Consider the following 66,818-nt stretch of genomic DNA (forward strand, 5'->3'; position numbering starts at 1 on the left):
GCATCCCGGCCGGAGCCTCCCTGGATGGGAACCCTCAGGGGAGGGGATAAAGTGGTGATAAAGTGGTGCTCCGTGCCCTCTGCTCACCCAGCACCATTAGAGGGCTGCCTGCCTAACCTGGCAACCTGAGAGAGCAGGACCTGGCTGCTGGGGCTGGGGGCTCTGGAAAACATGAGCCGGTGCACGGCTGGCTGATATCCTGCCCGGCCCCCGGTGCAGCAGCAGGACCCAGAAAGGAAGGAGTGAAGTTCTTTTCTCAGCGATCTCAGCTGGTGCTGCTCGAGGGGAGCTGCTCTCACCTGCTATTTTTGTGTGTGCTTAATGCTGGCAGGAGACACTGCTCTGTGTCCCTGCTGGGTGGAGGCTGCCTGTGTCCTGAGCAGGGAGAAAAGGGGTGTTTGCCAGGTGCAGCTCTGTCTCTCCAACCCCTCCTGCCCCGTCTTTGGAAGCTGAGGGGGAAGAGTCCAGCACACAGGACGGATCAGACCCAGGCTTTCTGCTGACAAGGATTTCTGCTGGAGATTTCCAAGCATTAAGGCCGAACTTTTCCAGAGCAGCCACCACAGAATTATAGAATCAGAGAATCAGCTGGGTTGGAAAAGAACTCTGAGATCATCAAGTCCAACCTTGATCCAACCCCGCTGTGGTTCCCAGCCCAGGGCACTGATGCCACATCCAGTCTCAGCTTAAAAACCTCCAGGGATGGAGAATCCACCCCTTCCCTGGGCAGCCCATTCCAATGGCTGAGCACCCTCTCTGCAAAGAAATTCTCCCTGATATCCAACCTAAACCTCCCCTGGCACAGCTTCAGACCCAGCCCTCTTGTCTTGCTGATGGTTCCTGGGAGAAGAGCCCCACCTCCACCTGGCTCCCCCCTCCTGTCAGGGAGTTGTAGAGAGTGAGGAGGTCTCCCCTGAGCCTCCTCTTCTCCAGGCTGAGCCCCCCCAGCTCCCTCAGCCTCTCCTCACAGGCCCATCAGGTTTTCTGCTGACAAGGATTTCTGCCAGACATTTCCAAGCATTAAGGCTGAACTTTTCCAGAGCAGCCACCACCTTTCTGCCTGGTCAGAAACACTGAGGCTGAGCAAGCTGAGCTCACCAGGGTTTCCAGATGGCCAGGACACCCCAAAAATCACACTCAGAAGGCTGGCTGCTGCCTCCTTATTCCCTCTGCCTCAGTTCAGGAGCACCATGCACACTCAGAGCTTGGTTCCAGGGAAGGTCAGCGCCAAACACCTCCAACAAACACATCCTGTGTTCCTCAGCAGTCCAGGTTCCAATGGATTCATCATGGACAAGGCTCCTGGCACCTCTCCTGCAGCCTGTGCCTGGAGAAACTTCCCTCTGGATTGCTCCTTTCACCCATGGGCTTTCTTCCAAACAAAGGGCTTCCCAAACATCCTGACCTCTTGCAAGCACAGCCCTGTCCCCAGGCTGGATGCTGATGGAGATCAGGGCTGGCTGATCCTGTGGTGCCTGGCCCTCTCTGGCTCTGGGGTCACACTCCTGCACCTCGGAGTTCCTGGCTGTTCCTGGAAATCGGGGCTGTGCCAGCAGGGCCGAGTTACCCCGAGATCACCTTGCTGACAGGAGGGGAAAGTAAATAAGATTCTGCTCAGCAGTGCAGAGACCAACTGCTCCAGTGCTGCCTGGCAGATGGGGCCCAAGAGGGAGACCATCTGTTTCTGAGTGAGGCCCTAAATTTCTCCCTGTGAGATCCTGGGCTGGAGATATCCAGCGGAGTTCAGGGGGTGCAGAGGAGCAGCCGTGACCTGCATCGCTCCTTCAGGCCTTGGTGGGCACCTCCCAGAGCTGAGCCAGGGCTCAGACCTCCATTCCACGGGCTGGTGGGTTCCTGCAGCATTCCTATTCCCAGCACTAATTTTTTCCTCTCTCCACATTTCCACCCTCTCTCCCTCCTGGCAGTCCTTCCCACACGTGTGCAGTGTTTCCCATGGCAGAGCTGGGCAGGGGCTGTGTGGTTCCTCTGCCACCAGCTCTGTTCTCTGCCCACCTTGCTCTCCTCATCCCAAAAAGCCCACACCTGGCTATGCCAAGGCCACCTGCCCCATCCCTGGCTGCTGGCACTTCACCTGCTCCTCCAGCACATCCCAGTGATGCCAGAGAGGGTTAAAACCAGCCACGCTGGGGAGGTTGCAGAAATGCTGTTAGACCTCAGGGCAGGGGCTGGCACCTCAGAGGGAAGGGGGTGACATCCAGGGAAAGCTGGAGAAGGAAAGAGCAATCTGCTGATAGTCAGCGTGTCTGGGAAGCCGGGAACATATTGCATTAAACCCATAATAACACCTTGAGCAGCGGGGTGGTGGTTTCCATCTGGCCTCGTGCTGAGCTCGGGCTCTCTCCTTCCTTCCCCCCTGCAGCCAGGGAATCTGAGGCTTTGGGATGGCACAGGGGGAATCTTGAGGCTTTGGGATGGCACAGGGGGAATCTTGAGGCTTTGGGATGGCACAGGGGGAATCTGAGGCTTTGGGATGGCACAGGGGGAATCTGAGGCTTTGGGATGGCACAGGGGGAATCTGAGGCTTTGGGATGGCACAGGGGGAATCTGAGGCTTTGGGATGGCACAGGGGGAATCTGAGGCTTTGGGATGGCACAGGTCAGCCAGCCTGGGAAGAGGAGCCTTCCAGGGAGAGCAGGGAGCTGCCACACCACAGCTCAGCCTCTTGGCTCTCCTTTTGCCCCAGCTCCTCGGCCTGGGAGGTGGGAAGGCACTGGAGCTCTTTGCTTAATTAGTAGTAACAGCTGAAGCACTTGAGAAACAAAAGCTCTTCTCTCTCTCTCTCTCTCTCTCTCTACCCCACTTTTCCTTGGGAGCCAGGGGTGGGGAGCAAATTGCTTGGAAGGCAGAAAGCGCCCTGGATCTTGTCACCATGGCTGCACAGACACAGCCTCCTGTTATCTCCAGAGGAACAAAACCCTCCTCCCACCCTCTCCTGTCTCGGCTGGAGCTGATAAAAGAAAAAAAATAAACAAACCAAATAATAATAATAATTATAAAAAAATACCCCAACCCAAACCGGCAAATAAATAGCCAAGGAATGAACCAGCCTCTGTAAAACACCTTAGTTTCTGCAGTGGGGTTTGGGTTGTTGGGGAGCTGAAGGAGTCCAATGAGAATGTCAGGTTAGAGAGTCCATCTCAGGAATACTGGGATTTACACAATCAGGACTTGGGAGCATCCCAGATGATGCCATTTGCTGGAGAGTGACAATTTCTAACTGTACATATCTAACTGTGTAGCTGTGATTTATGTATGTATATGGATGGGTGCACTATCAGCATGATTAAACAGAATTTTTTGGTCTTTTTGTTTGGAACCCACAACCATCACACCTGTAAGTTGTGGACAAGGGCTGGAGTTTTGCCTCTGGAGTTTGGCACCAGAGGAAGCAGCAAATGGATCACAGAACAACTCAGGTCATAAAACCATGGAATACCCTGCAAGGATCATCAGTGCAACTCCTGGCCCTGCCCAGGACACCCCAACAATCCCTCAGAGCCTTGTCCAAACCCTCCTGCAGCTCTGGCAGCCTTGGTGCTGTGCCCAAACCTTGGGGAGCATGGTCAGTGCCCAACCACCCTCTGGGGGAAGAACCTTTCCCTGAGATCCATCCCAACCCTCCCCTGACAGAACACAGGTTTTTGTGCTGCCACATTTCCACTGCTTTTGTTATCTGCCCACCTCCAGCGTGCACGGGGGCTTTGGGGAGCAAAACAAAACAACCAAAGCAGGCCCTTCCTTTGTGTTGGGTTTCCTTGTGTTCTCACAAAAAATATGCCAAACAGTAGAGCAGCAAAGCAGGGACAACTAGCAACCATATATTTGTGTTCTGAGCGAAATGAGGGCTATTATGGTCGCTCCAGACGGGCTTCCTACAGGAACTGGGTGGATAATTTCACAGGCATCAAAGCTCTGACCATCTGGTGAACGGGAACATACCTTTTAGCAACATGTCTCGTTTTGGCTCGGTGCCTCCAGGGCCACCTCCCTCCAACAGGCACTATTTCAGTGCTTAATTACACTTACTGTTAAAAAAGGAGGGCTTATTTTTAGTGTCTGTCTTTCCAATATCACCAAATATTCCACTGCCTGTGCTCGTGGGAAGGGGGGTGTTTAAACCAACCTGGGAGTTGTGTAGGACATCGAGGGTCAGGTGATGGCCCAGAGGGGCTCAAAATCGTCTTGGGTTTTAAAAACAATAATTCATGTGTGAACAAACAAATGAAGGAGAGTGGGAATAACTGATAGCTCAGAGTTTAACCTAGTTTTCTCTTTTTGGCACTGGCTGGCACACTCAGTGCTTTGGCTCTCCTGCTTTTCTCCTATCAGTAGTGGGAATGATACTGCTTGGAACTGTAGCATGAAAATTATGACTTTGTAACTAACACAAGAAACATTTTGCTTAAATATTGTTTTCATTTACAGCTTTTTTCCCCCCTTGCAACTGCCAAAGAATATCGAGTTGAGCTTTCAAAAAGGCTGAATTAAGTGGCTGATTATGTCTTTCCACATTTCCACACCCGTATTTTCTCCCATCAGCAGTTTTTTTTGGCCCAGCTGGAGCAAAGTGTTACCTTTAAAAAGCCCAATCCGGGGCACAAAAGACCATTTTTTATGTGAGAAGTTTCTGCCTGAGACACCTGAAGGGGTGAAGCCTTGTTTTTAAACTTACCTGCCCTTCCTTTGCATATGGATTTGCCTGGATAAACTCGTTTGAAGCAGGACAACAGCTTGCTGGGAAGGTCAGGCTCTTGTTGGTAGCTCTGAGCAGGCTGTTATTGCTCATGAAAACACTGCTCTTGTGCCCTCCTGCAGCCAAATAAACATGAACATCTGCATTTCCATTTTAATCATGGTATGGATATTAATGGAACTGGGGTGAGAGCTGGGACAAGGCTCCAGCACTCACATCCTCCTGGAAAACTCTCCCCAGGGCCTCTCTGTGAGGGCAGACACTGATGGCTTTGAGAATCTGGGTTCAGAGATCATGTTGAAGGAGTTGTTGGTTTTTTCCCCAAACTCACTGATCCATAAAGAACCCGGTGTAGGGTTTCACAGCACACCAGGTGCTCAGGCCAGGAGTGGAGTTTTGGTGAACATGTGAAGGGAAAGTGATTGGAAACCTTGGGAAAAGCTGGGGATTGCAACCCAGGTCATGGAATCATGGGATATCCCAAAAGGGAAGGGGCCCAAAAGGATCACCAGCTCAACTCCTGGCCCTGAACAGGACAACCCCAACAATCCCACCATGTGCTGGAGAGTGTTGTCCAAACTTCTGTCCCTCTGCAATTCCCTTTTTTTTCCAAGAGGAAAAGCAGCATCTCTGGGCCTTCCCCCCACATGACCAACAGAACTTGTGCTAGAGCTCAGGGAGGATGTTATACAGCAAGATCTTTAGAATCATGGAATGATGGAATCATTGACATTGGAAAAGAACCCAGAGATCACCAAGCCCAGCCATCGACCCAGCACCGTCACCATGTTCACCACCAAATCATGTCCCCACGTGCCACATCCATGTATTTTTTGAACACTTCCAGGGTTGGTGACTCCACCACTGCCCTAAACAGCCTATTCCAGAGCTTAACAGTGAAGAAATTTTTCCTAATGTTCAACTTGACCCTCCCCTGGCATAACCTGAGGCTGTTTCCTCTCGTCCTGTCCCTTATTCCCTGGGAGCAGAGCCTGACCCCCTTCTGACTCCCCCCTCCTGTCAGGGAGTTGTAGAGAGGGAGAAGGTCCCCCCCGAGCCTCCTTTTCTCCCCCCAGCTCCCTCAGCCTCTCCTTGTGCTCCAGCCCCTTCCCCAGCTCCGTTGCTTCCTCTGGACACACTCCCACCCCTCAGTGCTTCTTGTCCTGAGGGGCCCAAAACTTGTCCCCCCTTTGCCTCACAACCAGTAATGGATAAAAGCCAGTTCCAAGGGCACACGGCTGTGGTGTGGCAGAACCAGCTGACGATTTTCTCTCTGCACAGGCAGCGTTTGACCTTCTCTGTCCCCTGCTGACCACGCTGCCCCTTTTATGCCTCAGCATCACGTGCTGGCTGAGTGTCTGCCCCCTCTGCTACCGCCACACACCCCCCTCACCCCCCAGCACCCACCGACTCCCCGCATCTGTGCCACTTGCTTGGCCTCTTTTTCCTTTATGCTGCTCCCCTCCACCGTCGTGTGACTGCTATTGTGTGGTCCCCGCCACACAAAAGGCAGCCTGACCTAATTTAAATCAGTGCTATTGAAGCCCGGTCTTGTTTTATCTCCCGGCACACAAGGGCTGCGCTCCCCGTTTCAGAGGGAGAAGAAATGAATGGCTAATTGGGGAGGGGGGGGGGTATTGTGCAAGGCAGCCTTGTCTCCTGGCCCTGATTGTCAGCTCTCCTGCTCCACATAGTGCTCCCAGCTCCCCTCTTGGATCGGGGAGTGGAGGGAGGAAAAGGGGAGAATGGGACTGTGCAGCGTGGCAGGGAAACAAAGCCGAGCACGGCCGAGGCTGGGGGAGGGCTCCTCGCTCGGAAAGGGCAGATGCTGGTGATAATAGAAGGGAATATCCATCCCTCGCCTCCAAACGAGTCCCCCGGTGCTTTTTCTTTTTTCCTGGGTGTTTATGTGACAGTCCTTTCTGGTGCTCTGGGGACTGTCCGTGGGGAGGGGGCTCCCACACTCGCAGGGGTTGGAAGAGCTGGGAGCAGAGGGAGTGGGATGAGTCGGGGGCTTGGAGGGGAGACTGAAACGCCGCCAGGCTCTTTGTCCTGCGGGCAAAGTTGGAGCAGTCCCCGACAATGGGTCTTTGTCAGAAAGGCAGGAACATCCTCGGGAGCCATTCCAGCTGGTGGGAAGAGGGAGCTTTGTGTGGGCCCCCAAAGGAGGACCCAGAGCCCACGACCCACCCACACGGTGTGTGCCAAGGTTACCAGAGCCCGGCGCTGCCCGAAGGAGGGATCACCTCGGGATCTGCGTGGGTTTGGGAGGGAACACTGGCAGCACGATGTCTGTCCCTGAATTCCCGCCTCTGCCTCCCACAGGCTCCTTCCAAGAGCCTCCTCCCTGGCGCTGTCTGCTCTGCAGCTCCTTTCCTGGGCTGAAAGAGGTCTGTGGAAGAAAATAAAACCCAAATTTTGATCTTTCCACGAATGGTCTTGGGGCACTTACAGCTCCACTGCCTTCTGCTCGAGGGAGGGGACTTTGTCCCCAGCTATAGATTAGGTTTGTCCCCAGCACTGATGCTCAGTGCAAAGGTTGGAGCCAGTCCTCTCCTGCAGCTCTGGCAGCTGCAGGCAAAAAGAATTTCACTCCAGGGTGTTTAACAACAACACGAAGCAAACAAGCCCCAAGACATCAGGTTTGTTGTGGGCTTGGATGTAACACTAATAATCCTTATCATAAGTCAGATCAGAATAAAGCACTGGCAAGACCTGAAGGTAAATGACACGGGACAACCCTCTGTTTGGCCCCAAATAGAGATCGGCTACAAAACTGTAAAATTAAATTGTAAAATTAAGTGTAGATTTTATTAAGAGCAAGTGTTATTAAAAGTGAGGTTCTTCTTGCTTTTGTCTGATTTTATGATTCATTTCTCCCTTCTAAGCTTTTCTCTGCAGCCAGCAGAGCATAAAACACACTTCAACCAAGAAAACAACGCAGGAAAAAATAATTCTCGTGTTACCACCTGATTCCAAGGGCTGAGGTCTGACCAAAAAGAGAAGGATTGCCGTGGATGTGTAAATTGTTAACATTGCAGTAAGGTAAAAGAAGAGGAACAAACATATTCCTGGAACCATCTGGGATTGTCAGCTCTTGACTGAGGGTGGGGAGGGACTGGGATGGATTTCCCAGAGAAGCTGTGGCTGCCTCTGGATCCCTGGAAGTGTCCAAGGCCAGGTTGGAGCATCCTGGGCTAGGGGAAGGTGCCCCTGCCCATGGCAGAGGGTGGAACTGGATGAGCTTTGAGGTCCTTCCAACCCAAACCATCCTGGGATTTTCTGATTCCATGATGAGAACAGTCTGACCCGTCAGAGAAGCTTCGTTTACAGGGAGGAGAAACTTCCCCCCACAGCAAGGAGCCCACCAAGGCCTGTCCTTGAGGGCCGTTCCTCATCCAGCCACTGTCCCCTGGGCCGGAGGGATCCTCTCCCTCCCGAGCATCTCTCCAGGGAGCTCCACTCCCTGTCTCCACTATTCTACCGACATCTGGCGGCAGCTGCTTTAGGGAAAAAAAGACAGCTCTTCAGCGGAGCCCTGCGCCCCCTCAGCGGGAACCTCCCCGCGCGGCCGTGCCCGCCGTGAGGGGAGCCCTGAAGCGCTGCCCGGGGACGCGCAGCTCTGCCGCCTCCTGAGGCGAGCGGGGCTGTGGGAGCGCTAATTAGTCATTAACGCGAATCGCTGGAGTCCCGCGCGGCGTCTCTTGGTGTTTGGGGAGGGTTTTATTTGAGGTTGCCGTGAGAGACACGCGCGTCCCCTCAGCCACTGTGGCGGGAAAGAGCAAACATGGGAACCGCCCGTGAGGTGCTCTTACAGCGGGTTTCCGTAGTGTAGCGGTTATCACGTTCGCCTCACACGCGAAAGGTCCCCGGTTCGATCCCGGGCGGAAACACCTGTTTTTCTTTCATGGGGCGCGTTTTTTCGGTTGGTTTGTTCTGCGGGTTTCTTTTTATGGTTTGGGTTATTTCCCCGTTTTCTGCTGGTTTTTTTTTTTTTTCTTCTCCTTCTGATTTATTTACTTCCCCGCCGACGGTTCGGGGCCCCCGCCATGAGCTGTAACAGCACCGTGTGCCCCATCACCGACCAGCGGGGCTCTTCAGGCGGGCGAAAAGCTCGCCCCGCTTGCCAGGGGGCGTCTCGTATCGCTTCGGAATAGGTGAGAAACGGGGGGAAAGAAAAAAAAAAAAGGGATTAAAACATTGAGCTGCGTTGGCCGGGAATCGAACCCGGGTCAACTGCTTGGAAGGCAGCTATGCTAACCACTATACCACCAACGCTTCTTATTCATAATGTCGCCGGCTTCCCTCAGCAAGCTCAGCCAGCGGGACCCAACCATTCCCCAGGAAGTGGGGGGAGAGAAGCGCAGCGAGATGAGAACAGTTCCACAATTGCAATAAATGCTGACATAGGGGCCCATCTCCGAGGCTGGGCGGGGACGAATCTTCCCTCCGTGCTTTTTTGCCCCCCCCCCCCCTCTGTCAGCCTTAATTCTCACTGTGGAGAATTTTCGTCACTGTAATGGGCTGCCCGGAGAGGCGGTGGACTCACCGTCCCCGGAGTTGCTTAAGGACAAGACTTATCGCCCTGCTCTAGTGGTGTCGGACCATAGGCTAGGCTCGACGGCCTCAGAGGTCTTTCCCAACCTCGCGTGTCATTCCGTAAATAGCTCCGCCGTCCCCTCCCTTCCCTTCCCTCACGCACGCAATTGGTTCCTCCCATCTCGTCCCATCCCGCCCATCCCGGGCGCGCTCCCGCCTCCCTCCCTCCCTCCCGCGCGCGCTCCCGCCATTTCCGCCGCCGGGTGAAGGGTCGCGCCGTGGCCGCCGCCGCCGCCCCCGCGCCCCCGTTTTTCCGGGGCTGCCCCGCGCCGGGGACATGGAGCGGCACTGACGGACCCGCCGCCGCCCCCTCCTTCCTTCCTCCCTCCCCCGCCCGCCCTCCCTCCCGCAACTGCAGCCGCCCCCCCGCGCCCCCCTCAGCCCGCCCGCCACGGGGAGGTCGCCGCGCCCCGCGGTGAGTGAGCGAGGAGGGGGCTGAGGGGGCCGCGGGGGTGAGGGTGGGGCGGGCGGTCCCCGCTCGGTGGGGTTATCGCTGTGAGGGCGGGGGGCGCTGAGGCGGGCAGGGAGGGTTTGCCCCCTCCGTGGGCCGCGTCCCCCCCCCGCCCTGGGCTGGGGGTGCCTGAGGGGGCGAGGGGGGTGTTTGGCTGTATCTTCCCCTCGAGGGTTGGGGGCGGCCTCCCCTTGCCCCCGGGCGGGGAGGTTTGGCTCACTCAGGTGCCCCCCGCGCCCCCCCAGGCCTGGCACTTGGGGGGTCGCTGGCAGTTCGGCCCCCCCTCAGTATCCCACGCGGGGATGGAGTGATGGAATGGGACCTCCTGCCCTTGGGTCTGTGTGTGTGTGAGTGTGGGTGAGTGTGGGTGAGTCCCTGCCCGGGCAGGTGAGGAGCTGCCAGCTCCTCGTTTTCCTCGGGAAAAGAGCTGGGGAGGGGACGGGGATGCTCCATCCCCTGGGCTCCCCCCTCTCCTGCTCTCCCGTGTCCCGGCCTTCCCTCTGCACCAAGGGCAGAGCTCCCTCCGAGCTCCCCTCCGAGGGAAGAAGAGCTGCAGAGGGACGCAGCCTCTGCCAGAGCTCCGTCCCTCCCTGGAGAAACCCTCCGGCGCTTTATCCCCACCCTCGGCTGCTTTAATTTCTGGAGGAGGAGGTCTCTAAGCTCCCGGTCGCGTCTCTAAGGGCTCCTGTAGGTGACTGTGATCCTTTGGCTCTCCCCGGATGCACCACGGGCCCCTCGGGGTCTCGCTGGCAAAGGAGGGTTGTGATTCACAGATTTCTGATCCCTCCGTGTCTGTTTGGTTCAGTTTGTTCCTCCCTCCGGGTTCGGGGTGTTATTGTTCCCTCGCTGCCTGAAAGGTGTGAGCTGGGCCGGGCAGGATGAGGGTTAAGATGTTGCCCCGAATCATTAAAATCAGGGAATAGCTGAGACTGGAAGGACCTTGGGAAGTCTCTGGTCCAACCCCCTGCTCAAGGCAGGGTCAGCTGTGAGATCAGACCAGGTTACTCAGCATTCCTGAGCATCCCTCCCGCTGCCCTTCATGCCTGCATCAAAAATTGCCCTTAAATTACTGGATGCTGCTGCTGCTTCCTCCCTCTCTGTTCTCCTCTGCGGTTTAGGAGTTTCTTTGTGATGCTTTGTCTCTCCTGATCCCCTGTGAGTGCGGTTTTGGTGGAGAAATGGCTCTTTTGGGAGAGCAGGAGCCTCAACAAAGGGCAGTGGCAGGTCTTGAGTGTGTCTGTGATTCAGAGCTAAAGATCTTTGTACTTCACCACAGCGAAGCACCTTTTTAAGCTCCTGGAAAACAGATTTGTGTGGTGGGCTGGGGCTCCCTGTGGCAGCAGGCTGAGGCAGAGGGAGGCTGCAGTCAGGCTTGGAAGATAAATGTGTTTTTTATGTCCCAGGTGGGACTGTGACCCTCTGGCTGGCTCCTTCTGGTGTGTCCTTTGTTTGACTTTTGCCTCTCAGTGGATGGACCAGACATCTGTTTTCTCCGTTTACTTGCAAGAATGTCAGGATTTTGGGAAGGGAATGACAGAAAGGCTCAGCACTGAGGATTCTTGGATTTTCAGAAGGATTTTCTAGGAAATAAAGAGGCACAGGCCCAGAGTTCAGGTGAAGAAGTCTCAGGTTTATCAGTGCTGTTCATATCCAGTGTGTGCTGGCAGAACAGGTTTGGGCCAAGGATTGAAACCCAAGGATTTATTTGTGCTCAGCTGGAAATGTGACCTATGGAGGATGCTTTTCTACAGCAGTTGTATGAAATTTCCCTTTTCCCTCTTCCTTCCCAGTTTCCTGTCCTGCCCAGCTCTCTGAGTAGTTAATGCAGAAGATAAAGAGGGTTCGTCTGGAAAACGAGACTGCAGGAAGTTGGAGAAGGTACGTGTCCAAGTCCCTCCCAGGGCCTTTATGGTGCTGTGGGACAGAGCAGTGATCACCCCTGGAGGGAATGAGGCTTCTGAAAAACCCCAGCCCTGCCCAGGGAGCTCTGTGTCAGGATCTGTGACTCAGGAAGTGACTCAGGACAATAAATTGTTTCGCTGACTCCCAATCCCAAGCTTGACAGTTTTTCCTTGTGCTGATTTCCCACCTGTGCTTGCCTGTTCCCTCCAGTCTAACACCTCCCCCTGAAGGAGGGCTTGGATGTCTCATCCCTCTCACTGGCAGGGCACAAAGGGCATTATTTTAAAGGACCTCCAAGGGGCAACTCCGTGTTTTTGGGAGTGGGGAGAGCAGTGTTCCTGCAACAACCCCAAATCATCTAAACCCTTGCCTCAGCACGAGGGACAGGGGGTTTCCAGCAAGATGCAAATCTCAGATGTGCTGTTGCTGCCTGGTGTCTTGATCCAGCTCACCTTTGAATAATGTAATCCCCAAACTCACCCTGAGATAAATCACTCCTTTTCCTTGTTTACTTACGTGTACAGTGTTGCCAAACACCTGCTACGTTTTTTCCCGGAGTTTCTTTTTACTCTGTATTATGTCAGGACCTAAATTTTAGTTGGTTTTTTTTTTTCCCTTCCAGTGGAAGGTGCCCCTGCCCATGTCAGGGACTTGGAACTAAATGATCTTTAAGGTCCCTTCCAGTCCCAAACCATTCCATGATCCTGTGATTTTATGGGACTCCACCAGGCTCCAGCTGTGCCAGTGGCAATTCCCAACACTTCCACCTCACTTTGTCTGGTGGCTGCTTTGCTTATCCCACTACTCCACCCTGTCCTGTTGTCCAAATCTCCAGGATGAGGACAGTCCCAAGCTTAGAGTTGTGCTGTTCACACCATAAAATCATGGCACTACAGGCTGGAAGGGGCTCCAGGCTCCAGATCAATTTGGGACAGTGACCAATCTCACATTTGTGGACTGGTTTTAGCCCTTAAAGGCTAAACTTTCCCTTGTGAGGAGTCAGCCTGGCTGAGTAAGAGGGATTCATCAGCCTGGTGAGAGCAACCCAAGGGTCCAGCACCTTGAGCCAAAGCCAGATTATTTTAAGTGACTGAATTGACCTGCAGTGGGATTGGGTTGGGAGAATTGCACCCAGTTCATGGATTCTAGATGGATTCTAGTGGTCTCCCTGTCTGACAGGCCACACTTCTGCCTTCAGATGTGATCCCAGCTGCTGCAGTGGAGGCCCTGGATGCAGGCAGAGGCCACAGACACACTCACAGCCTTAGAACATCCCGTCACGTTCTCTTTTGTGGTTTCACTCGGGCTTCCTGCCTGGCTTTGATTGGAAAATACTCCTCTGTGGCTGTTTTCAAGCTGTGGGTTTGCTGCTGGGCAGTGGGTACCAGGAGTACCTACAGATTTATTTTGGGAGCTTGTTCTCGTGTTACTATTCGCACATTTTGTACCATTTGGGGACTTGCAGTTGGTGGGGATGTTATATTTGCAGCCCTGGTGCTGCAAATGTGCCTGGAGTTTAAGGAAGTCCTGATGCACTGGGGTGTAGCTTTGCTCATCTCCTGCTGTAATTGCATAAAACCTCAAACTAGGTGAGAAGTTCCTTTTGGAGAGTGTTAGAGGGTGAAAGCTGTGGGGAATCATGGAGTGGTTTGGGTTGGAAGGGGCCTTAAAGCCCATCCAGTTCCACCCCCTGCCATGGGCAGGGACACCTTCCACTAGCCCAGGGTGCTCCAACCTGACCTTGGACACTTCCAGGGATGGGGCAGCCACAGCTTCCCTGGGCAACCTGTGCCAGGGCCCCCCCACCCTCCCAGGGAGGAATTCCTTCCTAATCTCTGATCTATACCTGCTCTCTGTCAGTTTGAAGCCATTCCCCCTTGTCCTGTCACTACAAATAGTCTCTCACCAATCCTCAAGGAACATTCAGGGTTCTCCTGAAAAATGCTCACGGTAGAAAGTGGGCAGAGTGTGTTCTTGTGGTGGCAGAAATCACCATCCTGCTCCCTTCCCTTGGTTCTCTCCTGGAAAAGAATTCATTGTGCATCATCCTGAAGCTGGAGTGTTTGAGATTTGGGTTCTGTGTGATTCTTCCTTAATCCTTACCTGTGACAGCTGCACCTCAGAAGTTGTTCTCCTGTCAGTGCAGCCTCAAAGAGAGGCAGCATTCAAAAGCATCTCATTTGGAAATTTAAATCTTGAGTCTGCTGAAGAAAAGGCCTTTTTTTTTTTTTTTTGATGTAATCTTTAGTCCCTGTTTTCCTGCCTTGATTCTGTCTCCCTGGAGCAAATTTCTCCACCCTGATTTTGTTCAGCAAACTGAAGTTCTTCTGAAATTCTTTGTGACATTCTTCCAGGTGCCCCCAAAGCAGCTGAAATGTCCTCATGGAGGGACATCCTGCTTCTCAAATGGGGCATCAAAAACTGGTTTCCCTAGTCCTGGGCTCATTCCTGCTTAGCAGCAGATGACATCACTGACCTTGGGCAAGTCTGTGGGTCCACCTCACCTCAAATTAACATTTGTGTTACTGTGGAGGTGGTTTCTGTCCTCTCCCTCAATACCTGCCAGCTTGGAAGTGTCTGAGGAATGTGTGCCACGTTTTTCAGGATACAGCCAGGGTCTGGTCCTGCTGCCTTCTTCTCTCTGTTAGGAAACCAACTGTGCTGTTTTCTTCCTTTTTTCCCACCTCTCCTCCTTCATTCCTGGCCTCAGTATCTCCTCAGGTAAGTGAGTAGCTGTGCTTGGGTTTCAGTCCCTCTCCTCAGGTGATGAGCAGGTTTTCCTTTGGGACAGGAAGGGGCCTTCACTCCTGTGGTCTCACAGGGCAAGAGTTTATGTGCCTTTATGATAGGTCATGGCTTTGATGACTTATCCATCTGAATTCCTGGAGTGGTTTTCCTTTGAGTCAAGCTGATTGTTTTCTGCACCAGGATCTGCTGCTTGTGCTCATTTCTAGACCCAGTCCTGGGAGTGGAGAGGGAGTTTTATGAGGTGGATATCTCCATTTACAGGGCTACACCTGGGATGGGAGACGGACTTCTCCTTTCAGTGTGTTTAAAATGCAGTCTTGGAGTGCAGAGAATCCTAGGATCTGCAGTTTAGGAGTGCCTGCTTGATTTTTAAGGCTTAATTCTCTCCCTCAACTCCTCCTCCCTCAGTTTTTTGCCCAGCTCTGAAGGGGAAACGAGGATGACTGCGGTGGACACGCTGTCGGACAGCTCCGAAGTGGTCGAGATGGAGGATGTGCCTTCCCAATTCCAGGTGCAGAAGCATTCTTGGGATGGGCTGCGTGACATAATCCACAGCAGCAGGAAGTACTCGGGCATGATAGTGAACAAAGCTCCCCACGATTTCCAGTTTGTCCGGAAAACGGAGGAGTCCAGCCCGCACTCGCATCGCCTCTATTACCTGGGTAAGCCACTGTGCCAGGAGCTGGGAATGTGGGCTGGGAGCACTTCCAAGCTAAACAGGTGAGGGAAAGGGTGGGAGGGATCCCCCTTTATGAAATGAGATTAAGTAACTGGAGGTTTGCAGGATCTATCCCAGAGCAGAGCCCTCCCTGATCCCACACCAGCTTTGGGCTGTGACATGGGGAGTGTTGGCTTGGCCAGCCTGCCTTGCTGTGTCCTTGGGCACCCAGGGGATGGGGCAGGAGAAAGGATGTTCCTCAGACTCAGGGCTTATCTCCTGCCTGTCTAGCTTGGGAGAAATGGGATTTCCTTGCTTCATTAACCAGACTGACTTTCCAAGAAATTCGCTGTCAGTAATTTACTAATTACATGTTGTAACGTATTAATGGCAGGGTGGTGGTGTCTCCTGCTTTATTAAGCACCATCAAGGTAGAATGCTTTCAAGACTAGGGGAAAAAAATTAGCTGGGAATGAGCTATTACTGGCATTTGCAGGGAAATCTCCCTTTCCTTACAGTAGGGTGGAAAGCAGAATGTGTTGTACAGGTCCCTCGTTACAGCTGGAGCCACAATGTAATTAGTGACAGGTTTTAGTAACTGGATAATTTTGTGGTTGGTAACATGGGAAGCTTTATAGACTATAAAGAGTTTGTTGTGCTTTGGGGCATGAGCTGATCATTACTGGGCCAGTAAAGAAATTGCCTGATGTGCAACTGCTTCCCTGGAGTGACCCTGCTGGTTTTTTTCCTATTTTTCCAGGTTTTGAGTGTAGGTCACTGTAGGACATTGGATGCTGGTTTTGAGGGACAGATTTGTTTTGCCATTAAGCAGCTCCTGTGTGCCAGTGACTTGATTTGTGTTCCTCATAAATTCTTGGGACACAAGTGCTGCTCTGAAGGGCAGTATCCAGAGTTGGCATATTTTTCTTGTTGAGTGTGGACAGTGAGGCTTGATTTAAAGCTGAATGTATTTCAGGTTCACTTTGTTACTGCTTTTCATCTAGATGACTAAAGATCTAAGTGGCTAATTTTAAACTTTTTTTTTTTAATGTTCTGTTGTATGAAATGGCAACCAAACCAGCTACTGGTGTTCTGCCAGGGTGTGACTGTTCCAGGAGCCAGAACCAGGAATGAGGATACATGAGTGTCTTTTCAGTGTTCCCTTCCTTAAGGAATTGTGGAGGGCATAGAACAGATTGAGCCATCACTTAAGATCAGTATCAGCCAGGTAATCCCTTCTCAGCTGCTCCCAACAAAGGGGAAATGCTGATTCTTTTGCCATAATGAGCATCTTTTGATGTGTGCTGGGAAGTACTCAGAAGCCATTTCAGCACATCAGAGAATCCCAGAATAGTTTGGGTTGGAAGGGACCTTAAAGCTCATCCAATTCCACTCCCTGCCATGGGCAGGGACACCTCCCACTATCCCAGGTTGCTCCAACCATGTCTTGGATACCTCCAGGGATGGGGCAGCCACAGCTTTTCTGGGCAGCCTATAAGTTCCTAAGTGTTTCACTCAGTGTGCTGTCACTGCCCCAGCATTAAAAAACCATTTTAAAGTTCTTACATGAACACTGTCAGTGACTGTGTGCTGGGGAGTGGGATGGGGACTCCTGAAGAACTTTTCTGTGGGATTGAACACTTTTCTTCACTTGGAAGCAAAGCCTTTTGGAGGAAGAAGGCAGTGTTTTTCTTGTAAATGCCAATTGATTGTAGTCAGCCTGAGGTCATTGGAGAAAGTTTTCTAATATAAGGAGAAGGGAAGTCCAGGTCACAGTTGCTTGAGTGTCAAACACGTGTGTATAAAGTCATTTGTTCCCCTGTGCAGTTCTCCTGTTTGACCATCTTAAATCATCCCTGGGCCCTCCCCGCGGAGTTTCGTGTTGTCTCATGGCAGATGCTGCTTATGTTAAACACCACATGCTCAGCACTTTGGTGTTCCTGGATCTCTGAGGATTAGATCCTCACATATTGCTTTGCTGCCCGAGCACTTATTAATATTTCAGTTTTAATTTGAAGGAACTGCACTGCTGGGTCAGCCAGCTCCGAAATCTCTCTGCTCTGCCCAGAACATGTGCCGTGTAGGCAGCAGCAGGGCACAGATCCCTGGGTGAATTTCTGATCCAGGGAAGTCTCTGCACCAGACGTAGAGGGGCAAGTTCATGGTCTTTGTTTTTGTTGAAACTGCCAAAACCGTGTGTCAGGATATTTTACAGACGTTTGGGGAGTTGGATGAAGGCCAGGAGCTTATTTGATAACCACAGTCAAAGGCTTATGTAAAATGACAAGGTCTTTTGACTCTGTAGGGTACTGTTTCACATTTGAATGGGCTCTCCAGAGCTTCCAAGCTTTTTCTTCCTCTCTTCCAAGCTGCTGCCTTGGCCTGAGTGAGGTCCCTGTAGCAAATTCCAGGATGAGAAACGTGGAGAGGGATGTTGAGTCACCCATTTAGGGAGTGGTGCTTTTTTTTTGAGTGGATCTGGACAGACACAGAGGGGAAAGTCGGCCCTAATAATTTCTGTGGAGGTTGGTTAGTGTTAAATCTCGCTCAGGGAAAATTCCAAGTGCATGAATATCTAAATTTAAATAGTTCAGATGTTATTCTGGGATTGAACTGGGAGCTGCTTGGCAATGAACGGGGGTAAAAGCCTCTGGGCAGCCCCAACCCCTCTGTTACCAGACTTTTGTTTCAATTTGCTCTGGGTGCTCTTTGTCCTGGCTAACTAATCTAAAGCAGGATGATGCTCTTGCCCTCCTCATAGGAATGCCATATGGTAGCAGAGAGAATTCCCTTCTTTACTCAGAGATTCCCAAAAAGGTACGGAAGGAGGCCTTGCTGCTCCTGTCCTGGAAGCAGATGCTGGACCACTTTCAGGTGAGTGGAATTGTGAGGAAGAGCCTGGGTTGCCAGTGCTTGGGGAAAACTGGGTGTTGCTGTGGGGCTGCTGTGGTGGGTGCATCTGTCTGGTGTCTGTCATCCCTCCTGCTTTTAAAAAGTTGGGAAAGTTGAGTTGAAATTGCTGCTTTTGCCCTACACTCCGTTGTGAGTCGGAAATTTTCTCCTCCCTCATTTCGGTGTCTTAATGTCCTTGTGTCACTAAAAACACTGCTGCAGAGAGTGCTGGGGCTGCTCTTTCTTCCCTGCTAAAAAGGTTCCTGGTGGAAAAGGATTTAGCTGTCTTGACCTTGTTTGGGCTGCTGGTCCTCCTCAGGGAAATTCAAGATCCCCGGAAGAGCTTTTGTTTGCAGTGTCTGACATGGAAACTGTTTGTGAAGGCTGCAGATAACGTCATTAAGTTAATTGGTTACATCTGATTTGCATAAGCAGAGCAAGTGCAGCTCTTCTCAGTTCATGCTGAAGTGCCAGCTGCAGAAATGAGGGATTCAGAGTTCATCTCTCCTGTGGAGGGAAATTTGGGGGGTGGGGGTGGTTTAGACCTCCTGGACCCCTCACCTGGAGTACAGGAATTGTGGACCTGGACAGTGAAACTGCTGCCTGGTTTGGGCTGATGTGATGTGTTTTGGCCAGTCTTGGAGGGTTCCTGTTCTGTGGAAGTTTCTCTCCTTGCAGATTCTTTCAGATTTTTCCTTCCCTTCAATTCTAGGCAACCCCCCACCACGGGATGTATTCCAGAGAGGAGGAACTCCTGAGGGAACGCAAGCGGCTCGGGGTCTTTGGGATAACATCTTATGATTTCCACAGTGAGAGTGGCCTGTTCCTCTTCCAGGCCAGCAACAGCCTCTTTCACTGTCGAGATGGGGGCAAGAATGGATTCATGGTGAGTCTGCTGGGGATTCTGGGAATGTCACCTGGAAGGGACTTCATGCTTTGGGTTGGAGATGGCTCCACATGGAATCACAGACTGGATTAGGTTGGATAGGGCCTTGAAACTCATCCCATTCCAGCCCCCTGCCACGGGTAGGGACACCTCCCACTAGCCCAGATTGCTCCAAGCCCTGTCCAACCTGACCTTGGACACTTCCAGGGATCCAGGGGCAGCCACAGCTCCTCTGCCCAACCTGTGCCAGGGCCTCCCCACCCTCCCAGGTGATATCCCATCTGTCCCTGCCCTCTGGCAGTGGGAAGCCATTCCCTCTTGTCCTGTCCCTCCATCCCTTGTCCTAAGTCCCTCTCCAGCTCTCCTGGAGCCCCTTTAGGCCCTGGAAAGGGCTCTAAGATCTCCCTGGATCCTTCTCTTCTCCAGGCTGAACAATCCCAGCTCTCCCAGCCCGGCTGCAGAGCAGAGGGGCTCCAGCCCTCAGAGCATCTCTGTGGCCTCCTCTGGCCCTGCTCTAACAGGTCCACATCTTTCACATCAGCATCTGTTTGGTTCTGGTGGTTTCTCCTGTGTCCTGTCAGGGCTGTGTTTGCCATCACTCCATGGGCTGTGCTGTGTCTGTTGCTGCAGGTGTCTCCAATGAAGCCTCTGGAGATCAAGACTCAGTGCACGGGGCCACGGATGGATCCCAAAATCTGCCCTGCTGACCCAGCCTTCTTTTCATTCATCAACAACAATGATCTGTGGGTGGCAAACATCGAGACTGGTGAGGAGAAGAGGATGACATACTGCCATAAAGGTAACTGCTGCTTCCTGCCAGGTCCAAAAGCAAATTCCTTCTGAGAAATGCAGCCTGGAAAGAATTTATGGCTTATTGAGTCTATTCTTCCTTTGGGTCATCTTTTTCCAAGGAGATGTAAATGCATCTGTTTTGTAAATGTAAATGTAGATGTAAATGTCTCCTGTTTTTCCCTCCAGGCTTATCCAATGTTCTTGATGACCCCAAGTCTGCTGGTGTAGCCACTTTTGTCATTCAGGAGGAGTTTGATCGGTTCACGGGCTATTGGTGGTGTCCCACAGCTTCCACAGAAGGTCAGTCCGTGTTCTGCTCATCCAATCCCCACCCTGGGACTGCTGCCTCCTGCTAGGAATGATATTTTGAGCACAGGTTTCCTTTGGCCTGGGTTTGAGCCCTTTCTGGACTGAGGGAATGAGACACTGAGGGGATTATAATGGTGCTCAGAGGAGTCACTGAGAGCTGTGGCTCTACAGGAGTTCCCTCTGCACCAGGGCTCCAGGCAAGCCAGAAACAGCTGGAAAACACTGTGGGGAACATTCTTGCTCTTTGTCCCAGGTCCAGAGGACTTGAAAACACTGCGGATCTTGTATGAGGAAGTGGATGAGTCAGAGGTGGAGATAATTCACGTTCCTTCACCTGCCTTGGAGGAGAGAAAAACAGACTCCTATCGATACCCCAGGACAGGTGAGGGAAACACCTGATGCAGCTCTTGACTCCCACTGGCAGCAGCCGTGGAATTGGTGCTGTAAACTCTGCATGATTAATCTGGGGCCTTGTGTAAAAACTGGTTGTAAATGTTGAGGCCTAATTGAGTCTCTGAGGCCGAAACCTACAGCAAGAAAGGACTGGGATTTAAAGCTGGGCCTAAATGAAAGGAGTGCTGAGGAAATGGGATGTGTCTGGTGGCAAGCCCTGGAATACATTTGGAATCCCATCTTTCCTCACTCTTCTGAGAACGTGCACAGCAAGGCAAAGCAAACTGTTCCCATTCCCATAATGACTCTGTGATGCCAGTGGTGTTTGCTCACTTACATATTTGATATTTGTACATTCACACCCCCCCATTTCAGCAGGACCAGGGGCAGTTCCTCTCTAGAAGCTGTGTTTTGTATAATCATGGAGTGTTCAGGTTGATCATCTTGGTGTTTGTTTTTTTTTTCACTTCTCTGCAGGCAGCAAAAACCCCAAGATTACATTAAAACTGGCAGAATTTAAAACAGACAGCAAGGGAAAGGTAAGTGATGACAACTCGTGATGGGACATTGCACAGGAGGGTTGACTGTTTCTGAAGCTCCTTAGACTTAAAGCAAGGTCACTAAGAGATCCTAGATAGTGTTAGTCTGGTTTTTTTAATCCTCTAGTAACACCTGGTTCTCTAATGTGTTTATCCAAGGAACAGAAAGACTTGAAAATACTCTGGTGGAGATTCAGCTGGGAGCAGGGAGGGAAGTGGGAAGTGGGGTTATCCTGGTGCTCCACATTCTCCACGTTAAGCAGGAGGGCTGCAGCCTGATCTAATCGTGGGCTTCAGTCCCTGCCTGTGTCCTTTCCTGTGGCTGAATGCCAAAATCATTTTGCTTTGAAGCCTGTTTTTTTTCCCCTTCTCTTCCTGCTGTTCGTAGCAAGCCTTGCTTCTCCCGGCCTGACCCTTACTGGTTAAACCAGGCCAGTGGTTAAACTTCTGTGCTCTCCCACCTCCCTGGGCTCCCCCAGGAGGAGGTGAGGAGCTCTGATAGCAGCATAAATTTGGTGTTGGCCCTTCCTCTCGCTGCAGATCGTGTGTGCTCAGGACAAGGAGCTGGTGCAACCCTTCGCTGCGTTGTTTCCCACCGTGGAGTACATCGCCCGCGCTGGATGGACCCGGGATGGCAAATAGTATGTCCCTTTTCCTTCCAAACTAACATTCCCAAGGGCTTCTCTGGTTGCAGACCCTCGACATGCTTTGCAGTGTAGTCCTGGCCTGGTTTTAAAGCCAGAAATGGCACGTGAATATTTGGCTTCTTCGGTGCTGTAACATCCTAAGAGTAGGAGTGAAGCAAAGGAAGAGCAGAGTGACAGTCTGTGGGGTTTGTCACAGCCACAGAGGTAAATGGGATTCATTAGGTGGGCAGTCCTAGGGGATTCTTTTGAGTTGAAGATGTTTCACACAACTACAACATGTTTTTCCTGCAAATGGAAATGTACTGGAAGCAGTTTTATCTTTGCTCACTGGTCCAGTTTGTGATCAAAGCCAAATGTATCACAGGACAACAGGCAGGTTCTGTGGTGCCATGTCCTTTCTATAGTGTGTACAAGGGGAAGGATTGCTCTGGGACTGGCTGTTGCTCCAAATGGGATGCACAGCCTTGCCTGAAGAGTTACAGAATTCACCCCAATCTGACTGGTTTGAGATTTTAAAGCTCTGAATTTTTTCCCCCTCAAAAGCCTGCTCGGCTGCTAACCGGTGTCTGTGCAGATCAAGTTAAGGTGACTTGGCTGTCTTTGAAGGTGGCATTTTGTAACTCATCATTAATTTTCTGCTCTGGGAAGGAAATTCAGAGAGCTTTCCAGCAGGTAATCCCGGAGGTGATTGTGATGTTCTGCACCAGAGCTTATCTAAATGTGCTGAATGTCTCAGTTCCCGAAATCCGCGGTGCTGGGGAAGAACTGGCTCTTTTCAAAGCCTGTCTTTAATGATGAGACTTCCCTTGATGCACTTCCAGGCTCCAGGGTGGCCTCACTGTGCAGTGGTGGTTTGCCATCTGTCATGTTGAGAGCCTGCAGTGCAGCACCACTTCCAGAGACTCAGAGAGGAACAAGGCTGAGACTGGAGTGACTCCTTCACCTGGCACTTGGCTTTAGGTCTGTGCCTTTCCCTGTCAGTGCAGCAAATGGATCACTTTGAGAGGGATCACCTCAAAGCTGGCACACAAACAGAGCTTCACAGAATCAGAGAATCAGCTGGGTTGGAAAGGACCTCTGAGATCATCAAGTCCAAGCCTTGATCCAACCCCGCTGTGGTTCCCAGCCCATGGCACTGATGCCACATCCAGTCTCTTCTTAAAAACCTCCAGGGATGGAGAATCCACCCCTTCCCTGGGCAGCCCATTCCAATGGCTGAGCACCCTCTCTGGAAAGAAATTCTCCCTGATATCCAACCTAAACCTCCCCTGACACAGCTTCAGACCCAGCCCTCTTGTCTTGCTGATGGTTGCCTGGGAAAAGAGACCAACCCCCACCTGCTGGAGGGGCTATCCAAGGAATCACTTCAGGGCTAGGACACAAACAGACCTTCCTGCTGGAGGAGCTGTCCAAGGAATCACTTCAGAGCTGGGACACAAACAGACCTTCCTGCTGGAGGGGCTGTCCAAGGAATCACTTCAGGGCTAGGACACAAACAGACCTTCCTGCTGGAGGAGCTGTCCAAGGAATCACTTCAGGGCTAGGACACAAACAAACCTTCCTGCTGGAGGGGCTGTCCAGGCAGGAGTTGTGTTCTGGAGGCAGGGCTCTCTTCGAGGTGCTCCCTTGGAACAGGCACTGGCAAATCTGTCAGACACTTGTCTGAGTGACACCCCTGTGAAATACCAGAGCTGTCTGGCACTGTGTGTGTGTGTTGGCAAAGCTTCCAAGGGATTAGAAAGCAGCAGTGATGAGAAAAGCTTTGCATTCAGATGCCCAAATCCTTTTTTGCCAGCGAGGGGAGGCGGGAAAAAAAGGGATGCATGTTGGGAGTGTTAGAAAGGGCCATCTATTCTGTGGTGCTGACATTCACCTCCAACTTCTCTCCCCAGTGCCTGGGCTATGTTCCTAGACAGACCTCAGCAGCGGATGCAGCTAATCCTTCTGCCTCCAGCACTCTTTATTCCAGCCCCAGAAAACGAGGAGCAGCGTGCTGAATTTGCCAAAACTGTGCCAGAAAATGTCCAGCCATTTGTGATCTATGAAGAAACCACTGATGTGTGGATAAATGTAAGAGGCTCGGGGCTGGGAGGAGAACACAGGCTGCCCCTTCCTGCCCTTCAGTTAACCATTCTCATGTTGCCTGGGTGTCCAGTTTAGTCCTGGCTCCAGCAGCTTTGCTACTCAGTAGTCCCAGATTTGGTGTTAATTCAGGGCTTTAATAAAGCCATGAGAAGGAATTCCTTGCACTCAGCACTGGAAGAGGCAAGGATCCTGCCATCTCCTTGCAGTTGATGCTGTTCATTTAATTCCTTCCAACATTCTGGTGAACACAGGCACTTTTGCACATTTTTGCACATTTACATTTACATTTTTTGAGATGTAACAGTGCTGTGCTTTTTGGAGTGTTTTATGACAAGATTAAACATCATCTTGAAGCATCAACAACCCTAATCCCTGGAATTTGTTGTAGTTATTTAGGTAGGTGATAGACATGGGGGGCAGGGAGTAAACTTCAGCCTCTAAGCATTTTGGTCCTGAGTGATGAAGGGGCCTGAATTTCACACCAGGGCATTCCCAAGGTGTTGGAATAGCAACTTGTGTGGCTGAAATATCAGAGGCAAGGCTGGTGCTGGTTTTGGTGGCAGCCATGGGAAGCCCAGAGCACATGATCTCTACAGGGGCCCAGAGTTCCTTTGTGCTAGTAGAAGAGCTTGGGATGGCTTTTCCCTGCTTTTACCCCCCCCTCCTTTCCGTGGGAATCCCAGCAGTTCAGCATGGCCTCCCCTGGCTTTATCCCTGCTGTCTCCCTCCAAATCACTCACAGGTTTTTCGCCTTGTGTGGCAGGTCCACGATATCTTCTACCCCTTCATCCAGCCAGAGGGGGAGGAGGAAGAGCTCTGCTTCATCCGAGCCAACGAGTGCAAGACAGGTTTCTGCCACCTGTACAGGGTGACAGCCATCCTGAAGCCAGGCAGCCACGACTGGGTGCAGCCTTATGTCCACAGTGAGGGTAAGGAGCAGCAGGAGCTCCCTCCCTGACTGCCCTGTGTTGTCTTTTGGGGAGGGAGGGCAGTGATTTATTCTCCTGTTCTTCCTTCCAGACGATTTCAAGTGTCCCATCAAGGAGGAGGTTGCCCTGACTGGTGGGGAGTGGGAGGTGCTGGCAAGGCATGGATCCAAGGTAGGGGATGTTTTTATTCCCTTGCAGTGTTTCAGCTCTGTGTTGTCTGCCCCCAGGCCTGGCCTGAGTCCTCTGGTCCACCTGGGACCTGCTAGAACTGCTTAGGCTTCATTTTGTTCCTCTCTTTATTGCTGCCTCTGCTTCCCCCAGAAGTGCTGTAGGCCAGTGCACATGGATCCGATTGCCTTTTTAATCAGACTTTGGATTGCTCCTTGGGAAAATCCCAGGAGTGGGTCAGGCCATAAAAAAGGACACGAGTCTGAGGTTTAAGAGCAACAAAGAACCATTTTGTGGAGGAGCCTGGGATTGCTGCCTTTTGCTGAGGCATTTTAACTCCAACGAGTGCCTGCAATGTGGAAATGTGTCCTGGCACTCGGAGTGAACTCTTGGTCTCCAGCTGCTCCCTCAGCAGAGCCTTTAGGAAGAAGGCAGCTGGGGAATATAAAGCAATTTAGAATATGGAGAAACTGTATCTGTTGTCGGTTGCAGAACAGCCAGAAATGAATTTTTATTAATCTTGTAGAAGCCTAGTTTCGTTTTTTGCTTCAGGAATTAACTCCAGGTCTGATCTTTAACGCTCCCAGGTGATTTGTGTCAAAATAAAGACCTTGTCTGTTCATTTCCAGTTAATCTGGATTTTCACTTCTCGCTTTTTAAAAGACCAACAGCTCCAAGCGTTTGGTTTCTGCTGCTTTTCCTCAATCTGCAATTAACCTGCTGTCCCTCCCCATGTGGATTCTCACTGTACATGCTGTTGATTTTGGCCACAGCTCTTCCCTGCATGTGTTATGGCTAAAATTGTGTTAGCAGCAATTATTTTGATGCATTTGTTGCTCCACAGGGCTCTGCCTGGTTTTCCTGGCCAATTGAGCTGGATATTTTTTTCCCTTTGCTGTTCACAGGGGTCTTCAAACTGTGGGTTAGCCAGAAATAGCATTTGGAAACTGTAAGGTGGAAAATAGTTCAGTCACTGTTGCTGGATCAATGCAGTATTTAAAAGCTGTTGTCTCTGTTCCTGGGTGGTTTTTAGAATTAGCTTTCTCTGGACAGTAAAAACCTGTTTTAAATGTGTCCTAAAGTTTGGTGCTGATGGCTCTTGGACTGGTCCTTCCACAAATGAGAATTCATGATGGCTGGGAAAAATATACCTGTACCCTTATAATCCTCTGGGAGGAGGTTGGAGCCAGGTGGGGGGTTTCTTCTCCCAGGTGACAAGTGACAGGACAAGAGGAAACGGCCTCACATTGTACCAAGGGAGGGTTTAGATTGGAAATCAGGGAAAATAGCTTCACTGGAAGGGTTGTCAGGCACTGGAACTGGAGTCACCACCCCAGGAAGTGTTGAAAAAAAACACGTGGATGTGACACTTGGGGACTTGCTTTGGTGGTGCTGAGTTAATGGTTGGACCCATTGATCCTGGAGGGATTTTCCAACCTGAATGATTCCATGAGTCTGTAAGATGCCATATTTAAGCATCTTCCTCATGTCACCAGCGGGGGACAAAGCCCAGCTTTTTGTGCTCTTTAATAAGCAAATGCTTTGAGTCTTATAAAAAAAAGAAAATAAAAGCTGCAGGGCTGTGTTTTGTCCCTGCATTGGATTGTGGGAGTTCTCCGAGTGCTGTGTGTGTGTTCTCTGACACCTCACACCCCCTGAGCAACCCAAAACCCTGTCATGGTGTGTGCTCTGAGCTGACTCTGTCCCTCACAGATCTGGGTCAACGAGGCCACCAAGCTGGTGTACTTCCAAGGCACGAAGGACACCCCGTTGGAGCACCACCTCTACGTGGTCAGCTACGAGTCCCCTGGGGAAATCATGAGACTCACCACTCCAGGCTTCTCCCACAGCTGTTCCATGAGCCAGGTTGGTTGTTCCTTGGATTCTCACCCTCTGACTGCCAGGGACCCAACTGGAGACGAACCAGTAACGAGTCCTGGGGGCTGCTGGAGACGTGGGAGCTCCTGTCTGAGGAGATGAGCTGCGGGAGGGGCAAGACCTCATTGCCCTAACTCTTGTCTCTCCCGTGCCAGAACTTTGACATGTTCATCAGCCACTACAGCAGTGTGAGCACTCCACCCTGTGTGCACATCTACAAGCTCAGCGGCCCCGACGACGACCCGCTCCACAAGCAGCCCAAATTCTGGGCCAGCATGATGGAGGCAGCCAGTAAGTCCTGGAGACCGTGCCAGAGACTCTTTTTCCAGCAGGGATGGGGAGGGAATTGGCCTGAGTGGCTTCACTCTGAAGGGAAGAGGAGTTGTGGTATCATGTGGGGGAGATGTCTCACGGACAGCTCGCCCAGGAAATGCTCTGTGGGCTTTTGAGGTGTTGCTGTTCCACACTTGGAGCAAAAACACTGCTCAGGGATGCAGGGTTTGCACACCCTCAGAGCTGTGGGTTTGCCATGGAATCACAGACTGGTTTGGGTTGGGAGGGACCTCAAAGTTCATCCATGGGCAGGGACACCTCCCATTAGACCAGTTGCTCCAAGCCCTGTCCAACCAACTTCCAGGTGGGTTTTTTATCCATGATTTGCCTGAAGAGGGAAGGGACGAGTGTCTGGGATGCAGTGGCTGCTCCATTCTGCACTGTGGGCTTTGAAGGTTTAGATACAGCTCAAAGCAGCACCTGAACCCCTCCTGCAAATGCTTTTTTTCCATCCATGTTCTTAACTCCCACACCTTGCTGTTGTGGCAGAGTTCCTTGTTGGAGAATTCCCAACAGCTTTTCCTGTAGGATCCCTTCTTCATCTCCCTGGGCAGGCAGGTGGGGGCTCTGTGTTTCCCAGAGAGGGGCTTTGGTGTGGTTTGGTGTTGAAAGAGCCCTGACCAGGGTCAGGTTTGAACAGAAGGAGCTTGTTCAGGTGGGATGGGAGGCAGAACCTGCCATCACCTTCCTGCTGCAGGTTGTCCCCCGGATTACGTCCCTCCGGAGATCTTTCACTTCCGCACTCAGTCGGATGTTGAGCTCTATGGAATGGTCTACAAACCTCACGATGTCCAGCCTGGGAAGAAGCATCCCACGGTGCTCTTTGTGTATGGAGGCCCCCAGGTAATGATCCAGGGGAGCTGCTGGGCCAGGGATGGGGTTGCTGCCCAGGGCTCTGTAGCTCAGTCGTGCATCAAGACTTGCACTGTGGTTTATGAGCACTGTCATAGAATCATGGAAGGGTTTGGGTTGGAAGGGATCTTAAAGATCATCCATTCCAACCCCCTGCCATGGGCAGGGATGCCTTCCACTAGACCAGGTTGCTCCAAACCCCCTCCAACCTGGCCTTGAACACTTCCAGGGATGGGATATCCACAGCTCTGGGCAACCTGTGCCAGGGCCTCTCCACTCTCACAGGCAAAGAGCTGCCTCCTAATACCTAATCTAAACCCACTCTCTTTTAGTTTAGCCCTGTGTTCCGACCTCTGCTTCAAATCTCAGATGATTTTTCCAGCATTTGTTTTGATTTCCATGGCTCTGATAGCTCAGTTACCAGCTCAGGACCCTACAGAGCGGGGCAGACACAGGAAGGTACTGGGAGGCAGCTGCTCAGCTCTGAAACTCTTTCTTGCCTCCTTCTGCAGGTGCAGCTGGTGAATAACTCCTTCAAAGGCATCAAGTACCTGAGGCTGAACACGTTGGCATCCCTGGGCTATGCTGTGGTGGTGATTGATGGCAGGGGATCGTGCCAGCGAGGACTCAAATTTGAAGGGGCCCTAAAAAACCAAATGGTAACGTCCTGCTTGTGCCGATGAATCTCTGACCATTTGTCCTTCCTAAGGGTGTTGGCTGCTTGTGTGAGGTTTCTAGATTTAGGAATTCCACTAACATGGGCCTCCTTTCGTTGCCTTTTAGGGTCAGGTGGAGATAGAGGACCAGGTGGAAGGTTTACATTATGTAGCAGAAAAATACGGGTTCATCGACTTGAGCCGGGTCGCCATCCACGGCTGGTCCTACGGGGGGTTCCTGTCCCTCATGGGGCTCATCTGTAAACCCAATGTCTTCAAGGTGAGTCTGGACATGGGATTGTCACTGTGGGACTCTTGGCTCTCACAGCTTTTGTCACTCCTGCAGCCTGGAGTTGGATTTTGGGCTTGTTTCGAATGGACAGGTGGAAATGTCCCTCAGTCCTGCTGGCTACAGCCTTGGATCCTGATAAAGCTCACACCTGGCTGGGGCTGGAGGAGGATGGCACTGGGGTTGGCTCCTTCCCCAGGGACTGCCTAGCTCCTGGCTGCAGTCCTGTATCCTGCTCCAGCTCACACCTGGCTGGGGCTGGAGGAGGATGGCTCTGGGATGGGCTCCTTCCCCGGTGCCTGCCAGCGGAGGGCTTGGCCTGGCATCCAGTGAGATAACTGATGTGCTATTCCCAATCCCCTTCCCCAGTCCATCATCCCACAAGTCCTCCTTGAAAAGGAGCAGCCTGTAGTGCTGGTGTGCAGGAATTTGCCCCGTTGTGACTATGAGAGGGACCAGCAGGAGGAGGAACCTGGGCTTTACGTGGCTGAAGGAGAATCCCGCTCTGAGCGACAGGGCAGTCCAGAGCCTGCTTTTTCCTGCCTCTTCAGGGAAACAGGGAACACTTGAACTCTTCAGCAGGTGATAACTGAGGCTGTCTCCTGTCTCCCTGTGTGCCAGATTGCCATAGCAGGTGCTCCTGTCACAGTGTGGATGGCCTACGACACCGGCTACACCGAGCGGTACATGGACATCCCGGAGAACAACCAGCAGGGCTACGAGGCTGGCTCTGTGGCATTACACGTGGAAAAGCTTCCCAACGAGTGAGTGCCCTCTCAAAACCTGCCCCTGGGTCCTGCTGGGTGCCACCACTGGCACCTCTGCTCAATCCCAAAGGAATGGGTGGGTTCTGATCCCATTTAAGTCCCGGTGCCGGTCGCTGCCGTCGGCAGCAGCTGGGCCATGGCACTGCCAGCCCCCTCTGCCAGGAAGGGGTTGAAGCCCATGGCCATGGCCTGGCACTGCTCTTGCTCAGTTTTAGCTTGCCCAGCTGGCAGCTCTTTGCTCAGACCCTCTGCAGAGCTTTCAGGTGGTTTCCCAAACTTGTCCTCATCCTGTTCCTCCTCCTGTTCCTCACCCCATCTCCAGGCCAAACCGTTTGCTGATCCTCCATGGCTTTTTGGATGAAAATGTGCACTTTTTTCACACCAACTTCCTGGTATCGCAGCTAATCCGGGCTGGAAAACCTTACCAGCTGCAGGTAGGAGGGACAGGAGTGGAGTGGGAAGGTCCCATAAACCTGAAAGAGTTCTCTGCTGTGTGTGTTCCTGGGGCAGGAGGAGGTGGGGGCAGGTGCTCCCACATCCTGTTGTGATGTTGGTGGCAATCAGCACCTCGTTGGAGGCCGGGAGGTGGCACTGTGGCCGTTCCATCACTGCCAGATGTGGCACGTGCAGGCAGGGCTGCTGCCCTGGGCCTGGAACTTTCCTTCTCCACGAGCTGTTGCTGTCCCACTTGGCTGGTGGCAGCAGAGGTGGCTGCAGTGAGGGAGGGGTTGATGCTCCAGACTTTTCCCTGACACTTCTTTATCCTGATGGAGATTGAGTTGAGGGAAACAGGGTTGAGGTGAGGGAGAGCTGGTGCTCCAGACTATCCCTGACACCTCTTTGTCCTGATGGAGACTGAGCTGAGGGAACAGGGCTCCAATGAGGGAGGGGTTGGTGCTCCAGACTTGCCCTGGCACCTCTTTGTCCTGATGAAGACTGGGTCGAGGGAGCAGGGCTGATGTGAGGGAGTTCTGTCCCTGCTGAGTGACCGAGTGCCCTGTGTCTGCCCCTGCACAGATCTACCCCAACGAGAGACACAGTATTCGGTGCCCTGAGTCAGGAGAGCACTACGAAATCACGCTGCTGCACTTTCTACAAGAATACCTCTGAGAGCACGAGCCTCTGCAAACTGGACACTGACAGCTCACCCCCACTCCTGTGCCCTCCTGCCCCCGACAGCCGTCGAACCCAGAGCACAAGTGGCCGAGTGCCCACGGCGGGCTGGGTGTCCCCCCGCGCCAGGGGAAGGCTGGAGGGCACCTTCCCTTTCTGGACAGTGCCACCTTCTCTCACTTTCCAAGCTGGAGGTCTGCCCCTGCTCGGCTGCTCGTCCTCTTCCTCTCCTCCAGCCTGGCTGTTCAATGCTTTTTTTGCTGCTACTCCCTCTCTCCTGGGAATCAATGGACAGTGGTCTGTCTCCCGAGGCTGAGGTTTGTGCCCATCTCTCTCTCTCTCTCTCCCTGCCAATCCTTTTCCCCTTTTCCACTGCCCCTGTGCAGTTCCCACACTCTTACCTGCAAGAACTCAGTGCCTGTGTTGGAAACGGAAGAAGAGCCGAATCAGAAGCTGCCTTAAGCCAGGAGTGGGAGGGAAGAGAGAACTACCTACTGCTAACCCTGGGGATCGAGCTGTGACCTGGCCCTGCTGCCACCCTGGAGCCCTGGGATGTGAAGAGAGCTCTACAGAAGCATGCAACACTAGTCTTCTTTTTTTTTTTTTTGATTTTTTTTTTTGATTTTTTTTAGATATATCTATCTATTTTCCAGTTTCATTTTGCAGAGCAGATGGAGGAAGTGGCTGGGGCCGGTGACAGCGTCCTCTGATCCTTCCTCTCATGGCCGCTCGCGCGCGGAGTTGTGCCAACAACAGGTAGCACTTGGCAGCTGGCTACAACCAGAAGCCTCTCTCCAGAGCTCACAGCAGCATCTGGGTTTTTTGCAACACAAGATGGATGATATTTATGCAAATCCTCCCTCCCTCCGTTCTCTGTGCCGCCTCCTGATCCCACCTCCTCCTCCCGCCCCCCTCCTCCCCGAGCTTTCAGACGTGCACTGAAATTGGCTGTGCTTCAGTTCTCTGCGGGTCAGTGACTGGTCCCCCTTGCCCACCTACTCAGAAAAAAAAAAAAAAACGCTCTCTCCTGGTTTTTAATTTACCTGGGCAACAGGAACTGCAGTTCTGGGGAGGGGGGATTGAGCAATCACACCTCAGGGGAGCACATCCCCCCCTTCAAGCCAAGGGGTTCTGCCAGGGGGCAAAACGCAAACAAAAGAAACAAAACCCACCCAAATGAACCACGTTGACTTTGCCCTGGAGTATTTTAAGTGCGTATTATGAAAAGAAAATATTTTTATGGATTCTTATTCTTTTATAATTATGAGTGTTAAGATGTAGCGACTCATTAAAATATTGGAAAGAGACGTGGTGGTGCTTTGGGGGGGGCGGGAGGGAATGGCAGCTGCTCCCACAGCCAGAGTGGCTCTGGTGAAAGCCAAGTGCTCTGTTCCTTTCTGTGCCGAGCAGTGGAGAGAATATTAAATCCCCTGATGTTCCTCGGGGGAAGCACAATCCCAGCAACTGAGGGCTGGGAATCCTGGGCTGTGTTCCTGGCCTGGAGCAAGGCAGCACCAGCCTGGGGGTGGGCACCTCACCCCACATCCCTCCCGTGGGATTCAGGGGCTCTGATCCCACGCTGGATCCCACAGGAGCTGCTTTCTGCAGAGCTGGGCCTGCCTCTGCTCGCCCTCAAAGCTTCCCAAACCTGGCCTTGCCTCCTCCACGGGAGTCAGGCATTAATTAGCCCTCTGTTAATGCCCCGAGGATGCTGCCTGAGGCTTGTTTTAAATGCAAAGCTTCTTACAGCTGGAGCATTTTGTCTCCTGAAGACAACTGGGAGCACATCTCCCCCTCCCCGACCCCTTCTTGTCCCCGTGCCCAAATAATTGTCCCGATTATTGCAGTTTGTTGTTTGGCTTCTACAACCCAGCCCCGGATGCGGGTTTTGAGGTCGGAGGGGCGGAAGGAGGGACGTGATGGAGGGAAAGTTGCAGCTCTCTTGAAGGGTCTTTAAGAGCAACCTGCAGCCAGCAAAGCTGCTCCCCCCCTCCCTGCCACCCTCACAGCCGGGTGGGTGCCTGAGGATGGTAAGAAGCTTTATTTTTGCAGGGGTTGTTGCTTTCCAGTCTTAATTTAAACTGCTTTTTTCCTGTCCCCGAAAAGCCAAGTGTTTCTTAAAATGTCTTTAAAACGCTCTTGTTTAGAAGAGTCTGCAGATCTGTCGGCTCCTCTGATCCCCCCCAGCTCGCTGCAGGATTGTTTGGAGCCCTAAAGAGGGGTTGCTTGTCTTCTTTTGGGGGGGGCTGAAGAATCCCGAGAGGAATTAAGTGGGAAATCTGCCTCCCCGCAATCCTGAGCTATTCCATATGGAACAGGCTCTGTCGGGGGATTGAAATACAAATTATGTGGGAGGTCCCCGCCCCGACATCCCGAGGGGAAAGGTAGTGGGAATAGGGAGCAGCTGGGTGTGCTGGGTGGAGGATTTGCAGCTGGAGGATGAAGTTGAGATAATTTCCTGAGCAGTAACGACGGGGAGGAAGCGGCGGGTGCTGGGGAAACTGGGCAAAAACGACTCTTCCTCAAGAATTTGGGACTCGAGAGCGGCTCGGGAGGCATTTCTCCCGCAAAAACCCGCCCTGAGGGGCTTTATTTTTAGGTGGAGGACGTGGAGGGAGAACAGATGTTCTCGAGGGCTTATTTTTAAAACAAAACTCGCTCCTCGAGCTACAGAATTAGCTCAGAAAAGTCACTCCTTGCCCTGAAAGATGCTCTCACGGAAAACTCCCCGGCATCTCCATTCCCAGAGCGGGCGGGATAAAGGTGCGACGGCGGCTCTCGCTCTCGGAGAGCCACGTCAGTGGAAACTCTGGGGGGCTGGGGGGGTCTCAGGCATTTGATCTCTGGCCTGGGCCGTGCAGGCAGCACCCCCAAAATACCTGGAGTGGCTCAGAAATCCCAGGGTCCCCCAGAGGAGGTGTGGGGTATCCAGGGAAGGCACGGGGGGCTGTGGTGGAAGGGGATGGGCTGGGCCGGGCCGTGTGTGTCTGTGCTGGCCGAAAGAAAGGGTGTAAATTGATCTTGGAAAATCCCCACGGAGGGATTTTGGTGGAGCACGTCCACACAGGCACCCCAGGACAGATGGGAGGCTTCAGGCCTGGGTGTGGAGCAGCAGCTTCTCAGCCTCTGGAGAGAAACCTCCTCTCTCTGGTTCCATCTCCAGCCACTCTCTTGGAGGCTGGTGTGGATTTCTGGGGCATTTCCAGTGAAAACAGCTCCATCCAGTTGGGTCATCACAGCTCCTGCTCTGCTGGGCTCTGCTTTGGGTCCCAAAGCCTCTCTGGGTTGGAGCTGGGATCGTGGAATCACAGAATGGTTGGGGTTGGAAGGGACCTTGGAGATCCTCTTGTTCCCCCTGTGAACACACAGATCCTGCTCCAGAGGGGTCCAGACATGACCCCTCGTCCTTTTGCTTGGGGCCCCATCCTGCTGGTGCTGAGTTCCTGGGGAGGGTCACTCACCCTGCTCCTTGGTGGTGCTGGGAGAGATGGTGTGGGAAGGGCAAAAAAAGAGGGACAATCCAGTGGTGGAGGAAACCAGCAGGATTTTGCACATAAGGAACGGGGAGAGGCCGTGGGGTGCTCGGGGGGACAACCAGCCCTGTCCCTGCCGCCCTCGCTGCCCTTCTGCTGGGATTTGCCTCCTCCCACCATCCAGGCTCCGCTCTCTCCCAAAGCTGCTCCTTCCTCTCCCAGAAAGGACAGTTAAATGCCACCCAAAGGGCGGCTGAGACCTCCTAAAGCTCCTGTCAAACAGCAGCGAGGCCGCTCAGGAGCTGATCCAGCTGATGGAACCAACGTGTCGCTCTTCCCTCTGGCTCGGCCGCTCTGTTTGCCTTTCCCTGCCTCCCCCCTCTCCTCTAATCCAGGCTGGAACTGCTCCCAGGGCTCAGCCTGGGGCCCTCCTGACCCCGCTCTCGCCGTCCCCCCAGCTGGGAGCCCTGGCTGTGACTCTGGGGGTGCTGCTGGCCCTGCTGGGCTGCGCCGCCGCCCCGGATCCCGCCCTGGAGGAGGCCTGGGAAGAGTGGAAGAGTCTCCATGCCAAGGAGTATCCAGGGGTAGGTCCTGCTGCCCTCAAACCTCCCAGCACGTGCTGAGGTCGGTTCTGGAGGATCTCACCCAGAGCCGCCCGTGTTCACCCACATCCCGTGTGTCCCCACGCTCCCAGGGGACATTCCCAATCCTTCTGATCCTTGTGGCAGGAGGATGAGACCTTCCGCAGGGAGATCTGGGAGAAGAACCTGCGCCACATCCAGCAGCACAACTGGGAGGAGGCGCAGGGGAAGCACAGCTACCGCCTGGCCATGAACCACTTCGGGGACCTGGTACCTGCTGACACCTTCCCTGGGGACCCCTCGGAGCACCCAGGGCTGGATCGGGGGATAAGAGACCTCTTGGGCCACCCAGGGTTGGATCCGGGGATTAGGGATCCCTCAGTGCACCCAGGGCTTGATCTGGGGATTGGGGACTCATTGGAGCACCCAGGGCTGGATGTTGGGATCAGAGACCCCCTGGTGTACCCAGGCCTTGATCCAGGGACTGGGTACCCCCACCCTGTTCCACGGGGAGCTGCAGGTGCCCCTGGGGCCAGGCTGCTTCCCGGGGGTCAGTGGCTGGTGGGGCTCTGTGGTGCTGCCAGCAGGGCACCCTTGGCATCCCACGGGTTTTCCTTTGGTGACCTGCAGACAAACGAGGAGTTTAAGCGGCTCCTGAACGGCTTCATCCCGGCGCAGCAGGAGGAGCTGGGGCGGGTCTTCCGAGCCTCAGAGACCCTGAAGACCCCAGTGAGAGTGGACTGGCGGGCCAAGGGCTACGTGACACCCGTGAAGAACCAGGTGGGCACAGGGTGGGGGGTCTGGCCAAGGCTGTGGGAGTCTGGGCAGCAGAATCGAGCAGCAGCATCCTCCCAATCCCCCCAAATCTTCTGGGCGACCCCGAGGAGCAGCTCCCGTAGTTTTGGCCATGGTGACTTTGTAGCTGAGACCAGCACTGGGGAAGCCACAGCGTCCCTGCCTGGGGGGTTTTGGGGCAGTGCCATGACTCCCCCGTTGCGGTTCCCACCTCACCCAGGGGTTCTGCGGGTCCTGCTGGGCGTTCAGTGCCACGGGGGCCTTGGAGGGGCTGATGTTCAAGCGGACGGGGAAGCTGGTGGTGCTGAGCGAGCAGAACCTCATCGACTGCACCCGAAAGCTGGGCAACCGCGGCTGCTGCGGTGGCCACATGGAATGGGCCTTCCAGTACGTGCGAGACAACGGCGGCCTCAACTCGGAGCGTGTCTACCCCTACGTGGGCACGGTGAGGGACAGCAGGGCACCCGGGGCAGGGCAGAGCAGTGCCGGCGTGTCCCGGCCGTGGTGACACCCTCCCGCTCTCAGGACAACTCCCGCTGCCGATACAACCCCCGGGACAAGGCGGCCAACTGCTCCGGCTTCGTGAGGGTGGCACAGGGCAGCGAGGAGGCCCTGGTGCAGGCGGTGGCCACCGTGGGCCCGGTGTCGGTGTCGGTGGATGCCAGCTCCTTTCGCTTCTACAAGTCGGGTACCGTGTGCTCCCTGTGGCGTGGGGGGGTGAACTGAGGCAGGGCTGGGTTGCTGAGCTGCCCCAGGGGAATGGGATCCACCACCCCGAGGAGAAGGGAGCGGGGCCAGCCCCCGGCTCAGCACAGCTCTGCTCGTCCCAGGCATCTTCGGCTGCGGCTCTGGCAGCTGGAGAACGAACCATGCCATGCTGGCCGTGGGCTACGGCACAACCCGGATGGGTGGGCACAACCTCAGCTACTGGATCCTAAAGAACAGGTGAGGGCTGAGCGTGTCCCCCCAAACCCGCTGCCCCTCCCGCCCCCACACCACAGAATCGTGGGGTTATCCAGGTCGGAAAAGCCCTCTAAGATCAACCACTAACCCTGCTCTGCCAAGGCCAGCACTAACCCGTGGCCCCGTCCCATGGGGCCTGTGGGGGCTCTGGTTCCCCTCCTTGTCTCTCCTCGAGCCAGGGCTGTTCCCTGTGCCTGGGATCAAGGAGGAGCTCACTCCCGTCTTTTCCTGCAGCTGGACAGAGAGGTGGGGAGAGCAGGGCTACATGTTCCTGCTGAAGGACGCCGGCAACCAGTGTGGGGTGGCCAACCAGGCCAGTTACCCCCTGCCCTGAGCCAGGACAGCCCCACACACACCCCAGCTGAGCTTCCATGGCTGTTTCCTTCTGGAAATGGGGCTTTTCTTCGTGTGCAGCAAGAAGCAATTAAAAGTGGCATGGTTAATTGTCCTTGTCATGGAATCCATATGGAATGGTTTGGGTTGGAAGGGACCATAACGCTCATCTTGTACCCATGGCCCCCTTGTCCCCTGTTCCCACAGCCCCCTGTCCCACTGTCCCCCTTGCCCCCTGTTCCCACAGCCCCCTGTCCCTGTGGTCCCCTGTCTCTGTAGTCCCCTGACGCCACAGCCCCTTGTCGCGGTGTTCTCCTGTCCGTCCCTACAGCCCTCTGTCCCTTTGTCCCCTGTCCCCGTGTCCCCGAAGGTTTCCCCTGCCCACACCCCTTGCCCTCACCCAACATGGCGGCCGTGGCGCCGCCGCCGCCGCGCGCTGACCCCTCCCGCCCGCCGTAGCCCGCGCTTCCTTTCCAAGATGGCGGCGCCCACAGGGAGGAGCGGCTGGCGGGCGTGGGCCGCGCTTGTCCCCGCCGCCCTGCTATGCCTGGCGGCCCGGGCGGCCGCGGAACCGGGCGCGGAACCGGGCTCGGTCGGGTTCGACGTGCGGCCCGGCGGAGAGGTTCACTCCTTCTCCCGGAGCCTGGTGAGCGGCCGGCAGGGAGGGGAGGGAGGGAGCGGGTGCGGAGAGGGGGTACGCGCCTCGCGCTGATTGGCTGTGAGCCACGTCGCTCACACCTCCCGCCGCGGGGATTGGCTCGACGCGAAGAGGGGGCGGGACCAGTGGGGGGGGTCCGGGTGGGTGTTTGAGGGAGGGGATCCCGGGGGGAGGGAGGGCAGCAAGGGGGGCTGCAATGGCCGGGGGGGCACAGGGAGAACGGGGGGGTCCCCAGGGAGAGAGGGGGCACCAAGGGGGGCTGCAATGGCCGGGGGGGCACAGGGAGAACGGGGAGGTCCCCAGGGGGAGAGGAGGCACCAAGGGGGGCTGCAATGGCCGGGGGGGCACAGGGAGAACGGGGGGGTCCCCAGGGGGAGAGAGTCCTTAAGGAGGTGCGTCAAAGGCAGGGGGATCCCCGGGAGAAAGGGGCACGAACGGGGGCTGCAATGGCCGGAGGGAGCCCAGGAGAAGGGGAGACCCCAAGATTGGGGTTCTTCAAGGAGAGAAGAGTCCCCAAGGGGGGCTCCAAAGGCAGGAGGAGCCCAGGGCAAAGGGGGGTCCCCAGTGGATAGGGAGGTTTCCAAAGAGAGAGGGTCCCCATAAAAAAGGGGGTCCCCCAGAGGTCTTCAGGGAGGGGCTCCAAGGGCAAGGGGATGCCATGGAAGAGGGGGGATCCACAGGGGAGGCTCCTGAGGCAGGGGGATCCCACAGAGAAAGAGGGTCTCCAAGGGAGGGTGTGTCTCCAGAGGGGCTGGGGAGGGGGTCCCCAGGGAGGAGAGGGGACCACAAGGAAGGGAACCTCCAAAGGCAGGAGGCTCCCAGAGAGAAGGGGGGTCCCCTATGGAGGGAGGGAGCCACCACAGAAATGGAGGTCCCCAAGGACTTGGGGTTCCCCCAAGTGGGGGTCTCCAGCAGAAGGAGGTCCCCAGGTAAAATGGGTCCCCAAGGTGGGACAGTCTCTGCAGCGAGGAGGTCCCCAGGGAAGGCAGCCTGCCATGGATAATGGTCCCCAAGGGCAGGTTTCCAAAGGGATGAAGTATCCCAAGGGCAGGGAGGGGTCGCCAGGGGAAGGGGGTCTCAAAGAAAGAAAGTCCCCATGGGGAGGAGGCTCAGCAAGGAGAAGGGGCTGCAGGTCCCTGGGCCCCCCAGGACACGAGTCCTCACCCCAAACCCCGGACGAGAGGGAGCGGCCTCAGGTTGCACCAGGGGAGGTTTAGTTGGATATTAGGGAAATTTCTCCATGGGAAGGGCTGTCCAGCCCTGGCACAGCTGCCCAGGGCAGTGGTGGAGTCCCCACTCCTGGAGGGATTTAAGAGCTGGGTGGATGTGGCACTTGGGGACGTGGGTTAGTGGTGGCCTTGGCAGTGCTGGGGGAATGGTTGGACTCGATGGTCTCAGAGGTGTTTTCCAACCTAAAGAATTCCTTGATTCTGTGGAAGAGAAGGTCCTGCTTAAGCTCACGTCCCTCTCTCCTGGCAGGGGGATTACAGCTGCACCTTCACCTACTCATCCCAGGGAGGGACCAATGAGGTGAGCTGGGCAAACCCTGCCCTTCCCCAGTCCCAGTCCCTGCACGGAGGGGGGAAACCGGTTTCCTTTGGGAAGAGCTGATTCCAGGGACAGGGAGCTGTGGGGAAGGGTGGTTGCACCTTTTCCAGCACTGTGTGGAACGTGTTGGATTTGCTCCCTGCACCAAAGTGTCCTTTGTGTGTTGTAAGGAGGCTGTGACAAGGGCCTGGAGGGACAGGACACAGGGAATGGCTTCCCACTGCCAGAGGGCAGGGATAGATGGGATACTGGGCAGGAATTCCTCCCTGGGAGGGGGGGGAGGCCCTGGCACAGGTTGCCCAGAGAAGCTGTGGCTGCCCCATCCCTGGAAGTGTCCCAAGGCCAGGTTGGAGCAACCTGGGCTAGTGGGAGGTGTCCCTGCCCATGGCAGGGGGTGGAATGGGATGAGATTTAAGATCCCTTCCAACCCAAACCAGTCTGGGATTCTGTGACTTAACAAATCTCCGTGCTGGATGTCTCTGGAGAACTGGGAGTGACGTTTTCACACCCCAGTTGGTGGGAAGGACCTCGCAGGAGTAACTCCTGCCTCCTTTGGGAGGCTGGAAGGTTTTTTGTTTGTACTTTGTTATCAGCAAACCCTGTCTCAACCAGGTCCTTATTTTTTAGCCTAAAAGGAAATAAGACTTTTAAACTCTTTTCTGTGACAGCACTGATGGGATTGTGGAGAGGACAGAGAGCCACCAGGCCCTGAGCTTGGTGCCAGAGGGACTGTTGTGTTATTTTAGGGCTGCTGGAGCTCATCCTGCAGCTGGAGGGGGGGTCAGTGGCCCCGGGGCCGTGCAGGGAGCACGAGGCTCTTCCCCCCAGTGACTGTTTGGACCTTTCCCTCTGCAGCAATGGCAGATGAACGTTGGGATCAGTGAGGACAACGGGCTCTTCTCCTGCTCCATCTGGAGGTGTGTTCTGTGTAACCTCAGCCAAAGCAGCAGCCAGGCAGGGGGGATGTGGGGCAGGGATTCTGCTTCCCAGGTGGATTTGCCTCCCAGCAGGGAGGGTTTTCCTCTCCCAAGGGGTGCTGTGGCTCTGCTGGGCTCTTCACCCAGCGTTGGTTTATAAACATTCTGTGTCCCCCTCTCCCACCCTCAGCGCTGGATGGAGCTGCAGGAGATCCAGAGGTGGCTGTGGAGGGAGGGAGGGAGCTGGGAATCCTTCACTCCTCTGCACCTCCACCCTCTCTGCCGCTGACAAAGGCTCTGCTTTCTCATTTCAGGCCCCAGGGGAAGTCTTATCTCTTCTTTACCCAGTTTAAAGCTGAAGTGAAAGGAGCCAAGATAGAGTATGCCATGGCTTATGTAAGTCCCAGCTGATCCCTGGGAAGCAGGAGTGTGGGAGGCTGCTATAAAACATGAATTAGGCACAGAAAACATTTATTAGACATCTGTGCAATGAAATGTGCTCCGGCACGTCCCGAATTAGAGACTGGTGGCAGGCAGGAGAGGGGCTGCAGGTGGGCTGCTCTGCACCACTGTGTTTCTGCCCCCTCAAATCCGTGGGTTTGCTGGGAAGGGGGGGCTCCAAAAGGCACAGCACAGCGGGAGTCTTGGATCACCTCAACAAATCACACGTGACAAAGTAAATAAAACCTCTCTGGGTGGTTTTGTCTGGCTCCTTCTTCCATTTCCCAGCCTTTAGGGGTGAGGTGTTCCATCACCCCAAGGACACCAGTCTGTGCTTTAATAGGAAATGGAAAAACAGGCAGAGATTTTCCTGCAGATTTCCTTCGTGGACGTAATTCTTTCGCTCCCCACAGCTCACAAACCCGTTCTTTTTTTTTATTTATTTTTATTTTTTTTCCCCCAAAATGCGCTGCTGTTTGTTCGGTTTGAAGGCTGTAACTCCTTGGATTGCCTCAACCCTCTCACACCTTCTTCCTTCCTGTTTCAGTCTCAGGCTGCTGTGGGTGCCCAGAACGACATCCCCTTAAAACAGGAAGAGTTTGAAGTCACCGAAACAACAGGTCTGTGACCGAGGGAACCGTGTGAGGCAGGGGGGGCTGTGGGAGGCAGTTTAAGCTTCAATCCCATACACTGACAGGTGGCAACGTGTGGGAGGACAGTGCCAGGGGTGCAGTGCTCTGGAGAACTGGCAGCAGGGGTTTGGGGCTCCCATTCCAGCTCAGGGAGGTGGAGGAAGGAGGGTTTATCCCACCAGCCTGTCACGTGCAGGAGGAGGAAGTTCAGACTCACTGCCTTCCCCACCCTGGAAGGGACCCAGCAGGGCTGTTTTGTTCGTGCCTCTGTGCTTTTTTTGGGCTGTTTTGTTCGTGCTTTCCCATCTGTTGATCCTGTGCTTGTTCTCTCTCTCTCCCTCTCTCTCCAGTGTCTCACAGGGAAGGCAAGTTCCGTTCTGAACTGTCCAAGCTCATGATTGTGGCAAAAACACCCCGTGACGAGCTGTGACCCCCGAGGCCAGCCCTGGGCAGGGTGTTTTGGCCAGAAGGACGTGGCAGGAAAAGAAGATTCCTGGTTTAAATGAGGGTGTTTTTTTTTGTTTTTCTTTTTGGGGTTGGCCAAACTTTTCTGTTTTTCAATACTGAAACGTGCTGGGGTCCGACACGAGTGGGGCTTGGAGGTGTGAGAGGGCACATTTAATTCTGTCTTGTGTCAGGGTAACAACGTGCTTTTGCAGCTGGAAACCTCCCTGGAGATTCCTGATCCACAGGCAGCCATTCTGGGCCCTCTTCCTGCTTGGCTGATCTGCTGAATGTGGCACAGGGGGCTCCTTATCTCCCTTGCTGGGAAGAGCAGTGCAGGAAGATAAGTGAGGGGCTGGATTTAAGCAGGGTTTGCTGAAGGGAAGTTGTTAACTCTGTAGCCTCTGGAGGGGAGATGGGATTTCTCCCTCCACCAGCGTGGCAGGAGGAAATAATTCATTTAGGGAGGAGGAGAGGATGGAGTTGGCCAAAGCTCTCTTGAGACTCTTTATGGAGAGATCATCCCTGGGGTGGGTGCCCTGGACCTGCCAGAGCTGGGTTTGGATGGGGGGGAAGGCAGAGCAGCTTATTCTGACACAACCAGGAATCAATCCAAGCAGCACTTCCACGTCTCAGCACAACCACAGGACTGTTTTATACCTACAGGAAAAGTGATTTTTTTTTTTTCTTATCTAGAGTAATAACAGGGAATGTGCAATTCCTTTCCTGTGTAAATCCAGCACAAATAAAGCAATGAAGCAGCGTGCTCTGGCCTGAGGTTGCTCTGCTCTCTCACTCCTGCCCTTCCCAGCTGGATGGACCTTCAGGGTTTGCTCGGCCAGGAGGAGCCCACGGGAATTTTGGGGGGCTGCAGAGGGTTTGTGGGGGTTCTGCCCAGCCAAAGGGAGCCCCAGCATGTGACAACAAGGCTGCAGTTGTCAGTTTGCACTGTCACCTTTGATCCCTTTTGATGGTTGTGATCACTGGTAGGTGCTTTGCCCGTTTTTGGGGCAGTTCCCTGTTTTTTTGTCAGTCTGGGTGTGCTTTGCACTGGGAGTTTTACAAGCTCTGCTCTCCAGGCTGTTCTGAAATGCATTTTTCTCCTCTGTGTGTCACTTTATGGACCTGTGGGTGACCTGCAGGGCCCAGGAGTGTCCCCAGTGTGCTCCCACCTGTGCTCTGAGCTGCATTTTGCAGGTCTCTGATCCTTCTGCTGTTTAAACCAGTCACTTGGAGGGAACCAGAGCGAAGGGACTCATTTCCCAGGGTTGGGATGGGAAACCCAGGCTGTGAGATGGCTCTTCTGGTAGAGAATCTGCTCTCCAGGGCTTCCCTGGGACAAAAAGGGAAGGATTTGGGGGTGAGGTGGGTGTTTGCTGTGGGGGAGAAGGCTCAGCTTAGACAGCTGGATGTGAAGAGAAGCTGGTGCCAGGAGTTTGGGGGGGTTAAGTGTGGGCCTGGGGTGTAGGAAATCATGGGGACAAAGGGAACAGCCATGAGTGGGGCTCATGTGACCAAGGAGCTGGCACCAAAATGCACCTCGAGAAGAGACCAGCAAAGCATTTCTGGCTGCCAGTGTGTCCCTCAGCCCCATCTCACCACGTCTGCCCGTGGTTTCCAGCTCTGGCTCCTCTCCAGCACACACCTGACAGCTGCCACCAGCCCAGGGAGCACAGGAATTGTTCTCAGAGGCCACTTCCCCCTGGTACCAACACCCGGGTGGGTCCTGTGAATGTGCTTTACCCCCACCCCGAGCTGTGCCACGCAATTATCTGTGACTGCTGGAGCCAGGGCTGTGAAATGACAGACATGAGGGCTTGATTTCTCTTTATTTATAATCTCTTAAGGCTGAAAGTTCTCAGTGCCTGGAGCCGGGGGTGGGGAGGGAGCGGCGAGCGGGAGCCCCGGAGCCGCTCCGAGCTCCGGCAGCCGCCCGTGCCCAGACACATCCCATGGAACAGGAGGCACAAGAAGGTCGTGGAGATAAGGCCAGCTGGGACTGTGTGGTGCCTTGTGTGCTAAAAGGGCAGTTTTCAGTGTTCAGAGCAGAGATTGTCGTGCTGGGAGCGGCGGCAGCCGGCGCGTCCCCGCTCCGAGAGTTCCGACTCTGCGGAGTCACCCACGGCCTCCTGCTGCCAGGGTTGTGCTTTTCGGCTCCTGCTGAGCAGCCAGGGGATGTGGGGATGCAGAGGAGCACGTGTGGGTGTCTGCTGGGTGCAGGATTGCACAGAATCTCAGAATGGTTTGGGTTGGAGGGGCCTTAAAACTCACCCAGTGCCACCCCCTGCCTTGGGCAGGGACACCTTCCACTGGTTGCTCCAACCTGGCCTTGGACACTTCCAGGGATCCAGGGGCAGTCACAGCTTCTCTGCCCAACCTGTGCCAGGGCCTCCCCACCCTCACAGCCAGGAATTCCTTCCCAATATCCCATCTAAATTTCCCCTCTTTCACTTTGAAGCCATTCCCTGTGTCCTGTCCCTCCATCTCTTGTCCAAAGTCCCTCTCCAGCTCTCTTGCAGCCCCTTTAAGCCCTGGAAGGGGCTCTAAGGTCTCCCTGGATCCTTCTCCAGGCTGAACACCCCCAGTTCTCTGCTCCCCCCAGGATCCCAGACCTTTGCTGCTGTTTTATGCTGGGTTTAACACCCTGTTTGTTCCACTGGTTCAGCTCTGGCCATGAAAATCCAGGAGCTGCTGTGCCACGGAGCAGGGACAGCCCAGCCAGGGAGCCAGGGAGTACAAACCCCAGGTCACAGAGAGCCACCACCATCCAAAGGACAAACCCAGCTGTCCCCAGGGCTCATTTCATCGCTGTCACCCACCGCTGGAACAACCCCACGGAGCTCCCAGGCCAAACAGGTGAGTTTATTTAAATAACTCATCAGGGCTACAGAGTTTGCTAAAAAAAGAACAACCATCACTCAGACAACGTGGAAAATGGATGAAATCCCACGGAGAACTTCGGAGAACCCCCGAGGGCGGCGTCGGAGCCGTGACAGTCATGGGGAGCTGGGGCTTGGATGGTACCTGGGATGCAGGGAAGGAGCAGCTCCCTTGTCCAGGTGAGGTGGGATCCTCCTCCTCTCAGGGACTTGTCTTTGAGGAGAGCAAAGCCCACACCTTCCCATCCTGGGCAGCAACACTCTGCACCATGATTTGCTCCCACGGTGTTATGGAGCTGCTGAAGGAAAACCAGGGAGCCCCACAACCCTCCAGGAAGGGGGTCTCACAACCAGCAACATCCCACCTGCTCAGACACCCCTTTCAGAGGTGTTACACACCACCAGGCTTTGCTTTGGTTTTCCCCCCAGAGGGTTACGACAGAGTTCAAGGCTCAGAGTCCTCGGACTCCGAGCTAAGGACACTTGGTGGGCAAAGGAAATCAAACTGTACAGCAGGAGCCCAAAATCCCAGGATCCCCCAGAGAGGACTCGGCCCAGCGCAGGGAGGGCTTTGAAGCCCCCTGGGCAAGGGGTGGGCAAAAGTCAAGATGTTCAGTCTCCTGTAGAAACGAGGGGAAAACGAGCGAGCACTGCAGAGGAGGAGGAGGGTGCTCAGAGCAGGCAAACAGCCCCATCCACCCTCCCAGGAGGCAGAGCCCGGCTGCCAAGAGCCTTCAGATGTTGTCCTCCTCCAGCATCTTGTTGACCCCCTCGCAGATCCTCTGCAGGTGGGTGCGGTAGGGCTCGGAGGGCCCGTAGAGCGCCGACAGGAACTCGTAGTCCGCAAAGTGGTTGAAGACGTGGTTGATGCGGGAGTGGGACTTGGCCGTCAGGTGCCCGTTCACGGCCTGGTGCAGCAGGTCCCGGCACTCCAGGAGCACCCCCGACATGACCCTGCGGTCGAAGGTGAAGTCTATCTGGTGGAAGCTGACGGCCGTCATGGCCAAGGTGTGGACCTTCTTGCGGAACCGCTCCATCACCAGCAGCTCCTCGGGGCTGAACTGCCCGTTGCGGTACAGCACGCCCAGCTTCATCACGATCTTGATGAGGTTCTTGATGATCTTCTGGGCCTCCTTGCGGTTGTGGGTGTACTCCTTGGTGGCCCGGTACAGCTCGTCCAGGATCTCGCTGCTGGTGTCGTCGATGAAGACGTTGGCGATGGTTTTGGTGGCCATCTTGCTCAGGAGCTTCTTCTGGGCCTGCAGGGCCAGGTTCTTGGTGCTGAAGGTGTCCATCTCTGTGAGGGCAAGAGGCACACGGGGGTCAGACCACACCCTGCGTCCATCCCCACATCACCTGCAAGCTGGGCTAGTGGGAGGTGTCCCTGCTTATGGCAGGGGGTGGAACAGGCCTGGGCTTTGAGGTCCCTTCCAACCCAAACCACTCCGTGGCTCTATCATTCCTCACCTTCCCACGCAGCCTTTTGGCAGGAGAAAAAGCACCTCCAGCCAACAGCCAGACCGAGGCAGCTGCTGGGTGCCAGGGCAGGCGAGAGCTGAGCTCACACCCCGGCTCTGGATGGTGGGATGAGCTGAGGGGCGTTCCCACCTTCCCTCTCCCAAACCCCTGTGGAGAACCAACAGCGAGCGAGGCGTCCCTACCTGAGCACCGCCCGTGACCCTCCATCCCCGGCTCCCTCCTGCTCCCGGGGCAGGAAGGGCTCTTGCCCCATCCCTTCAACATTTTTCCTTCCTTAAGCCCTGACTCACTTCCTGCGGGGTGAGCCGGGGACAGCCCAGGTGACAGCTGAGTCACCCCCGCGGCCTCGTGCCACATCCACCCCGGCGCTCGGCGGGGCCGGAGCGGTGCGGCCGGTTTGCGGCACCCGCTGATTCGTGTGGGAGCCCTTCTCCCTGGCACTGCCCTGATCCACCCACACGAGCTCGGACTTGTTCTGCCGCTGTCTCGGCTCCCTCCGGCGTCACACGGAGGTGAATAATTCAGCGAGACACGGCCCTCACCTACAGCCCTCACCTACAGCCCTCACCTACAGCCCTCACCTACAGCCCGGCTCCCGCATCCCGGCGGGACCAAATCCATCACCTCGGGCAGGTCGCGGCTCTCGAAGCCGCCGTGACGGAATAAAACTGGAGCTGCCGACCCTGGAGAGGCGCCTTGGCCCCGGGAAACCGCAGAGCTACAAATCACCGGGAGGCGAGAACAGCGGGAAAACAACCGGCTCCGGAGCCAGGATGGATGGGCAGAGCTGGGGCTGCTTATGCAAGAGGCTGCACATGGCATGGACAGCCTGGCAGAGAGGGAAGGGATGGGCTCAGGCTATAAATACATCCCCTGGGAGGGGAGAGGAGATATTTCAGCTAAAGGAGGCTGCCGGTGTGAGGATGGATGGGGATAAATTGGCCACGGATAGAGAGCAGGTTTAGATTGGATATTAGGAAGAAATCCTTCCCTGGGAGGGTGGGAGGACCTGGCACAGGTTGCCCAGAGAAACTGTGGCTGCCCCATCCCTGGAATTGTCCAAGGTCAGGTTGGAGCAACCTGGGCTAGTGGAAGGTGTCCCTGTCCATGGCAGGGGTGGAACTGGATGGGCTTTAAGGTCCCTCCAACCCAAACCATTCTGGGATTCTGGTGCAGAACTGGGTCTGTCCCCATCACAGGAAGCTCTGTGTCTCCCCTAGGCCAAGCTGCCACCCAGTCCCAGACCCCTTTGGAGATCCCCAATCCTGCTCCTACCACTCTGGAGCACACACCAGGCTCTCAGGAGCAAATCCCAGCTCCCTGTGGAGCCAAGGCTCACCCAGCAGTTGTGCAAGGACAACTGTGACGGGCCCTGACTCCCTGAGCATCTTCCAGCCTCCAGCTCCCTGAACCCAAGGGCAGCCAAGGCTCTGTGGGGACGTGAATTACGGGAGCAGTGACGGAGCCGCCGCGTGAGCCGCCACCCGCAGCGTTATTTACGGCCCTCGGGAAAAACACGGAGCTTCGGAAGCGCTTCCTTCAAGGGGAAAGCGTCGACTTGTGCCAGCGGGAGCCTCGAGCTGAGGCTCCTGCACTGGACAAGACAAAAATGACGGCACAGATGTTGTGTGACAGCAGCTTCCAGGCAGGTCGGGCCCATTTAATGCCAAGGTGGAGTCCAGGAGGTGCCGCCGGAGCCGAGCCCGGAGGGACGGGCAGGGTGGGAAGAGGCAGCGTGGCTCCATCTTCTCTCCCTTGGCTCTAAGGGGACTTCCTTTGGCATCCTCTCTAGAAGGAGCAGGGTTTTGTCACCCCAAAGTCCCCTCCCTTGTTGCTGTGGGGTGCCCCGGGCTCCCTGCTGGGAGCTGTGCCTGGATAAATAGGAATTCCCACACTGGGCTACCACAGCCATAAAGCAAGAGCAAACTCCACCTACAGAAAATAGGAAGTGCCATCTCCTGAGAGCTGCCCACAGCTCCCAGATGCCAAGTGGAATAACGGATCAACCTTCTGCTCCCTGCAGCAAACAACACCCGGCCACCCACAGCCCTCTCCTGCTGGGAACTGGGGCGAGGAGCATCCCGGGGGAAACTGAGGCACAGAGGGGTCTAAGGACCCCAAAAGTGGTACAGAGACCCCAAAAATGCAACCAGCTCCCGTGAGCTGTTCCACAGGTCGCTCCCTGCTAACCCCAAGCAGACCCAAGCTCACCTCCCGTTGGCTCCCGCTCAGCACCGGGACGGTTCGCGGGGCACCCTCTGCACCGCACTGGGACCTGCTGACTCAGCACCAACAGGGAGATTTTCACCGGAACGAGCCCTTTTCCTGCCGGGAAGGGCCCCGCGACCCCATTGTTCACGGAGGGGCTGCTCTCGGCGCGCGGAAGAGGCAAGTCTTGCCCCGAGGAGCAAACACGAGCCTGAAATAACCCACTTCGCTTCCTTCCTGTCGCTGAAGTTTCCAGCCCGGCTCAGGGCTTGGGTTGCCCCCCCCCTCCACCCCCTTCTTCTTTTTTAATGAAAACGCCCTCAAAAAAACAGCTTCTTCTTCCGAAAAGGAGCAGCCGGGTGTTGCTGTCACCGAGTCCCCTCCCAGCTCCGGAAGAGCGCGGCGGGGCCGCGGTGCCCACGGCGGCTTCGGGGACAGTCACAGCCCTTTTTGGGGGGGTTTCCACCCATTTCGGAGGTTTGGGGGGGGCAGTTCTGCAGCCCTCGGCGGTGGTGTGGAGGTTGGGGTGTCCCGTGAGAGGACACAGAGGGTGTCCCCGCCGTGGGACGGGTGTGCTCCCCTGGGGATGGGCTCGTGCCGTGGCCACCTCCGCCGGCGGTTTGGTGTTCACCGCAGCGGGACGGCACCCGCAGCACCTCACCCAACACCTGGCTGCGGCCTCGCCCCCCAGGGACCCCCAAAAAAACATCTCCCACACCATTTTGGGCACAAGCATCAATTAAAGCTCGAGGGGAACACGAGACCCCGTCATCCTGCTGGCACCTGGCACCGGTGGCACCAGCACTCGCCACGGCAGAGCTGCCAAGTGAGCACCAGCTGGAGGTCCTTTATGGAAAGGGGCCAAATCCAGCAGTGACACCATCCCAATTATCATTTCTACCAGTCCCAAAAGTCCTTCACCTCGACTGTCCCCATCACCTGGTTCCCACCAGCGGGCTCCCCCCCGCAAATTCCCCCAGTTCCCTTGGCAGCAGGTGAATATTTCATGCAGGAAAGGGAAAGCACTTAAATAATTTATGGAGCAGCGCAGAGGGGGAGGCTCTGCAAAGCTCCAGCTCAGAGCAGAGGCACCTCTGCCTTCTCCTCCTCCTCCTTTTCCTCTTCCCCTCCTCCTCACCAGGGCCATAGGAACTCGTTCCCTCCAACACGGAAACATCAGTTCCCAACCAGGATAAACATTTAATAGAGGAGATCTCCCTGGTTTTCCCTCCATCCCACAGGCTATTTCCTCCCACCGATTCGGAAAACACCTCTGGCTCTGCAAACCCAGCATTCCCATTCCTCCTGAATCCTTGGCTAAACGCCAAGGGGGTGGATAGGATCGTGCTCCGTCCCCCGGCATCGCTTTCCACCCACTCCAACCCCTATTAATTAATTAAACGCCGCCGCGCTGGATTACAGGGTGGGAGCGCCGGGAAGTAACCGGAGAGCCCCAGCAGCCTGTCCCCACCATCCGTGACCCCTCCAGCTCCTGGGAGAGCAGTGAGAGAGTGGAGGGAGAGTGGAGGAGGGAGAGAGGAGGAGGGAGGGCTCAGGCCGCTCCTCACGTTGCCATGGGCGCAAAGAGCAGCCGGAGCCGCCGGGCTGGCACACGGATCCCACGGATCCGGCGCGTGTGTGCCCAGCGGGGTGAGGCCGGGGAGGAAGCCGCTGAGTAAACACCTCTCCCGAGGCAAAACTCAGCTCTTGGCAAGGCCGGGATGAACCCTCGGCCGGAGCGAGGACCGGGAATGCCGCGGGGCATCGCCACAGCCCGGCACCGCACTGGCACCGAGCGCTTGGCACGACCCCATCACTGATCACTGCCCCTCACACCTCTGGCACCGGGAGCTGAGCTCCTCCATCCCCAAATCTCCTTCCCGCAAAGATGCAGCTACGGGAAGGAGGAGAAGCTTTTTTGGTTTTGCCTGGGAATGCTGATCCGCCCCGGCGGCTCCGACGTGTCTGAGCAAGGAGCCGATCCGAGGGGGCTCCGGCGATGCCAACCCCGGGCGTGGGTGGTGGTGAATCCAGGCGGCGCTTCCCGTGGGAATGGGATCCTGGCACACGGGGGGGGGGGGGGGGGGGGGGGTTGATCCTGGGGGGCTGATCTGAGGATCTGGTGGCGTATCAAGGAATTTCCCCTGGGATTGCTGTGCCCCAGGGGGAGGCAGCTGCGGTATGGAGAGGAGGAAGAGGAGGAAGAGGAGGAAGAGGAGGAGGAGGTGGAGGAGGAGGAGGAATGGGGGTTATTTTATGGAGAGAAGAAGGAGGAGGAAAAGGAGGAGGAATGGGGGTTATTTTATGGAGAGAATGGGGAGGAAGAAGAGGAGGAGGAATGGAGGTTATTTTATGGAGAGAAGAAGGAGGAATGGGGGTTATTTTATGGAAAGAATGGGAAGGAAGGGGGTTTATTTCATGGAGAGGAGGAAGAGGAGGAGGAGGAAGGGGGGGTTATTTTGAAGCATCTGTCTCGCCTTCCATTTCCTCCTTTTCTTTCTCCAGCTGCCATCAAGCTGCTCTCTGGCAGCAACTTCCTTTCCCCTTTGCTCGGAGCAGACGGAGACTTATGGGGAAGTAGAAAACAGAGGGTGGGAGAGGGGAAACTGAGGCCAAACCACCATCCTTCCGCCTGTCCGGCCCACGGTGGGGGCCGGGGGGGCATCACATGCTTCCTACCCCGGGACCAGGAGGACAAAGTCGCTCCAGAAGGGAAGAAAACTCCACGGGACAATCAGGATCCGGTGCTGGGCTTGGGGTCAGCAAAGAATGTTTATGGCCCAGATCCTTCCATCCTCCAGAGGGAGGTGGGTCAGAGTTGGGAAGTTTTTCACCCAACTCGTGCTCTTGGGTGGGATCCGACCTCTCCAAAGGGATTAGTCTCTCCGGGAATGGAGGAATTTCATCCTCTGGAGCGCAGGGAGGGGAGGAGGGACTGGCAGTGCCCGAAGCCAAGTGCTGCCATGGGGCACCCGGCCCTGCCCTCGCACGTGGGTCTGTGATGGCCCCGTGACAGGGGCTCCGGTGCCTTCTCCCGTTAACCAGCACCCACCGGACCCCGTGGTGTTTCCAACCCCCTCGGATTTCCGGGGGATTTGGGGGGAAATCGCCCTTTTCCCGTGTTTTATCCACCTGGGGAAACCGAGGCACGGCCCGGGGCTGCCGGGAACGGCCCCGGGCTCTGCCCACCCGGCAGCTCCCGCCCCTCGGGGCTTCCCAAACCCTCCTCTACCCCCGGGGCTCCCAGGGGACTGGGTGGGGACGTCGGTGCCCGGTGACACCGGGGAGGGGGGGACACAGCACGAAACGGGCACCAGGCGCTCCCGCCCCCACGGACCGGGGGAAACAGGGATACCGGGGGGGCTGGAGGGAACCGGGAGTATCGGGAGGTGCCGGGAGGTGCCGAGGGAGGGGGTCTGATCTCGGTGGGCGGCAGAGCCCGGCCGGCCCTTACCTGCCTGCTCGGGGAGCGCGGCGCCGGGACCGGGGCAGCTCCGGTGCCCCCGGCGGGCCGGGCCGGGGCGGGGCCGGGGCGGGGCCGGGCGGGGGGTCCCGCTTCCCCCGGCGCCTCTCCCTGCCCGGCGGGGCCCCGGAGCCAGTACCGGTGACCTCTCCCCGATCCGATCCCAGTGCCCGGTGCCCGGAGCCGGTGCCCGGTCCTCGGTGGAGGTGCCGGTGCCCTGTGTCGATGGCCGGTGCCCGGTCTTCGATGCCCGATGCCGGTTCCCGCTGCCAGTTCCCGGTGCCGATTCCCGGTGCCTGGCCCCGGTTCTCGGATCCCGGTGCCCGATGCCAGTTCCCGGTGCCCTGTTCCCGGTGCCGGTTCCCAGTTCCCGGTTCCCGGTCCCTATTCCCGGTTCCTGGTCCCTGTTCCCGGTCCCTGTTCCCGGTCCCTATTCCCTGTTCCCGGTCCCTATTCCCGGTTCCCGGGCCCTCCCGCCCGCGGTCGCTCCAAGTCCCGCGCGGTCCCGGTAGCGGCGGGGGCGGGAGGGGGGCGGGGGGCGTGTCCCGCGGGCGGCGCCAGCCAATGGCGACGCGGGGCTTGCTACGAAGCAGCCAATGGGCGTGCGCAGACGGGGGTGTGGGCGGGGCCGGGGCGGGCGCGCCCCCGCGGGTCCCGCGCGTGGGACGTCCCGTTAGAACGGGGGGGGGGACGGGACCCCCGGGGACACGGGTGATGGGGACACGGGGGGTGTGGGCACGGGTGGGTGATGGGCGTGCGGGGGGATGAGGGAACACGGGCGGGTAACGGGGCACGGGTGGGTGATGGGGACACGGGTGGGTGAGAGAACACGGGTAGGTGACGGGTCACGGGTGGGCGGCGGGACATGGGTGGGTGATGGGGACATGGGGGGTGACGGAACATGAGTGGGTGATGGGGACCTGAATGGGTGATGGGGACACGGGTGGGGGATGTGGGTATGAGTGGGTGACAGGACACGGGTGGGTGACAGGACACGGGTGAGTGGTGGGGACACAACTGAGTGGTGGGAACATGGGTGGGTGACGGGATGCGGGTGGGTGGTGGGGACACGGGGGGGTGACGGGGACACGGGTGGGTGGTGGGGACACGGGTGGGTGACAGGGACGCCGTGCCACGGCGCTTATGAGCAACAGCTTAGGAGGGCGCTGGTAGACCGGGCTGAGCGAGGGCAGTACCCGGGGGTCTTGGCACGTCCCCCCTCGCCTGGGGGGGCCCGACGTGGGGATGTAACAGCCCTGGGAAGGGGGGGGACGGGGCGGGGCTGCCCCGCTGCCGGCCGAGCTCTGTGTGTGGAGGAGGGTTTCGGCAGGGGGGTCTTGGCTCTCAGCTCGTCCCGGTGCTGGGGACCCCCCCTATGCCACGGTCCCACGGAGCCGTGCCCAGGTCTGCACCCCCATTCCGAGCTCCCTTCCTCCTCCTCCTCCTCCTCCTCCTGGCTCGGTGGGCAGGAGCCACGGCACACGATCCTAATCCCCAAAGGTGGCATTAAACAGATTAAAGGTGGGATTTAGAGCGGATTAAAGTCTGGATTAATGGGAGCCTTGACTTGAATCTTGGTCTCACGCAGCGGCTGGGAAGCGAACCCCAGATCCTCACCAGCCCCCCAGCCCTGCTGCCCCCCACCCCACCCTGCAGCAGTGCCAACTCCCCTGGGGCATCACTCCCACTCCCGCTATCCCCAAGGATTTGCTCCCGACCCCACATTGTGCCGGAACAGCCGGAGCAGCTGTTCTCGATCTCCTGAACAGTTGTGCCATCAACCTGCCCGGCATAAATCATCCTCTGGGCTCATCCGGTCCCGCTGGTCCTTGGCAGAGGTGTGAAACCAGCCATTAGCCAGGAATGGCGTGGAATGGGCTGGTGGGCTCAGGGAAATGCTGATGGATCCAGGGGAGGTGGTGAATAGAGCTCGAGAAGCGCTGGCAAAACATGGTGGGTTCCTCTTGGCAGGGCTGGTCCCCATCACTGCCTGGTCCTGTGTCCCCATCACTGCCTGGTCCTGTGTCCCCATCACTGCCTGGTCCTGTGTCCCCACCATTGCTTGATCCTGTGTCCCCCCTGCTGTCCTGTCCTGTGTCAGCATCACTTCCCCATCCCACACCCCCCATTCCTATCCCATCCCATGTCCCCATTCCTGTCCCATCCCATGTCCCCATTCCTGCCCCATCCCATGTCCCCATTCCTATCCTGTCCTGCACCCCCATCCCAAATCTCCATCACTGGGACAACCCTGCAGCTCTTTCACCCCTTTCAGGCCGCTGCTGAAGGTGCAGTGGATGGTGGCAGGGTGGGCACGTGGGGGGCACCCTGCTGCCCCCAGGGCACTCCCGTGTGCCCATCACCCAGCACCCCAATTCCCATCTTCGGGACAATCTCAGGGATGTTCCCACACCTTGCACAGCTCTGCACCTCACTCCAGCCCTGAAGTGGGACCCCAAACCCTCTGGGGGTCCCTGCAGGGTTGGGGTCACACCGGGGGGAGCCCCCCCAAGTCCGTGGATGCTGCCCACGTGGATGGAGCAGCCACTGCGGATCAGTGGGGATGGGAGCTGGCGCCGCATGAAAACAGGGAATAAAAAAGAGAAGCAGCAGGATCTGGGCCAGCTCCGAGCGGCCTCTCCCCCCGTCCCTCCTCTCCTTTCAGGGAAATGAAACGGGGCTTTGCAGCAGCTCCTCTCCCGCCCGCCGAGCATCGCCCGTCCCCGGGGAGGCTCACGGCTCATCCCGTTCCCTCTCCCACGGCAGATCCCGCCTGGATATCTCTCACACCGCCAGTAACACCAGTCGCGGCTGCTTTCCCCAGGCCGGGTGCGGGGGGCTCCGCTGGGGCCGGCGGGGAGCGTCCCCAGGGAGGCAGCGCCTGAATAATTCAGGAGAGCTCGGCGAGAGAAACAGGATCTGCTGCCCGCCGGGTCGCAGAGGGGTGCTGGGAAGGGCACGGAGCAGCTCCCTGTCCTTCTCCTCATCCCCAGTGTCGCTTTGTCACCCCGCTTGAAGGCCCCTACTCCACCAGGATCGAGAGGCGGTTGCTGCCGGCACATCCCGGCTCCAAGGGGACCAGGGAGCGCCCCAGCGCCCTGCTTGGCTGTGCAGAGGGACGGGATGGGGACGCGGTGTCCCCAGCACCCACCTGTCCCCATGGGGATGGCACATGCCAGAGCCCAGCAGCTCCTGGGGCAGGGGATGGCGTCGCTGCCCATAAAGCCACTATTGTCACCGGGGCACGTGTGGGGTGGGGAAACCCCCGTCGCGGGGCGGTGAATCCCTCAAGCCCTTCCCTCTCCAGCATTTTGCATTCCCACCGCTCCCTTCCCTCTCCGCACAGCTGTGCCCGGCCACAATGGCCCCTTCTTGCCGCGTCACCGGCGCCGGCTGCGCTCCCTCGGCCCCTTCCCCAGCCCCGAGCCACCCCGCTGGCAGCCGAGGCGGAAAAATTCATCCCAGGAAAGAAAAAAAATCCGTCCTGGCAGGCACCAGCTCCGGGAGAGAACCGCGAGCAGGGTCAGCTCTCCTGACCGATTATCCCAGCAATGCTCCGGGATTTTTAGCTGGCTATGGATAGAAGGAAAGGCAGAGGGTGGAGGTGTCACTTAGGGGTGCTGGTAGCACCCAAAGGGTGTCTGGTGAGACCATGGGACTGTTCTAAAGCCGCGGGGACAGGCAGTGGCTGTGGCACAGCCACTCAGCTCCTGAATCCTGGGATTCCCCGAACAGCTTCATCAAGGAGGAGAAAAAAAAACAGGCAGAGCTCGGCACTGGCACCAGAATCCTGGTGGCATCCCGGTGGCATCGTTGTCACCAGTGCAGGCAGGACCCAGGGTGATAATGGGGAACTGATAATTCAAGGTGCCCCAGGGATTTGCTGCTCCTCAGGGTCCCAGACCCAGGGAAAGGTGCAGCCCCACAGGGATGAGGTGCAAATGGGGGCTCAGGACCCACTGAGCTGGAGGGGTGACACCGAGGGTACTTGGTCGCAGGGTGGGGGCATCTTTGGGGTGGTGGGTGCTGATGGGTGTCCTCAGGATGGAGCAGGACACACCATGAGCTGCACCCCAACATCACCTGTCACTGTACTCTGGGGGACGCTGGGGCTGGTCCCCAACTCAGACATTTAACCTCTTTGCCCCCGGTCCTCCCCCAGGGCAAAGGGGTTTTGTGGGTCCCCAGGGCCACATGCCTGAGCAGCGCAGTCCCCTGCCACCCTCCTGGGCACCCCCACCGCACATCTGGCCCCGTGCCACAGCTGGAGCGGGCGCCTTCTGCCTCTGTTTGTTCACAGCGAGCGCCGAGGCTCGTGAGTTAATTAAAGCTCGATCGAAACTGTCGTCAGGCAGTGCCGCTCCTCGAGAGGCTGCGAGCGCTCCCATCCCCCGGGAAGGGATGGAGGAGGATGCTCAGGATGCTCCGGGGGAGAGAGAGACACCCTGGGGAAGGAGTTGTTGTGATTACCCTCCCCGGGAGGAGGCAAAACTCCAACCCCGTCCTGGGGACACCGCGTGTGGTGTCGTGTCACTGCCTGAGCGTGACCCACTTACCCAGCGCTCAGCTGAGCCTCGGCTGCTTAATTTGGGGCTGGGGGCTGCTGGGAGGGGGGGCCCTGCCAGGCCGAGCCGTGCCGTTCCAGGCCGAGCCGAACGCAGGGCCCCGGGCGCGCTCCGGCCGCGCCGGCCGGGACAAAAGGGAATGTAGGTTAAAGCACAAAGTGCTGCGGAGCCCGCTCGGCAGCAGCGAGGGGGGGCCGGGGCAGGCGCCCACCGCTGCAATTAGCTAATTGCTCCGTGTTCGCTCGCAGGGGATGAGGGGGATGCTGTCACCGCTCCCTGCTGCACTCTCCATCTGAGAAAGCCGCCCCCGGGGGCACCGTGCCCCCCGTGTGCCCCCCTGCGCTCTGCACAGAGCTGGAGGAGGAGGGGGAGCCCCCAAACCTGCTGTCCCCAGCCCGGCTGGATGTGATGTCCCCGATGTCCCCACTGCTGGGACAGTGGGGGTGATGCTCTCTTAGCTCCAGGGATCCATCTGGCTTTCCCTCGAGGTTTTGGAGGTGCCCTGCTGTGCCCCAAAGATCCCTCATGGCCTAAATTCTGCCCAAGTCATTGAGTGGGAACCAGAAATGTCCCACTCGGTACCTGAGGAGAGTGTGGGAGCCCGTGACATCACCAGGAGCCTGAGTGACAAATGGCATCATCAGAGGGGGCCATTGTGTCACCTTGTGGGGCAGAGGGACCCCCGGGCTGTTGGGTGGTGGCAGCAAGGATGGGGTGGGCAGACAGGATGCTGCTGACATCATCAGGCTGATCCATGACCTCAGCTGGTGGCAATTAGGAGGGGACAGAGAGAGGGGTCTGGGCAGGCTGTGCAGGAGCTCTGGGGTGAGGAGGAGGAGGAGGATGGTCCCATGGAATGATGTCCTCAGCTCATGGCTGCAGAGCCTGTCCTTGTGCTGGTGACATATTGACTGACAATTCTTAATCAAGTGGATTATTAATTAGCAGCAGAGCCGGCTGGTTAATCCTGGGCCTGGCTGGGAGCCGGTGGTTTGTGCTGACAGAGCCTGGGATCGTGACACGGTCGGTCACGTGCCACCATTCTGGGACCTGCTGTGCCAGGACCCCCACGCTGGCCCAGGGCATCCCACTGCCGCTGGAAAGGCACGGATGGCATCCACCCCGGGGCTCGGGTGATGGCCTCACCCACCGTGCACACTGGTGACCCAAACCCCACAGGATTTCATCCCAAACCCCACAGGATTTCACCCCAAACCCCACAGGATTTCACCCCAAACCCCAGGGGATTTCACCCCAAAAGTGGTGGGTGTCACCACAGGATTCACCCTGGCACAGTGGGACAGGCGGCTGGTGGGTGGGCACCCGTCTGCTATGTTGCCTCCGTGCCATCTGGGCCATGCCGGTGGGGGTGACATGCGTGTCACTGGTGCCACACGTGTCCCCAGCCGTCGCCGTGGTGGTTGTGCCGTGGAGGGTGGAGGCTGCTGGGGCCCAGCCCTGCCTGGGGCATCCCCCTGCCCTCGCCTGTGGGGATGGTGCCCCCCAGGAGAGCACCTCAGACCTCTTGTGTGACCTTGACCCCACTGTCCCCAGCCCAGCCTGGGGGTCCCAGGGGGACCTGCAGGCTCAGGGACGGGTGGAAGGGGTGAGGACCAGCTCCTCCATCCCCATCTGAGCCCATTCCAGGGCCATTCCCCCCGCAGATCCATCCCGCATTTCCCTGCCTGTCTCAGCCATCTGCCGAGACCCCCCGCGGGCAGGGGGGATGCGCAGGTTTGCTCCCCAAATCCCTACCCCGCTGCCGGTCCCAGAGCTGAGCTCGGAGCATTTTGCTCACCGTTTTGGTGCAGAAGATTTAATTTTGGTCCTAATCCCTCCCAGCGCCGGGCTCGCCTCCCCGCGCGGCTGTCGGCGGCGATTTCCCAGCCCTAATTAAAGCTCGGAGCGTGTGGCGGCGGCTCCCTGGGGATGCTTCCCTTGCTTCCCAGTTTCCCGTCAAGATCAAGGGGATAAACCAATGTTACCGGCAAAGTTAATGCCGGCAGCAGCTGAGGGAAGCGGTGACGAGCCCTGAGCTGGTGGCAGCCGCGGATCCGGAGGCGAATCCCGCCTCGGAACGCTGCCTCGGGGGCCCGAGGATGGCAGGAGGGCTCGGGGGGTGGTGAGATGAGTTGTGCAGGTCTCAGTCCAGCCCTGAGACCCGTCTGTGGCAGCTTTTTGTGGCCTCACTGGGTGTGTGGCATCACCAGGCAGCCGTGTCCCTGCCCGAGTGTGCCCAGGTCTGGCAGCAGGGGAGGTCTTGGGGTGTCACTGCCCTGTCCAAGTGTCCCCAGGTCTGGCAGCAGGGGAGGTTTTGGGGTGTCACTGCCCTGCCCAAGTGTCCCCAGGTCTGGCAGCAGGGGAGGTTTTGGGGTGTCACTGCCCTGCCCAAGTGTCCCCAGGTCTGGCAGCAGGGGAGGTTTCTTGGGGTGTCACTCCCCTGCCCAAATATCCCCAGGTCTGGCAGCAGGTGAGGTTTCTTGGGGTGCCACAGCCATCCATCAGCTGCTGTTCCCCTCCCACTCCCCATTATCACCCCAAAATGACACCTCCTGGCCCAGAGCACCCCACTGACCCCCGGGGAGGGACACCCAGGCTGGCACCCAGCCTGGCGAGCTGGGAGAGCCGGGAGAGCGGAGCTGCCTCCCTCCTTCCAGGCACCTGCCAGGCAGCCAAATCCCGGACATCTGTGCCCGCTCCCAGCTGCCAGCCAGCTGCTCTGGGCACCCAAAAATCCACCCAGGGCCCCGCAGGGTGGTTTCCCAGGCCTGGCAGGGGGATGGCTGCTGCAGGCAGGGCTGCCTGGCACGGCTGCTGCCTGCTTAATTGCGCTGAAAGCACAACAGATGGCAGAAGGGCTTCAAGATGTTCTTTTCCAACATTTTGGGCTCGTTTGCTCGCCTTCCTCCAAAGCAGCTCCAAGGAGGGAGGTTGAGAAGAGCCCTGTGTGCATGGGGAGGGATGGTGACCACGAGGACAAGTCCAGTGGTGCAGCTGGGGAATTAAAGGGAATTAAAACACTTGCTGGGCTCACACTGCTCCGCTTTCTTCCCGCTGTAATCCCTGGGCCTGCTGCCCTTCCTGCCCGCACCTCCAGCACCTGCCTGCTGCTCCCAGGGGACAAAAGCCCCTTTGCCATGTGCCCAGGGCAGCTGGTGGCAGCAGCTGGGGGCTGGGGGGTCACCCCCGTGCCATGGGGGGCTGGTAAGGGACCTCGTGGCTTCTTCCCAGAGATCCGGGTCCTGCCACGCTCTGGTCCCGCCGTGTCCCTGGCTGTGCCAGGCTGTGCCAGGCTGTGCCAGGCTCTCCCACTGTGGCACCGGGAGCAGCACCAGGGCCCAGCACGCACCAAGCACCCCGGGGTGGTGTGTCACCTCCACCCTGAGCTGAGTGCTGTGTGTCTGTGCAAGGCTGGCACCCACCCAGGTCCAGTACCCAGACCAGCACCCAGCACCCAGCATGGGTGTGCTGGACCAGTGTCCAGGACCAGCAGCACCCAGCACCCAGCATGGCTGCACAGGACTAGTACCCAGCACCCAGCATGGGTGTGCTGCACTGGCACCAGTTACCAACCCAGCACCCATTCCTGTCCCCAGCACCCATCCCTGTCCACAGCACCCCTCCCTGTCCCCATAATTTATCCCTGTCCCCATAATTCATCCCTGTCCACAGCACCCATCCCTGTCCCCAGCACCCATCCCTGTCCACAGCACCCATCCCTGTCCCCATAATTTATCCCTGTCCCCATAATTCATCCCTGTCCACAGCACCCATCCCTGTCCCCAGCACCCATCTTCAGTCACCCATTCCTGTCCCTTTCACCCACCCCTGTCCTCAGCACCCATCCCTGTTCCCATAATTATTCTTGTCCCCATAAGTCATTCCTGTCCCCATCACTCACCTCTATTGCCAGCACCCATCCCTGTCCCCATCACCAACCCCTGTCCCCATCACCCACCCCTGTCCCCATCACCTACCCCTGTCCCCACAATTCATCCCTGTCCTCCATCACCCATTCCTGTTCCCATGACCCATCCCTGTCCCCATCACCCACCCCTGTCCCCATCACCCACCCCTGTCCCCATCATCCGTCCTTGTCCCCATCACCCACCCCTGTCCCCATCACCCACCCCCGTCCCCATAACTCATCCCTGTCCCCCTCACCCACCCCTGTCCCCAGCACCCATCCCAGCCCCTCCACCCGCCCCCCCCGCGGCTCTCGGGGCCGAGGTGTGTCACCGGGCGCCTTTGATGAATTATTTATGAGGCAGGTGACCTCATTCATTCAGATTGATTTTCCTCCGTGTCACTCCAATTCCATCGTGCTCCTGGAACCGGCGGGCGGGCGGCACGTCAGGTGCTGAGCCTCGGGGACAGGCGGGGGCACGAGCCCAAGGCCCCTGCTCTGCCACCTCAAAAACCATTAATTTTAATAATAATATTAATATTATCACCGCCAGCATCAGTGTCAGCCTTGTCATTATTAAAAGAAAGGTTTAAAAATAAAATAAATACATTATTATTGTTATTATTATTATTATTCCTCTCTCCTATTCCCCCCAGCACCCCGGGCTGTGCCCACCCTGCCTTGCCCAGTGCAGACAGACCCACATCTGCCAGCAGGTGGGTGGCCCAGGGCCACCAAGGGCCATGTTGTCACCTCTGCAGGGTGTCCCCAAGCAGAAGGGTGGCAGTGGCAGCCTGGGTGCTCTCCCACTGCCTTAAGGACGTGGGTTACAAAAGCACTTTTGGGTTAAAACTGGAGATATTTGGGGATTTGGGGATATAGCTGTGTTTAAATGCTCTTCTCTGTGTTCAACCAGTTGCTTGAGTTTATTAGAAATATATATTAAACAAGTGACGTGTGTTTGTACACAGAGAGGCCTCTCACTGCCTGTCTGAGCATTCCATGCCTCAGATTCCCTCCTGGCTGGGCAGGAGGAGCAGCCCCTGGGCCCCTCTACATGGAGGTGGCCCCTGGGGACATGGATTAGGTGGTGCTGGTGGGACTGGATGCTCCTGATGGTCTCTTCCAGCCTCGGTGTTCCAGTGACTCTGGGATTGCCCAGACCTGGCCTTGAGGAGCCACACGTGGTCCCCGTGGTGCCACTTCTCCAGCTGTTGGTGGGGTGCTGGGTGTGGCCCTTTGTGACACAGGGACCCTTTGTGATGTGGGACATGGTGGTGCCCAGAGACCCCTGTGACATCAGAGAGCCCCCCCTGCCCCGGGGGGATCCAAGGACACAGAGCTCAGCCCAGCCCAGAGAGCTGCTCTGCCAGGAGGGAGCAGCTCACTGCATCCCTGTGTCTGTGCAGCACAGGGCAACCCAGATGGACAACAAGGGGATGGCACAGATGGATGAGGAGAAGGGGAACCTCAACTGCCAACCCATCCTGGGCCTATGGCCGGGCCTGCAGAGGAGGTCAAGTGGAGGAGGTGCCATTGGCCAGAGCTGGGCAGTTGGATCGACACAGAAACAGGATTAACATCCCATCAGCTGGATCACACTGGAACAAGGACTGCTGGATCAATGTTGGATTGTGGACTGACACCCCATCTGATGGATTGACACTTAACCCTGGACCAACATCCCATCTGCTGGATCAACACTGGAACCAGGACTGATGATCTCCCAGGAGGGAGCAGCTCACTGGATCTCTCTCTCTCTCTTTTACAGGAAAGGACAACAGGGACAGACAAGGAGTGGATAGTGGAGACAGACAATGAGAGGATGATAGAGATGGACAAGGAAAGGATGATGGATTTGGACATGGAGAAGAAAATGGAGGTGGACAATGAGGAAATGATGGAGATGGACAAAAAGAGAATGATGCAGATGGACAAGTAGAGGACAATGGAGATGGACACAGAGCAGGGAACTCCAACTCGCAACCCACCCAACACCAATGGCTGGGCCTGCAGAGGAGGCAAAGTGGACATCCCATTGGCCAGAGCTGGGCAGCTGGATCAACACGGAAACCAGGATTAACATCCCCACTGCTGGGTCAACATGCAACCAGGACTGATGATCTCCCAGGAGGGAGCAGCTCACTGGATCTCTCTCTCTCTCTTTTACAGGACAGGACAACAAAGGTGGACAAGGAGTGGATAACAGAGACAGACAACGAGAAGATGACAGAGGTGGACCAGGAAAGGTCATGGAGTTGGACATGGAGAAGAAAATGGAGCTGGGCAATGCAGAAACAATTAATACGGACAAGGCCTGGGGCTGCCCCGGGCCGGGTCCAGGTGGTGCCAGTGTTGGTGGGGTGCTGGGTGTGGCCCTTTGTGACACAGGGACCCTTTGTGATGTGGGACATGGTGGTGCCCAGAGACCCCTGTGACATCAGAGAGCCCCCCCTGCCCCGGGGGGATCCAAGGACACAGAGCTCAGCCCAGCCCAGAGAGCTGCTCTGCCAGGAGGGAGCAGCTCACTGCATCCCTGTGTCTGTGCAGCACAGGGCAACCCAGATGGACAACGAGGGGATGGCACAGATGGACAAGGAGAAGGGGAAACTCAATCCCAGCCCACCTGGGCCTACAGCTGGGCCTGCAGAGGAGGCCAAGTGGATGTGCCATGGGCCAGAGCTGGGCAGCTGGATCAACACAGAAACAGGATTAACATCCCATCAGCTGGATCGACTTTGGAACAAGGACTGCTGGATCGATGTTGGATTGTGGACTGACACCCCATCTGATGGATTGACACTGAACCCTGGACCAACATCCCATCTGCTGGGTTGACACTGCAACCAGGACTGATGATCTCCCAGGAGGGAGCAGCTCATTGGATCTCTCTCTCTCTCTCTTTTACAGGACAGGACAACAGGGACAGACAAGGAGTGGATAGTGGAGACAGACAATGAGAGGATGATAGAGATGGACAAGGAAAGGATGATGGATTTGGACATGGAGAGGAAAATGGAGGTGGACAATGTGGACACGACTGATATGAACAAAAAGAGGATGACAGAGAGGGACAAGGAGGCGATGATGGAGATGGATACAGAGCAGGGGAACCCCAACTCCCAACCTGCCCAATGCCACTGGCCAAGCCTGCAGAGGAGGCCAAGTGGACGTGCCATGGGCCAGAGCTGGGCAGCTGGATCAACACAGAAACCAGGATTAACATCCCATCAGTTGGATTGACATTGGATTGTGGACTGACATCCCATCACTGGATGGACACTGGACCCAGGACTGGTGAGCTCTTTTTCTCTCCCTTTCCCTCTCTTTCCCTCCCTGCCCGGGGTTTTTACAGTAGGTCAGGGACTCTCAGGAATTCCTCCTGCCCTGCCCAGCCCAGCCTGCAAAGCCCAGGCTGTGCCCTGCACAGAGCGGGGGTCACCAGGGCCAAAGCCCCCCAGGGCTCTGGGCACAGCAGGGCCCACAAGGCCACAAGGCCTGGGGCTGCCCCGGGCCGGGTCCAGGTGGTGCCAGTGTTGGTGGGGTGCTGGGTGTGGCCCTTTGTGACACAGGGACCCTTTGTGATGTGGGACATGGTGGTGCCCAGAGACCCCTGTGACATCAGAGAGCCCCCCCTGCCCCGGGGGGATCCAAGGACACAGAGCTCAGCCCAGCCCAGAGAGCTGCTCTGCCAGGAGGGAGCAGCTCACTGCATCCCTGTGTCTGTGCAGCACAGGGCAACCCAGATGGACAACAAGGGGATGGCACAGATGGATGAGGAGAAGGGGAACCTCAACTGCCAACCCACCTGGGCCTACAGCCTGGCCTGCAGAGGAGGCCAAGTGGACGTGCCATGGGCCAGAGCTGGGCAGCTGGATCAACACAGAAACAGGATTAACATCCTATCAGCTGGATCGACTCTGGAACAAGGACTGCTGGATCAATGTTGGATTGTGGACTGACACCCCATCTGATGGATTGACACTGAACCCTGGACCAACATCCCATCTGCTGGATCACACTGGAACCAGGACTGATGTTCTCCCAGGAGGGAGCAGCTCACTGGATCTCTCTCTCTCTCTTTTACAGGACAGGACAACAGGGGTAGACAAGGAGTGGATAGTGGAGACAGACAATGAGCGGATGACAGAGATGGACAAGGAAAGGATGATGGATTTGGACATGGAGAGGACAATGGAGGTGGACAATGTGGACACGACTGATATGGACAAAAAGAGGGTGACAGAGAGGGACAAGGAGACGATGATGGAGATGGATACAGAGCAGGGGAACCCCAACTCCCAACCTGCCCAATGCCACTGGCCAAGCCTGCAGAGGAGGCCAAGTGGACGTGCCATGGGCCAGAGCTGGGCAGCTGGATCAACACAGAAACCAGGATTAACATCCCATCAGTTGGATTGACATTGGATTGTGGACTGACATCCCATCATTGGATGGACACTGGACCCAGGACTGGTGAGCTCTTTTTCTCTCCCTTTCCCTCTCTTTCCCTCCCTGCCCGGGGTTTTTACAGTAGGTCAGGGACTCTCAGGAATTCCTCCTGCCCTGCCCAGCCCAGCCTGCAAAGCCCAGGCTGTGCCCTGCACAGAGCGGGGTCACCAGGGCCAAAGCCCCCCAGGGCTCTGGGCACAGCAGGGCCCACAAGGCGACAAGGCCTGGGGCTGCCCCGGGCCGGGTCCAGGTGGTGCCAGTGTTGGTGGGGTGCTGGGTGTGGCCCTTTGTGACACAGGGACCCTTTGTGATGTGGGACATGGTGGTGCCCAGAGACCCCTGTGACATCAGAGAGCCACCCCTGCCCCGGGGGGTCCAAGGGACACAGAGCTCAGCCCAGCCCAGAGAGCTGCTCTGCCAGGAGGGAGCAGCTCACTGCATCCCTGTGTCTGTGCAGCACAGGGCAACCCAGATGGACAAGGAGAGGATGGCACAGATGGATGAGGAGAAGGGGAACCTCAACTGCCAACCCACCTGGGCCTACAGCCTGGCCTGCAGAGGAGGCCAAGTGGACGTGCCATGGGCCAGAGCTGGGCAGCTGTATCAACACAGAAACCAGGATTAACACCCTATCAGCTGGATCGACTCTGGAACAAGGACTGCTGGATCGATGTTGGATTGGGGACTGACACCCCATCTGATGGATTGACACTGAACCCTGGACCAACATCCCATCTGCTGGATCACACTGGAACCAGGACTGATGTTCTCCCAGGAGGGAGCAGCTCACTGGATCTCTCTCTCTCTCTTTTACAGGACAGGACAACAGGGACAGACAAGGAGTGGATAATGGAGACAGACAATGAGCGGATGATAGAGATGGAAAAGGAAAGGATGATGGATTTGGACATGGAGAGGAAAATAGAGGTGGACAATGAGGACCTGATGGAGATGGACAAAAAGAGAATGATGCAGATGGACAAGTAGAGGACAATGGAGATGGACACAGAGCAGGGGAACCCCAACTCCCAACCCACCCAACACCAATGGCTGGGCCTGCAGAGGAGGACAAGTGGACATCCCATTGGCCAGAGCTGGGCAGCTGGATCAACACAGAAACCAGGATTAACATCCCCACTGCTGGGTTGACACTGGAACCAGGACTGATGATCTCCCAGGAGGGAGCAGCTCACTGGATCTCTCTCTCTCTCTTTTACAGGACAGGACACAGAGACAGACAAGGAGTGGATAATGGAAACACAATGAGAGGAGGATGGAGATTGACATGGAGAGGACAAGGGAGATGGACAATGAGGACGTGATGGAGATGGACAGAGAGAGGACACCTGAGATAGACAACAAGATGACAATGGAGATGGACATGGATGCAAAGAAAATTAAAAATTGGAAGAACTACCAGCAATTAACAGATGACAATGGAGCCATCTGGCCAGAGCTGGGCAGCTGCATCAACACAAAAACCAGGATTAACACCCCATCTGATGGGTCAACACTGGAACCAGGACTGATGTTCTCCCAGGAGGGAGCAGCTCACTGGATCTCTCTCTCTCTCTTTTACAGGACAGGACACAGAGACAGACAAGGAGTGGATAACGGAGATGGACAAGGAGAGGAGGATGGAGATGGACAAGGAAAGGATGATGGATTTGGACATGGAGAGGACAATGGAGGTGAACAAGGAGGACATGATGGATATGGACAAAAAGAGGATGACGCAGATGGACAAGTAGAGGACGATGGAGATGGACATGGAGCAAGGGAAACCCAACTCCCAACCCACCCAACACCAATGGCTGGGCCTGCAGAGGAGGACAAGTGGACGTTCCATCACCCAGAGTGGTGCAGTTGGATCAACACAGAAACCAGGATTAACACCCCATCAGCTGGATCACACTGGAACCAGGACTGATGATCTCCCAGGAGGGAGGAACTCACTGGATCTCTCTCTCTCTCTCTTTTGCAGGGCAGGACAACAGAGATGGACAAGGAGTGGATAACAAAGACAGACAATGAGAGGACAACAGAGATGGACAAGGAGAGGACAGAGGAGATGGACAATTAGGACATGATGGAGATGGACAAAGAGAGAATGACAGAGATGGACATTTTGAGTACAATGGAGATGGACATGGAGCAGGGGAACCCCAACTCCCAGCCTGCCCTGGGCCAACAGCGGGGCCTGCAGAGGAGGCCAAGTGGACATCCCATTGGCCAGAGCTGGGCAGCTGCATCAACACAGAAACCAGGACTGACACCCTATCAGCTGGATCACACTGCAACCAGGACTGATGATCTCCCAGGAGGGAGCAGCTCACGGGATCTCTCTCTCTCTTTTGCAGGGCAGGACGACAGAGATGGACAAGGAGAGGATAACAGAGACAAAGAATGAGAGGACGGAGCGGACAGACAAGGAAAGGATGATGGAGTTGGACATGGAGAGGACAAGGGAGATGGACAAT

General features: G+C 56.3%; 4 protein-coding genes, 1 long non-coding RNA gene and 2 other non-coding genes across 14 annotated transcripts in view; 5 read left to right on the forward strand and 2 right to left on the reverse strand.

The window, feature by feature from the left end:
- Positions 1-8,534: 8,534 nt before the first annotated feature.
- On the forward strand, positions 8,535-8,607 carry TRNAV-CAC (transfer RNA valine (anticodon CAC)). The gene has a single exon. It is a non-coding gene; the product is annotated as a tRNA-Val (tRNA).
- A 313-nt stretch (positions 8,608-8,920) lies between these two features.
- Positions 8,921-8,992, reverse strand: TRNAG-UCC (transfer RNA glycine (anticodon UCC)). The gene has a single exon. It is a non-coding gene; the product is annotated as a tRNA-Gly (tRNA).
- Positions 8,993-9,496: 504 nt separating this feature from the next.
- On the forward strand, positions 9,497-31,907 carry DPP9 (dipeptidyl peptidase 9). 3 transcript variants are annotated; one of them, XR_010425395.1, is made up of 22 exons: positions 9,497-9,728; positions 11,555-11,642; positions 14,823-15,076; positions 17,834-17,946; positions 18,677-18,850; positions 19,481-19,649; positions 19,829-19,942; positions 20,205-20,333; positions 20,822-20,883; positions 21,424-21,524; positions 23,423-23,600; positions 24,379-24,544; positions 24,636-24,715; positions 26,426-26,578; positions 26,746-26,881; positions 27,621-27,766; positions 28,288-28,434; positions 28,559-28,711; positions 29,342-29,484; positions 29,810-29,921; positions 30,505-30,917; positions 31,233-31,907. XR_010425395.1 is itself a non-coding variant. In XM_064637400.1 (21 exons), exons 2-21 carry the CDS (start codon positions 11,587-11,589, stop codon positions 30,595-30,597), a joined length of 2,679 nt encoding a protein of 892 aa, XP_064493470.1. In that variant the 5' UTR covers positions 9,497-9,728; positions 11,555-11,586; the 3' UTR covers positions 30,598-31,225. The 3 variants fall into 3 exon arrangements, 2 of the variants coding, with proteins under 2 accessions (XP_064493470.1, XP_064493471.1); XM_064637400.1 differs by lacking the exon at positions 31,233-31,907 and having other exon boundaries at positions 30,505-31,225; XM_064637401.1 differs by lacking the exons at positions 11,555-11,642; positions 31,233-31,907 and having other exon boundaries at positions 30,505-31,225.
- Positions 31,908-33,958: 2,051 nt separating this feature from the next.
- On the forward strand, positions 33,959-37,122 carry LOC135403396 (procathepsin L-like). Of its 5 annotated transcripts, XM_064637410.1 has the most exons (7): positions 33,959-34,657; positions 34,802-34,924; positions 35,285-35,434; positions 35,670-35,894; positions 35,975-36,137; positions 36,280-36,394; positions 36,647-36,855. In XM_064637410.1, the coding sequence occupies exons 1-7, from the start codon at positions 34,388-34,390 to the stop codon at positions 36,744-36,746; spliced, it is 1,146 nt and encodes a 381-aa protein (XP_064493480.1). In that variant the 5' UTR covers positions 33,959-34,387; the 3' UTR covers positions 36,747-36,855. The 5 variants fall into 5 exon arrangements, with proteins under 5 accessions (XP_064493480.1, XP_064493478.1, XP_064493479.1 ...); XM_064637408.1 differs by having other exon boundaries at positions 35,285-35,894; positions 36,647-37,122; XM_064637409.1 differs by having other exon boundaries at positions 34,802-35,434.
- Positions 37,123-37,202: 80 nt separating this feature from the next.
- On the forward strand, positions 37,203-42,151 carry MYDGF (myeloid derived growth factor). Its single transcript, XM_064637428.1, has 6 exons — positions 37,203-37,391; positions 38,883-38,933; positions 39,807-39,868; positions 40,183-40,264; positions 40,857-40,929; positions 41,292-42,151. Exons 1-6 carry the CDS (start codon positions 37,224-37,226, stop codon positions 41,369-41,371), a joined length of 516 nt encoding a protein of 171 aa, XP_064493498.1. The 5' UTR covers positions 37,203-37,223; the 3' UTR covers positions 41,372-42,151.
- A 2,075-nt stretch (positions 42,152-44,226) lies between these two features.
- TNFAIP8L1 (TNF alpha induced protein 8 like 1) lies at positions 44,227-51,926 on the reverse strand. 2 transcript variants are annotated; one of them, XM_064637425.1, is made up of 2 exons: positions 51,406-51,926; positions 44,227-45,561 (listed from the first exon to the last, which is right to left on the reverse strand). In XM_064637425.1, exon 2 carries the CDS (start codon positions 45,557-45,559, stop codon positions 44,999-45,001), a length of 561 nt encoding a protein of 186 aa, XP_064493495.1. In that variant the 5' UTR covers positions 45,560-45,561; positions 51,406-51,926; the 3' UTR covers positions 44,227-44,998. The 2 variants fall into 2 exon arrangements, with proteins under 2 accessions (XP_064493495.1, XP_064493496.1); XM_064637426.1 differs by lacking the exon at positions 51,406-51,926 and adding an exon at positions 47,955-51,389.
- A 9,545-nt stretch (positions 51,927-61,471) lies between these two features.
- The window catches only part of LOC135403404 (uncharacterized), a 6,913-nt gene continuing 1,566 nt past the window's right edge, over positions 61,472-66,818 (forward strand). Inside the window, exons 1-3 of the long non-coding RNA XR_010425396.1 lie at positions 61,472-63,183; positions 63,618-64,362; positions 64,796-66,818. The exon at positions 64,796-66,818 is cut by the window's right edge and continues 1,566 nt beyond it. This is a non-coding gene — a long non-coding RNA (uncharacterized LOC135403404). The remainder of the gene's footprint in view (positions 63,184-63,617; positions 64,363-64,795) is intronic.

Source organism: Pseudopipra pipra, chromosome 27 (assembly GCF_036250125.1).
Source record: "Pseudopipra pipra isolate bDixPip1 chromosome 27, bDixPip1.hap1, whole genome shotgun sequence".
NCBI lineage: Eukaryota > Metazoa > Chordata > Aves > Passeriformes > Pipridae > Pseudopipra > Pseudopipra pipra.

Coding starts and splice junctions, on each gene's coding strand:
- DPP9 (XM_064637400.1), top strand. CDS start 11,587: ATGCAGAAGATAAAGAGGGTTCGTCTGGAAAACGAGACTGCAGGAAGT. Junction 11,643..14,822: donor ACTGCAGGAAGTTGGAGAAG/GTACGTGTCCAA, acceptor CTCCTCCCTCAG/TTTTTTGCCCAGCTCTGAAG. Junction 23,601..24,378: donor CCACTGATGTGTGGATAAAT/GTAAGAGGCTCG, acceptor CTTGTGTGGCAG/GTCCACGATATCTTCTACCC.
- LOC135403396 (XM_064637406.1), top strand. CDS start 34,388: ATGGAACCAACGTGTCGCTCTTCCCTCTGGCTCGGCCGCTCTGTTTGC. Junction 34,658..34,801: donor ATGCCAAGGAGTATCCAGGG/GTAGGTCCTGCT, acceptor TCCTTGTGGCAG/GAGGATGAGACCTTCCGCAG. Junction 36,138..36,279: donor CTTTCGCTTCTACAAGTCGG/GTACCGTGTGCT, acceptor TGCTCGTCCCAG/GCATCTTCGGCTGCGGCTCT.
- MYDGF (XM_064637428.1), top strand. CDS start 37,224: ATGGCGGCGCCCACAGGGAGGAGCGGCTGGCGGGCGTGGGCCGCGCTT. Junction 39,869..40,182: donor TTCTCCTGCTCCATCTGGAG/GTGTGTTCTGTG, acceptor TTCTCATTTCAG/GCCCCAGGGGAAGTCTTATC. Junction 40,265..40,856: donor TAGAGTATGCCATGGCTTAT/GTAAGTCCCAGC, acceptor TTCCTGTTTCAG/TCTCAGGCTGCTGTGGGTGC.
- TNFAIP8L1 (XM_064637425.1), bottom strand. CDS start 45,559: ATGGACACCTTCAGCACCAAGAACCTGGCCCTGCAGGCCCAGAAGAAG.